General features: G+C 31.6%; 4 protein-coding genes across 4 annotated transcripts; 1 reads left to right on the forward strand and 3 right to left on the reverse strand.

The window, feature by feature from the left end:
• Positions 1-384: 384 nt before the first annotated feature.
• LOC134720878 (uncharacterized) lies at positions 385-10,219 on the forward strand. Its single transcript, XM_063583427.1, has 7 exons — positions 385-441; positions 4,309-4,440; positions 5,112-5,316; positions 5,934-6,123; positions 7,050-7,098; positions 8,023-8,225; positions 8,716-10,219. The coding sequence occupies exons 1-7, from the start codon at positions 391-393 to the stop codon at positions 9,023-9,025; spliced, it is 1,140 nt and encodes a 379-aa protein (XP_063439497.1). The 5' UTR covers positions 385-390; the 3' UTR covers positions 9,026-10,219.
• A 2,135-nt stretch (positions 10,220-12,354) lies between these two features.
• On the reverse strand, positions 12,355-18,142 carry LOC134722371 (glutathione S-transferase kappa 1-like). The gene is made up of 7 exons (XM_063585988.1): positions 18,051-18,142; positions 16,831-16,931; positions 16,385-16,513; positions 15,490-15,525; positions 14,564-14,680; positions 12,965-13,058; positions 12,355-12,404 (listed from the first exon to the last, which is right to left on the reverse strand). Exons 1-7 carry the CDS (start codon positions 18,100-18,102, stop codon positions 12,355-12,357), a joined length of 579 nt encoding a protein of 192 aa, XP_063442058.1. The 5' UTR covers positions 18,103-18,142.
• Positions 18,143-22,102: 3,960 nt separating this feature from the next.
• LOC134723232 (glutathione S-transferase kappa 1-like) lies at positions 22,103-30,633 on the reverse strand. The gene is made up of 8 exons (XM_063586855.1): positions 30,446-30,633; positions 28,093-28,177; positions 27,113-27,213; positions 26,490-26,618; positions 25,958-25,993; positions 25,387-25,503; positions 22,953-23,046; positions 22,103-22,247 (listed from the first exon to the last, which is right to left on the reverse strand). The coding sequence occupies exons 1-8, from the start codon at positions 30,512-30,514 to the stop codon at positions 22,198-22,200; spliced, it is 681 nt and encodes a 226-aa protein (XP_063442925.1). The 5' UTR covers positions 30,515-30,633; the 3' UTR covers positions 22,103-22,197.
• Positions 30,634-55,291: 24,658 nt separating this feature from the next.
• LOC134723233 (cysteine-rich secretory protein LCCL domain-containing 2-like) lies at positions 55,292-71,269 on the reverse strand. The gene is made up of 6 exons (XM_063586856.1): positions 70,828-71,269; positions 63,252-63,378; positions 60,762-60,868; positions 60,057-60,172; positions 57,599-57,650; positions 55,292-56,150 (listed from the first exon to the last, which is right to left on the reverse strand). Exons 1-5 carry the CDS (start codon positions 71,131-71,133, stop codon positions 57,605-57,607), a joined length of 702 nt encoding a protein of 233 aa, XP_063442926.1. The 5' UTR covers positions 71,134-71,269; the 3' UTR covers positions 55,292-56,150; positions 57,599-57,604.
• Between the last annotated feature and the right edge of the window lie 820 nt (positions 71,270-72,089).

Consider the following 72,089-nt stretch of genomic DNA (forward strand, 5'->3'; position numbering starts at 1 on the left):
TTCAATGCACATAGAGGCGCTTGCCACATGAGCTTTGACTCTGGAGGCTCACAAATCAAATAGAAGTTTGCTTTCATTATATTGCATGTTTTATATGGTAGTATTTGCATGATGCTGCATGATTTTTTCAATGATGTGATAGTCGGTTAAAGAGCTCACCAGAGCTCATGTTTTTCTATGTTATAATGTATATATATGCCGACTCTAAATAAACTTACTTACTTACTTACTTACTTACTTACTTACTTACTTACTTACTTACTTACTTACTTACTTACTTACTTACTTACTTACTTACTTACTTACTTACTTACTTACTTACTTACTTACTCACTTACTGTCTGTCAATGAAATCTTTCTTTTCTTCATGCCCAATCTATGAAAACAAATATGGCGACCTCCAGTAGCGATGGGAAAATAGAAGATTTTTTAAAACCCGAGGCAAATATAGCTTTAAATTAATAATTTTTGAAGCACCATTCAATGTGTTAGGAAGAAAATGTATTTGTCTATATACATGTGTTATTATGATTATTGAGAATTTCACTCGTTCATATTTGGCACTATTGTTGACAGTAAATGAGACAATATCTGAAAAAGTCTACTTTCCATGTCCCCCACTTCACCAGCAATTATTTTTTTATTCAACCATCTTTTTTGAAAATTTTTAGTTTCAGTATAAACTGAATTATATAATGCACCAACTCCTGCCAATCAAACACTCATTCTTGTATTTCTTCCAATAAAATATTGTAATTTAAATGTTCAACCTCCCTAAAATCATGTTGTCCCCTGTGTATTTTTGAAAACTAAATCATTCAAATAATATCTAAATTAATTCAACAGGCGTCTGATTCTCACATATATGATATATTATATAATAAACTTGCCCTTAATTTGTCTTTTTATATTATAACTAGAGCATGTAATAAAATTTTGCAAATTTAAAGACAAAAAAAATTTGTCCCCAGGGGTGATTTCCCTCCTGTTACCACTAGGTTTTTTTTTACCTGTGGAAACGTTTACAGAACCAAGAGTTATTTTCCCATTATGTATTTTAAAGAGCATCATTTTCTGAATGCATTAGTACATAGAAATAGATGGAAAGGCGGCCAGGTTTGAAAATTCAAGCCCATCCAAGGTACGAATTTATAGAAAAATACTTAATGGTGTTCTATCCTATTATAGCCTTTTCTTACACTTTCTGAGAATAATTTTATGTGTGCACAACAACATTAGGTGTGTTTTTATATCATCTTTTTAAATGTTATATGTCACAGGAAATACACTTACATTTAATGTGATAAAAAGGACAAAAACTATCGCGTAATTCCTTTCTGTTACGTTCTGTCATGTTACCTGATAAAAAGTAACAGCATAACCATCATCAGTAACAGGAAGGATGCTAAAGACAATTTCACTAAAGAAAGGAAAAGTTTATCTACTATATGCCAACCATTTCATTTAATTTATGTTATCACCACCTTATCCAATAAATTTCAAAATAATACACAGTATATTGAATAAAAAAATAGAGTTTTTCCCTTTGATAACAGCCGAGAACATTTAATTGTGCATTCTAGTATAGTAGATAGTAACAGCAAGGAATTTATTTTAGAATTTTTCATTACCTAGGCAGATTTTTCATCTTACAAATACAGTTTCAAAGGACAAATGACATTGTTTGCTGTTATCTTCCAATTGTGACCAATCTAAAATGATGTATAAACTTTGAAATAAAGCAGAAAAATCCTTTCTGTTACCAACTCTGTCCTGTTACCGTTGTCCTGTTACTCAAGATTCTTTCATGTTACCGACATATCTGACTATATTTAAGTATATTTCTAAACCTTTTGTATTGCAAATGCTAAAATCAATAATTGGCATTTGATAAACTATTGCAGGATATACTAGTAAACCACAAATAGTGTCTTAAACTTATTTCTTATTCCCATTAGAAACTTTTAAAATTGGTTCACTTTGGTAACAGGAAAGAAGTGGATTTTTTTTGTACCATTTTAAAATAGCTATTGCTTCCTTATTAAACAATTGTTTGAATTACAGACAACAGTTCCTAGATCCACAATGTGTGTTCTTCGATTCGTGCTATTATAATACCGGGTCTAAAGATATTTTTGTTTTGTTTTTTCTTATTGCCAAAAAATCGACTTTTTCAAATATTGTTTCAAATATTTATCCTTTACAAATTATAAAACGCATCCTTTCTCTGAATCTTTTGTTAAGTTATTACGCGTTTGAACCTTAAAATATATTATGAGGAAAGACAAATCTGTGCAAGTGAATACATAACTTCTATGGTATATTATTCTTTATGGACTATTTTGGGGGTTACACTAAAAACCTGAAAGTGGATAACTAAAAATATGGTTGATAACTTTTCATGTTTGATTTCATTTGGTCTCTTGTGGAGATCTGTCTCATTGGGATCACACCACATCTTCTTTCTATTTTTTTATTGACGGAAGATACTACTATGATGTGCAAAACTGATACAAGTATAAAAGAAGACAGGAGATACCAAAGAATGATCAAAACTCGTATGTCAAAACGTAGTCAAAGAGACAAAAAATAACAATGAAAACAATAATTCAAACAAATATAACAGAACAAGTTTATCAATTGTCATGTAATTATGCTTATAAAAACAAAATGATAATACAAATCTAAAAAAAGTTTAATCCTTTAATTTCATCAAGATTAATATTCCTCGTAAAAATACTTAAAAAATAGTCTTTTGTTAATTAAAAAGAAAACTTTGTGACTCAACATACTGTAAAAGTGTTAATATTCTATAATAATTGCGTATTAAAAAATGCTTAATTAAAAATACTGTAAAAGTACACAAAACTATAAAACATTAAAATGCGATATTATTCACAGTCTACTTTAATCACATATAAATTTACTTTTACTCTAATATAAAATTTGTATATTCATGAAGTTAAACACACTGTCTATGTTTATCACAAAACCAATTACTGCTACATGTAACCCCTGCACAAGTTTGATGGCTCCATTTGCTTCATGTAACTCTTCCTCTTTTAGCTTTGAACCCTATCATATTTTTAGTATAAATCGGGCTTCCCACATAAGCAAACACATTCAATCTTTCTCTGGTGTATTCCAACTTGACGAAATTCCATCCAATAATAAAAAAGTTATTGCAATTTGAATAATTTTAGTTGTATATTTTCAGGTCTTTTCATGTCCACTTTCAGGTCTTTATTGTAACCCCTATTTTAGGTCACAGATCAAAGAAACAGATGATTTTTCTAAAATTGAAAAAAATGGCAACAAGACATTTTGGCCATGGAACTAGTTTGGCCTTGGTGGTTTCGGCCTTGTTATAAAAGTAGTTTCAAGATTTAGACTTCTTAAAATTTGGGATGTCAGGATTTAGATTTCTTTAAATTTGGGACCTCAGGAATTCATGTTTTTAAGCCCGGGATTTCAGGATCAGGACCCCTCATACCCCCTCTTTATTACACTTTTAGTCTTGATGTTTATTATAAAAAAAAAATGGTGATAATAATACAAAATGTTTAACTTCAACTTTAAAGTTGCATTTATCTCATTTAAAAAACTCTCCACAAGAGACCAAATGATATAGAGTAAACATCTATCACGTCTATAGGTAACTGTACTATAATACTGTTGTCAACAAAGATCAGAAACCATGCCGCATAGTCAGCTACAATGTATAAGGAAAAACATGTTTATTGGTCCGAAACAACCAAAGGCCCAGCTAGTATATGGCCTAAGAGACAGAAGACAGAAAGTGATCATGGTCTAAACGTCTCAAAAGCGTATGAAATGACTGGTTTTGTCAATGTCCTGTTAACTTCATTTTTACATGTACATTGTATAACAGCTATGATTACCCTGACACCAAAAAATTGAAGTCACAAAAATACTGAACTACAATGTATGAGAAAAATTCAAAATGGAAAATCCTTAATCAAATGGATAAATCAAACAAACGGATATAAAAACTGTCATATTCCTCACTTGGTACAGGCATTTTCTTATAGTATTCGTATTCCTATTTGTATAATAGCAGAAAATGGGGATTGAACCTGGTTTTACAGCGCTAAACCTCTCACTTGTACGACAGTCACATCAAATTTCATTATATTGATAAAAGATGCTTGAACAAAACCAATTAGAAGGATTAAATATATGGCTCTTGATTAAATTATCATTAAAAAGAAGTAAAAAAAAAGAACTGATTTTAATCTAAATATAATACACTTAATTCTTAATACTGCATTTATATATTTTCAACAGTATGAACAGTGTATGGTATGTACTGGTTTCCTTGGCAGTAATTTTGGACAACCTGTGTGTAGCAGTTGTCATTTATTTCTCTTCTGTAATGACATTAACCTAGAGGAGGGAGAGCAGGAAGTTTACAATGAGGTACGTCAACTGAACTTTAAATTGTCAAGAGGGTATGAAGCCCTTAAATTTCAGGCTTCAGAATCATTTTTCAGCTACAGTTAGAGTCAAAATTTATAATTTTTTGGTTAAAATTTTTCTCTGATTCAACATAATATCCTTATCGTGATTTGTTAGAGGTCTCGTTGATTTTGGTCAATTTTTAAAACTGTTTGATCTCTTTTATCATTTTAAAGAAAGTGTACATTTTATCGTCATGCACCAAAAATTTCTGTTAACATCACATTGCAAGATTTTTTTTACTGTTCTTCATGAAGTTACCCTAAACATAACTCTCAGTTATGGGTATCATTGTAAGTGGTTATTTTTTAAATAACTGATTTCAGTTAATTTCAGCTGTATGAATCTATGATCCTGGCATTAGAGAATGCATGTAACTTATCATTATTTTTGTTTTATATTTGACAATTTTTTCAGAAAATAATTATCATTTACTAATTTAATGGTTGAATGGCAGGAAGACAAGCTTAGTACAGGACTGCACAATTGAAATATGAATAAAATAATGATGAAAAGAAAATAAGCAACAACACAGGAAACTGTTTTATATGACAGTCAAAAAGAATTTAGAGAAAGGAAATCATTTTTTGTTTTAAAAAACTATATTTTTAAGAAATGTCATGTTTTTACAGAAGGATGATTCTGATGCAGATTCAGGAAATGAGGAACCAGTTGAATCTTTTGATTTCTACACTAAAGAAGAGGAGTATAGGGCAAGGAAAATCAAATCACTCAATCATAAAACAGATAAATTAGCAGAGAGAATAACATCACTTACTACACCTAGGGAACCAGGCAGTGTTCCAGAAGGACTGGTTGATTCCATGCCACCAGAAGGTATATACATGTGCAAATTTTGTTAATTCACATATGAGTTTAAAGGTATTGAAGACTGGCTGATCGTAAACTCTTACCTGTTCTTAGGAGCCACTAGTAACTCATAATACAGCAGATCACAAAAAGTTACCTAATGAATAATATGACTCATGGACATGTTTTATATCAATTTATAGTAAACTTGAATTTAATATTCCATTTTGTATACCAGTAATATACCTCTACGAAATTATCAATATACATTTTTTGTTCAAAATACTTTTGTCCATATTCTAAATGAATAAGAGACTTAAAAAAATACACACAAAATTCATGTAGGCTAAATAGCTAGGAAAGCAATAAATAGTTGATACAAGTATTCAGAACTGAGTGAGTTTGACATCATATCAGTTCTAAATTTTACAAATTCCATTGTGTTTAAAATTTGTGATTTTCAAATTATGAAATGCATTTGCCATGTGTCATGTGTGTATTATGTTTAAAGCTATTCATTTGTGATATTTGTCAACACCTTTAGAAATATGTAATTGTATATTTGTTCTTCACCTTTAATTCTTTTGTCATAATACATTTGTTGTATTAGTTTATTACAAAAAACCAACTTTTTTGCATTGCAGTACTTTTAGTTGTATTCAAATACCTAGATGACATATCTTTATGGACAGCCGGACAAGTGTGTTCTCGATGGCGGCAAATCTTAGAAGGAGAGACAACTGAATTACAATGGAGAGAATTCTGTAAATTACGATGGCCATTATTTTATCCACAATATAGAGTGAAAGACTGGAAAACAATTTATACTAAACTGTAAGTGTAACTCATACATAAAAGTATCTAATTAAGCCATTGGTGACATGATGGTAAAGGTAGTTAATCTACGGCAATCACTAGCCTGTCAACTCTTGAGTTTTGAACCAGCTCAATGGCAGGTATGTTGACCTTGATCTGAATTTACCAACGATGTAAAATTTCCAGCTTGAGGTAGATGGTTCTCTCTACGACTTCTTCTATCAACAAAAACTGGTTGCCATATGCTATAGCTGAGAGAGCTGATAGTGGCATTACACACCCTAAAATCAAATTCTGTTTTGAACTAGACATGAAATTAATTTAAACTAAAAAAAATCAGTGAACTAAATTTTGAACAAATCCTTGACATGCTTGAGGAGAAAATGAATTTAATTCAACATAAAACACGAATAATCAATTTTCTGCATAAAAGAATCCATGAAATTGAAAAAAAATCAGTAAATTTTATTTGAAACTCATGCTTCAGAAGAGATTAAAAAGAATTACTCATTTTAAATCCATTTTTTTCTTCAGAAATTATACATTTAACAGGTACATGTATATTTTGAAAAACAAAATTTATTCAAAAGCTTCATAGAATTCGAATTAGCTAAATTTGAATAGTTAGGCAGGATGAAAATGACAGCATCAGAGTTTCTAGTTTGAATGAAATATATTTGTATTTTAAATTTTAAGTTTTTGTGTATAATTAAATGCATCAGGATTTTCAGGAACGAAACAGATGTATAACATATCTTAAAATTTTTAACTCAGACATTTTGTGTATAATTAGATTAAAAAAAAAATTGCTGTAGAAGTTGTACTTCTCTAAGTTTGTAAAAATATGATAAAAATTTGAAATTAAGAATTTTGAATGCTGAAATAAAATTATGTTATTAAAACGTCTCGGTGCATATAAATTTTACGTATTTTCTAATTTACAGATTAGAAAGTTCACCATGTAGATATTGTTTAGAAAGCATGATGTTACAGGTTTGTACTAAATATCTGGCTATTGTAAATGTGATTGGGATCATACACATCTTGATTATATTAAAGATTTGACATGCATGATGTGCTTGTCAATAAGACTGCTCTGCACAAAAATTCTCATTAAAAGAGACTGAACCTCTAAAAACATTATATCATGATGAAAATGTGATATGAGATAAATGCTTACTTTAAATGAAATGCAAACAAATTTGGAAGTGCAGAAAAAGGATTCACTAATACATTTTCTGAGAGTCACTACAAAGTCAACAAAGATATAAAAAAGAAAACCACATATTACACAGCAATAATTTATCATTATTTTCATGAATTATACCATTAGAAAGGATTGAATCTCCCAGCATAACCTCATAGAATATTGTGTCAATTATGTATGAATTAGAGCATTCACTATTGTTGACATTCTAGCATTAAAACATGATAAATTTATATTTTGACATCACCATTTTTTTAATAGTATTAAACAGGCAGGAGTGGTACTTAAACAAGTGATTTAAAAATCACTTCAGATTTTGACACTATGCTGGTGTTAGATTAAACACTAGATTGAACACCACTTTATTTTGGAGCACCTGAGATCACCCCCAGTTTTTGGTGGGGTTTGTGTTCCGTATCTTAAGTTTTTTATGTTGTGTCTTCTGTACTGTAATTTTTCTGTTTGTCATTTTGTGTTAGCCATGGCGTTGTTTATTTTCGATCTCTGAATTTGACTGTCCCTCTGGTATCTTTCACCCCTCTTTTAGACATCTGCAACATGGGTTAATGAACCATTGTTTACTACATGTTATTTTAAACAAGACAAACAGAGTGTTGTTCATAATAATAATTTGTAATTATATGCCTTTATTCCCATGTTGGAAATGAATCAGACTATTTATTGTATGTTTTATATGTTTGTGTTTGCAGAGTACACCACCAATAGAGGAGAATTCTTGGAGACACAGAAGATTAAGAAGTGAACTAAAAACATTAAAATCTGACCCACCTGAAGGTATAAAAGCCACACCATTGGATAGACATTGCTGTCACTGGCAAGCCTCAATAACTGGTCCACAGGGTAGTCCATATGAAGGAGGACTTTTTCTTTTGTATTTGCAGATACCACAGAGGTAGGATTTATTTTATTGCAATATTACATGTAACATTACCCATATTTTTGATTGAATGACATTGGATATCAATTTCATATTTGATGGTTAGAGTCATTTGTAACAGTGTTAAGCATGCAACATCTCTGACATATTTCAAAGCATTTTATTATTTAACATTTTACAAGTACAAAAATTGAACAGAACTAATCGTAATGTATTGCAAGCTGTGTCATTATCTATGGCAGATTTTAATTAATGCTATGAGAAAAAATAGGGTATTGAACAAAACTTGTTTTTGTTGTACTATTATTCATTTTCATATAATTTATATGAAATTCAAAATCAATAAAAGATTAATCAATGTTTTTTTTTAATGTTCAAAACTTTCAAAGTTAAAGAATTGCAACAACATGAAACATGTATAAACTAAAAACCAACTAATTTTGGTGGATACTTTCATAATTATCTTAGCTTAAATTTTACCAAAACTATTTGTATTGTTTTTCAGTTACCCAATGAGGCCACCAAAAGTGAGATTCATTACACGTATATTTCATCCTAACATTAGTCGTCATGGAGATGTAGGTCTGGACTCTATCCATCATAATTGGAGTTTAGCATTAACAATATCCAAAGTGTTGATAAGTATACAATCATTGCTAACGGACCCATATTGTTATGTGTGTATGGAACCTACTATTGGTAAATTGTTTATGAAAGATAGAAAAGAATTTAATAGAATAGCCAGATTATGGACATGGAAATTCGCTATGCATGACTTTTTAATGCCAATGAATATTGATCTGAATGGGGTATAGTAATGGGAAGTAGATGTGCTCCAAAAAAGAGGATTTCTTTTCTGTGATATTTTTTTACATTATAGCATAATACAGTTCATTACAACTAAAAATTGTGTGAAAAATGTTCATTACTATGTTACCTTGCTTACATGTTATATTAAATGCTTACACATAAAAATAGTGCATGAACAAGTTATTTAGACATCTTTAGTTATATTTGTCATGATAAATTGACTATTGAATACTGCTAATAATGAATATCAAGAAAAGTTTTCAATGAGGCAAAAAATGTCACAAATTATAGTTGATTTATCATGACCTCATCTTAATTATTACTTATTCATATCACATTAACATATTCTGCATGTTCTGGTCCAGAAATGCATTTAATTTGTCACTTAAGCAGTACCGTTATCACGACCTCACTTTAGTACTTTTTAATTGGCTTGTTTTATGCTTGTAAAAGTATAAAGCAGTGATGCCATTTTGTTATAATTAAAAGAGAAGTTAAACTATGTGTGGGTATATACTTAGTATTAGTAGCATCCATGTTAAAATGTGTGTATTGAGAATCCCTATATACATCAACATCATGCATGTTTTGGCTTTTATAATAAATACTGTATTGTGTGATAGATTTTGTATGCAATGTATGTGAAGAACAATAGACCGCTTTCGAGTTCATCCGTCACCGGCAAAAACTCGTCAATTATGCACGCCTTTATGACGTCATTTACCAGATAGAGGGGCTTGCCTGTATCCCTGCACTATTTACGTTCATCAAGCGTCTTGGTGATTGTCTTTGTGCAGGATAAACTAGAAATAATGGTTGCTCTGTAGGTACTTACTGACAATTCCCTAATGACAGCAGTGTTGATTGTCAATTTTGAGAATTCAATTTGCCGAATAATTCGTTCAATATAGAATTATAGTTTTCCAACCACTCGCTTAACATTGGAAGGAAGTGACGACGCCCCTAAACCCACAAATGACGGTGATAAAGGCGCGTATAATTGACGAGTTTTTTTCGGTGACGGATGAACTCGAAAGTGGTCTATTGAAACAAGTAAGATATGGCTTTAACTTTATTTAGGTAATGTAATCATTGTATATTGCTATAAATTAAACGTTATGAAATATGTGCAATAGTTTTACACTGTATATTTTATTCCCTAAGTTACCATGAATATTTGAATAAAGAATAAAACATTCTGACCTTATTTTTATCATAGCCAAAAGAGAAAAAAATAATGTTATGAGTTGTGATTGTAGATTTTGCATGGATCCCATGACAATAGAATCCATATCACTCTTTATGAATGAACTAACACAGATAAAATTTCTCAAGACCATGTGCAAATGATTTATTACTCCTTTGACATATCTCTGCTACAAATAATCTCAATGAATGTGTTTATGATAAAATATTGTATTGATATTGTGAATGGCAAAGCACGAAACAAAATTGAATATATCTTATGATCACTTTTATTGTTTTATGTTAAAAGTGATATATCAAAAGTATCGAATTGTGAGGAAAATTCAAAACATAAAGTTCCTGATCAAATGGCAAAATAAAAAGCTCAAACGCATAACATAAATGGATAATAACTGTCATTCATGATTAGATAACAATTTTCTTTAATTCAATATCAATACAGAATTAAGGCTCTTAATTGAACATAACATGTTTAAACTCAGATAAAAGTACTCTTTGAAGTGTGTCATATATAACTTTTTGGTCATCATTAATCAGACCATTGACCTGTTTTCTTTTTGAATTGTTTAACAAGAGGGGCGAAAGATGCCTGAGGGACAGTCAAACTCATAGATCAAAAATAAACTGACAACGTCATGGCTTAAATAGAAAAAAACAAACAGACCAAATAATAGTACACAAGACAGAACATAGAAAACTGAAGACAAAGCAACCAAAATCTCACCAAAAACTCATGATGATCTCATGTGCTACTGAAGGGTAAGCAATTCTGTTCCACATCTGTTTCTCATGTGTTTCTCATGTTATTACAAACCTGGTAAATATTCTTTTTTTGTGAAAATGGAAGGGAATTGTAGTTGTGACATAAGGAACATATATCCGATATCATCTGTGAAATTATTATTCCATAACGATCAACCAACATGTAATGGCACCCTTTATAATTTACGAATGGATGATTTCAACCATTTTGAATCCTTAGCAAAGTGATTTAATATGTGGTCTTCAGAATTCATCTACATCTGTTGAACACATTTTGAATTTATAAGAATAAGGTAACAGTAATAAACTGAAAGAAAGATGGTGAATGCAGTCCTGAGCTACCTCGTTGTTTGTCTGGAACATTTCTCAAAATTTCAATAAAGAAGCAAAATAAAAGAAAGTACTATAACCCATGGAGAATACAGTGAGAAGTGAACTGACATTTGGAGGTCAATTGTCAGTCGTTTTTGATAGGTTTTTAAAAATGCTCTTAGTTGGAGGATTCCAAAATCATCTTTTTGACATCTAACATGGCACCAAAAACGGGCCTATATATATATCCGTGAAGTTAAGGTATTTTCGAAATTTAAATAGATTCTAAAACAACTGATATGTCTTCTTATAACTTTTTTCCTGCTTCCGGAGTATGATATAGTGCTGTAGATGTAAAGGGCGTGGTTCGAGGTGAGGAATTGACAATCATTTCCTGGAATAGAGCTAATAAGGCTGATGAAAGGATTCTGAGGTGGTAAAATCAGAAAAATTATCCAGACTTGGAATACACAAAAGGACTGGATTTCATTTAAGCGGTTTCAGTGCCCAAAGATTTCCTTATTTTGCTCAACAAAGGTATATTGTTTTGGTTTCACAGAGCTAAATGCATGACGCACTAGTGAAATCAGAAAGTCATATCATGAGGTCTAAAATGTATTTTCTTTGAATCCGATGTTTACACAAACTAAACCAAAGGAGTGTGATGTTCATACGAAACATGAAGATCATATTTTCAGACTTTTTAGTATGAACAGACTGTCCAAGGTAGATTTGTCAGTATTTGCAACCAAGTGAATCATGAGTCAAAACTGTTTCGAAAGCCAGTTATGCTTAACCTGGACGGAAGATCGAAAGGAAAATCGACCCAGTTGTAAAACATTTCATCGAAGATACAAATTTTGAAATTGTGTACGCAAGATGCGCGTTTCGCCTACAAAAAACCTCATCAGTGATACAAGGATAAAAAAGTTTAAAAGCCGAACTTATGTGGAAGACCATTGCTGACAGATAATATATAAAGTACATATGTCATATATAAGATAAAGAGTCTTGACTATGATATCTCCATTCTTCTCATTCTCGTTAATCATATTCACTGTTTAATCTTAGAAAGCTCATTTAGTGGACCTTCATATTTTTCACCTATTAAACAGAAAGAAAATTTCTACATATAATATACCAATGATTGCTAATAATGTAAATGGTTAGGTCACAAATGTTATAATAATCCTTTGATGGGGTTAGTTTTAACGAAATTAATGCGCTATACTGTGTTTTTACCATATTATATTTTGCGTGCGTGTCCTATAAAGATTTCTTGATAGAGTGTTGCTGCTCACAATGATACTATTAAACTAAGCGTTCTAAGTGGTCAAGTTGAAATCATCCTTTCAAGAATTTTATGGAATTTTCAATGCTATAGCTTGACATACCAGTATGTTATAGACACTTGTCTATTCTATAAATTGTCGAGAAAGTGCTAACCTCTACAGGTTTATTTGCACCTTTAAGCTCCTGACGTATTTTTACACCCCTAAATTTCGAATGTTTAAATTGAGCGTCTTTATGAAGGTATTTCAAGAAAATCATTCGGACATTTGAGATGCATTTCGTTTATACTTATAATATTTTTGTTTTATCTTCAATGAACATTTCAGTTTTGTACTTCATTCCTATCCATTCCAATTAAATATATGACTTACCGATAAAATTTGCAATTAAATCCAATCTATCCGATCCAAATAGCATTTCTTTTTTACCGTTATTATGAATGACAATAGTTGGAGTTCCAAAAGCCTAAATAAACATTGTATTACATTTTAAACCCTATTAACATGATATGTAAGTATGGGTATACAGAGGTTTCTTTGTCATCCCAATGCAATAAAAGATTAAAAATTGTTTTATTCGTGTAATATGGGTGGAGCCATACGAAATTCTTTCCATTTAAAAAAGCGTGATTTTCACACATTGTCTAGTACTGGGTCGATAATGTTAGTGAACTGCTACCCCCATGTTTTACTAGTACCTAGCTCTGAGTTTTTGTCAACAGAAAATGTTGCGCGTTCAATTACATATACACCTTGAAAGAAATCAAAAACAAACGCTTCGGATTTATAAAGTGTTATATATATATATATTCATTGTCGAGCCTGCTACTTCTGTAGTAAAAGCGATCCTACATTCGGCGTCGTCGGCGTCGTCCACAAACATTCATTATGTAGTTAAAAGTTTTTGTAATTTTAATAATTTTTTTAAAAGTATCCTGGATTTTACCAAACTTGGACAGAAGCTTGTTTATGATCATAAGATAGTATTCAGAAGAACCATTTGTAAAAAAATATCCTTTTTATCCCTATTTTACTATTTGTCCGCCAGTTAACATTATATTCACTCTTTGGTTTAACATGTTTAAGTTTTCTAAATTTTGATTACTTTCTTAACTATCCTGGATTTGTACCAAACTTGGACAGAAGCTTGTTTATGATTTGAAGCTAATATTGAGAAGGATATAGAAACAAAAATTTCTTGTTTATTTTTGTATAATTTATAAATTAACTTATTTTCTTCATACAGTTAACATAACATACAGTTTGCAGTTTAAGTTTTAAAATTATTAATTAGATTTAAAAAGAAGGCGAGACACTGGTTTTCGCGGAACATTTACACATTTTTAATTATTAAAGGCATTTCGTCTTAAATTGCATATCTTTAAGTAGGGGATAGACTTTCTTTTTTTCGCTGAAAATGCATTGCATCCAATGATGGTGCGGAAACAGTCGCCAAGATTTATCTTGAATCAAACAACATGATCTATATGAGACGCACTGTTTTGCAGAACGTAGCATATTGCATAGGTTAACATGAATAAATTTGATATCACATAAGCAACACGACGGGTGCCACATGTGGAGCAGGATCTGCTTACCCTTCCGGAGCACCCATAGTTTTTGGTGGGGTTCGTGTTGTTTATTCTTTGGTTTTCTATGTTGTGTCATGTGTACTATTGTTTGTCTGTTTGTCTTTTTTCATTTTTAGCCATGGTGTCGTCAGTTTGTTTTAGATTTATGAGTTTGACTGTCCCTTTGGTATCTTTCGTCCCTTTTCTTTAATAAGTAATGTATCCAGCGTCACTAATGCGTATTTTGTAGACGAAACGCGCGTCTGGTGCAAATATAAATGTTTAATCTTGGTATCTCTGAGAGTTTATTTAGTAAGAAAATAGCGTTTCATCTGTCACAAACGAGGCATTACTGAGTTGTTTGGGCGTTGAAATCCATTTATAGACATCGATTTCTTACCCCGAGTGATAGTGCTTCGTCTGTGTCAGCTTTTAAACGATCAGAAACGTCAGGTTCCTTAGCTCTGTTCAAGCATTTTACAATCATTTCTTTTTTTATTCCAGCCTTTGATGCAGCCTTTAAAATATGAAATCAACATACAATGAGACATCAAAGGTTCGGAAAGAATAAAGAACATTTTAACATACCGATCATGCTTATAAAATATAAACATACTTGCGATTTTCAAAAAGCGGTATGTCGTTTATACAACTAATGGTGATGACAAAAACTAGTTTTAATATCTTGGACTTAATCCGCAACATTTTATGTGCCCGTTCTCATGCAGGAACCGTTTCACCGTGTCAAATCCGTATTTTTTTGTTATTTGGAGATTTGGAGCCATAATGGCAGATCTCTGGTTATTCCGAACATTTATGGACTTGGGACCATAAAGAGCTTGAATTAATTTATAGTTAGTTGTCTCAAATTAAAACGCTGAAATCTTAACGTTGGTCGTGTGGTTATTTTGGTTGTTTGTATCATAAGGTTGCTATCTAAGTAATATAAATACCATATCCCCTTAACAACAAATGAACAATCTTAAAATTCAAATGTGCTATTCGTCAGAATTGCTTATTCTTATTTAAAAAAGATAAATGCGCATGATGCATGTACCAAGACTACACTTTTTGTTTTCTATCTAAAATTGTTTTATTCTGACAAAAAAAACCAAATAAAACCCCCAAAAAACCCAGAGATTGTATTCCTGATGTAAAATGCCGTTCAAATATGGATGATGTTTAATGCATTCATATCACTAAACACACTCTGTAAATATAACAGAAGTTGAGATTGAACGCTATTTGACATTAAATTACAATATATATATATATGAAGGCCTTTTCTTTTATTATGTTTTATAGTTTGATATAAAAAAATCATACCTCTGATATATCGTCATCCGTAGTAATACCTTCATCCTAAAAACAAAACGTTCTTTACTTTCATATTTTTGAAATACATTTGGCGTAAGAAACAATGAATTATTTCAGTATTAGTTACTAGTATTTCTTTTTTTGGGGGGAATTGTTCAGTGTTTACTTTCGAATAAATATAGCTGAAGAAATGCAAAGTAATGTTATGTTCGGATAACTTCATACTGTTAAAGCTGTCAAAACAAAACACAGTTCACGTTTTCATTATGTTTTCTATACAACATATACTTAGAGACCAGTTAAATGAAATTTTAAAGAATTCGGACACATTATCACTGTCTATAAAACGTTGAAGAATTACGAAAATATGCAAAAGAAATTAAAATTTACACACCAAGAGATAATTATTATATCTATACTTAGTTGGTAATGTTAATGCAAAAAATGTTGACAGTGCGATTGCTCGATTGTTATTAGGCGCGCATGTTATACGTCACTCATGAGTTTTATCTAGACGAAACGCGCGTCTGGCATACTTAATTGTAATCCATGTGCCTTTGATAACTTTTGTAAATTTTTGTATAAAAAAAAATCATATCTGAATCATACCCTTAAATAAGTTATGACCACAAACGAGTTGACTTAATCTGTATTATGAATATTATGGGTGTCGTATGCGGCCCATGATACGGCTTCTCTTCAAAAATTTCTCCTTGCTATCGAACTTGTCTTGATAAAGCCTATTTTGGATGTGGACATATATGTCTTTCATTGTTTGTCCGTAAATATCCTCAATCATATCTTTTAAGTGCACTGTCCTCTCGAAATTAATTCCTCTTTGACAACAACTGTTTCTAAATCCTTTACTAGTATTTCAATTCATCTTAACACCCCCAAAACTTACTCTGCCCCACACTCGCAACCACAGCTGTCTAGAAAGTTCTTCTGTATATTCGGAGTTTTCCATATCAACTGCTGTTATAAATAACATAGCGGGTCTTGATCCTTTCACATACATAACTTCTTTCAAATCCTGATCAAAACAAAGTAGTAAAACGTCATGCCATATACTGATTTGAATGCATTACAATTTTTTTTTATATTAAAAAATATATATGATTTAAGTAAAGCAAAAGAAATCTACTATACTGGAATCATCCAATATGCACTAATTGTTATATTTATAACTAGTTTTTCACTTGTAAAAGCAACTCTGCAGTTGCGTTAGTATAGCCAAATTTTTAGTTTACTGTGGAATGTTTTGTTTGTTTCTCAGTCGTTTATGCCTTATGTAATGTCTTTTTCGTATTGATGATGTTTGATTTCTCCCTTGGTATCATAGAAACTTACAGCAGGGATTTTGAAGGGTACTTGATGGTACTGTCCTAGTCTTGCTAGATCATGTAGTATATACTGCATTTTTATTGGAACATTGCCTGGAAGCTGATTTCCTGCAAATGTCAAATTAAGATCAATTAGTTTTATTCCAGATTCTTTAACTAAATCGTTACAAAAAAGTGTGGATAATTGGAAGGGAGTTCTTCATCTTTCTATTCATTTCTCTGTTTTCTATTTTGGGCCCATTTTTCTTTTTTTCCATTTTTTTTTTTCACTTTATCCTTCACTATTTGGCCGATTTTGTTTGTCCTGACCAGACCTTCTCTGGATATAAAAACAGATACTTAAAACTTTAAAATTCCATCAAAACGAAGGCATGAACAGAAATGTGATATGTGGTATAAAAGGAGAACAAACAATCATCTGTTACGGACTTTTCATTGTCCAAACGACATAAGCTCGTTGGCATGAATATAAAATGAAGGAAACAGCAAAAAACCTTTTTCGTTCAAAGTTAATTAAGTAATATGGAATAATTTGTTTGTTTTGATTTTCCAATCAAAGCATATTTTTTGTTTATGTACACTTATTTTTTATGATTTATGATTATTCTTAAATATTTTAATACAAGATACAATTTAATCAAGTTTCATAATTCTTCAGCTGTGGTTGTAAGTTGTATTGGTAAGCCATCCCTCTACCAAATATCTCTTACAAAAGGGATTTTTGAAAATATTTGGTATTGTGTGTTTTACTTGCTTGGTTTTAAAACTATTTTGATCTGAGCGTCACTGATGAGTCTTATGTTGACGAAACGCGCGTCTGGCGTATTAAATTATAATCCTGGTACCTTTGATAACTATTTACACCACTGGGTCGATGCCACTGCTGGTTGATGTTTAGTCCCCGAGGGATTACCAGCCCAGTAGTCAGCACTTCGGTGTTGACATGAATTTCAATTATATGGTAATTTAAATAAATTTCCTGTTGACAAAACCTTTTTCGAAAAACTTAGGATTTTCTTATCCAAGGAATAGATTACCGTAGCCGTATGTGGCACAACATTTTGGAATTTCAGGTCCTCAATGCTCTTAAACTTTGTTCTCGTTTGGCTTTAAAACTATATTGTTTCGAGCGTCACTGGTGAGTCTTATGTCGTCTAGCGTATTAAATTATAACCCTGGTACATTTGAAAACTATTTTTGTTACAATATATGACTTATGTAACCCACCTGCTCCTTTTAGAACGTCTTCCTGTGAAAGCGGGTTTAATCTTAGATCCATATTCCTCCATTTGGACTTGTAACGTGTCAGAATCTACAAAAGAGAAAACAATGTTTTCTAAAAATAACTGTTTGTGTTTGTTCAGTTAGTATGTTACAAAAAGTGTAGTTTTCTTCTTTAGACTAGGGCTTTATATCATAAAAGGACTTATAACAGAAGACAAAAACGACCGAAAACCCTTAACACAGAACTTTCAAATCACTTACCTCAAAACACAACCACGAATACGGTGATAATATGTCATAATACAAATCTACTCTTTTTACATCAGGAATGACTAAATTTTGAAATTTCTTTCTATAATCCCGGTACATAACGAAGTGTTGGATGTTCTTATGTATTTTAATAAGATAGTATGATAAATATAATAGTTTTAAAACAATGAGTCGGTAATTTATGGAATATATTTTATTAAATATGTCCGTATACATGATAAACAAAATATAATTTAATTGTATTCTTTCCGCTGATCATGTTGATCTTGTTCTTTAAACATTGAACCTCACGTAGTACAATTAGTTGAACAATATATAGGCTAGATGGAAAAGAACAGATTAAAATTTAGGGCGCTGGGACTTCGATATTTTAATTTTGAAATTATAAATAATTCTTTACAGTAGGTAGAGTTTTGAACAGAAATGGGATATAGAAAAGCATTCACCGAAACGAGTAATGGAAAATAAAATTAAGGATATTTGCATAATACGAACATATTTAGGTATATGATCAAAATAGGATAAGCACTTGACATGTCGATGACCTTTTTGGTAGCTTTCGTCTATCTTTTACATCTTGATGTATAGATAAACAAAAATATTTTTACTGATAAAATTAAGATTTTTTATCTTTCTTTTTTGACAGAAAATCGTCAAATTTATCTGACAAAACATCGAAAAGTTTGCGAATTGCGATTTCTAGAAAACATTATATGTCTATGCTAAAAGTAATTTGTTATTTGATTTTGCCATGTGATTATGGACTTTCCGAATTGATTTTCCTCTTAGTTCAGTATTTTTGTGATTTTACTTTTTATGATTTTGACTAGATGAAACGATAATTGTAAAAACAAAGGTTTTGTTTATCATTTTTTTTTGTCTATTTTCAAATACAATTTTATTATATGATCTTGACACCAGTCTTTTCGATCACGAAGAATTAATATCTGACAGTAAGTCGAGTTCAGTAGTAATCATAAACGATAGAAACAGGAAAATATTGATGTATCCCAATTAGGAACATATATATGTGGATAATATTTTGTATGTAGCAATATTTTAGAAGCGACTGCATATTAAGTATATGTCTCCTAATTGATACGATATTCCTGGGCTTGTATTTCCTTATCATGACTCCAATTGCTACCCACAAGGGAGCCATTAAACCAAGAATTAGAAGTAAAAGTTAAATGATAATTTCAAAGATAATAGCGGATATTTTCTAAATGTCGTAAATACAATTCAATCCACTTGTCCGCGAATGTGACCTACCGGATAAGACTTATTACTGGATTTGTACTATTAGTAACATTTCGAAACAACAAATGCCCCACGTGGAGCAAGATCTGTCTTCTCTTCCGGAGCACCTGAGGTCATTGTAAGCTTTTGCGGGGCTCGTGTTGCTCAGTCTTTAGTTTTCTATGTTACATTTTAAGATTTAATCTTTGTTAATCTATTTGGTTTTTTTTTGCCATGACATTGTCATTTGATTTTCAAATTATGAGTTTGAATGTCCCGTTGGCATTTGTCGCCTCTCTTATTCTTAAAAGTGATGGCGATGTGCGTGAACATGTATAGTCAACTTTAACGTAAGAAGCACCAATCTCGATAACTTTGTTATCATCAACCTTTAATCAATCAAATACTGACATGAAAGTCGAACGCATACTCTGATATGTATAATCTTCATATACAGGTGCTGATGGCAGTGAATGACAAACAAGTTAACATATATAACAAATATATTTTTCATGGAAAAAAAACCAATCATTTGAATTATGTAAATTTAAGAAAAACTTTTTTTAATTGATTTTGTTCATAATTCGACGAATTGATTGACCTTTTAAGCTTAGTGTTTAATTTAGAAATGCTTACATTATCAGGATTGTTTAAAGAGGATTTTGATTAAATGTTACTAAGCACATCTTAAGATGTTTGGTATCTACTCATGACTTACGGATCCCCAAGAGCAAGTAGTTTCACAGCAACTATAAGGCTCGGTCTTAATGCTGATAAAATAGATGTTAGAAATTTAGAATAAGGTTTATCGGAGCATTTGGCCGACACAACAGAAGAAGGATGTAAATAATAAAAAAAAACCACCAGAGAAAATGCCAACAGAACATACGAACAGAATGAATACGAATCTAACCAAAAACCTGGGTTATCCGGAAAGTTAAGCAGATTATGATCTACATGTAATATCCTCTGTGTCGCATTCATTTCGTTGTTCTTGGTAAGTGTACATTCGGTGATAAGGTTAACGCAATTGTGGCAACGGCGACTGAAACATATCTGTTGATACATAGATATTCCATGTCTTTTAACTAACTCATGAGGGTGGCGTCTGATTAACATTTAAAAGATGTCGTTTAATTGCAACGACTCAAACTGATTATTATCTATATTTGTATCTTCTTAATTTTCATCACCTTATTTCTGATAAGTTTTAAATATTCAAATAATTTTTTATCAATAATCACTGAAGAAACAATTATTGCTGAAAAGAAAATTCACAAAAATACTGAACTCCGAGGAAAATTCAAAACGGAAAGTCCCTAAGTAAACGTCAAAATCAAATGATAAAACACATCAAACGCATGGACAACAACTGTCATATTCCTGACTGAAATGCACATCTAATGCAGAACGATTGGTACCGTTAATGTTATCAATCGATATACTAAATTTGAAAATGAGTACCCTATTGTCGCATTAAATTTGGTTCAATAGCTTCCTTGTAAGCATGACAGCTTTTTAAAGGAAACAGATATGTTACGTAAGCTCTTGAATATCTGGTATACATGCACTTAAGGATATATACCCCATATGCATTTTGCTAGAGAGAAATTGACATGAAAAAAGATGAAATCATCCTCTTAATTTGATGTTAATTTTTTCTATCGACATACCCTCATTGCCAATTTCTAAATAAAAGATATCATTGAGATATCAGGTAGATTAAATTGTATCTATGGTATCCTTTATTTCAAGTTCGATTAGAAAGATGCCTTCAATAACGTCACCAATCATTGAATTATTTAGTGACATTATATAATCTATTTATAGTTGTACAGGAATTAAAGTATACATATAGCTTCCTTTCGTCTTCCCAAGAATATGCTGTATGATCAATGTCTCTTGTGAAAACAAGAGCAACTCGATGGAGACCATGTGTATAGGGAAGCCGACTGTCTGTTGAAATCCACACACCCAAACGTAATCAAGCATCGGTATGTTGTTAGCTTCTGGTAGTGTTTTGTTTGAATCATAATGTTTTTTCTTTCATACACAGTATGATGTATACCTTTTTAAAACAAGTAGTTTGTATTTTCATTTTCAATTTGGTCTTTCAACAGTTTTGTTTTAAACACAACTGAATTCGAAGAGTCTTACGAAGACAGAACAAGTGCCTGGTGTACTACATTATCAGCATGTGTCTTTATTTATGTCCGCATCACGTATTAATCAAAGAATTCAAATATGTGAAATAAATCTTATGTATTTGTTTCATTTATGGTTCGTTTAATGTAAATAACAACCATTAATAATGATAATAAAGGATAATAATAAAGATATTCTGAAGGTGAAACGTTTAACCTTACAGGACCTTAGTACTTTTTGATTTTCTAATATATGAATTTCTTCGGAACCAATCATCCACCTAAATTAGCCTAACTCGAATTTTTATTTAAGTCTTCGTATTTCATAATACCCAATTATGTTTATTCATAATTGAAAAAAAGTTAAATCCATGTGAAAATCATTTTAATGACAGTATATACAACAATGAAATAAGTTACCAGTACAATGAATAAATACTATCAAGTAAATATTTGTCAAGATAGAGATGAGATAGATCTACTACGACACGGCCGTCTTATGCTTTATTCTTTGATAATTGATTCTGGGGTCCATCATATTTCTCACCTGCAAAAAAGAGAAATTAATTAAGTAACCTACTACTTATAGTCTGTTTAACCAAAAATGGGTAAATGAAATTTCCTGTATTTTTTTTAGTTTTTGGGACATAAATACTAACATTGGATAGGATTAAAGAAGTGTTTTGATATATCGTTACCGTTCGAATATCTAACAGTTGAAGACTGTATGCTGTTTTCTAGAGGTCTTTTTGCTATTTATGTCGTTTAGTCGCTATGTCATTGACATATTCTTTATACTTCTTTATATTCTTGGGTAGTATTCCACAGTTTGCATTGGTGTAGAGTTAGACAACTCACTTGCCAGCATGCAAACGACATTGGTTTTAATAAAAAATATTCAATCGGACGTTAACTTTACTAACAATGCCTTCTTCTGTATTTAGTAGTATGATGAAGAATCTCACTGGGAAAAAATAGTTTATGATTTGTCGATAATCAATTCGATAAAAAATTTCTGAACTACGTTTGTAAATACTACTTATTCTATATCATCTTTAGTAGAATCATACAAATTAAAGCTGTTTGAAAGACCAAATTTGTTTTTCATTTTTGAAATGATATTGAATTTAACGACATATTGATAAAAGATTCACCCCTTCCTAAAAATACAAGTAGTTCTGGAATTAATCTGTTGTTTACAATTTCTTTAACAATAAGATGATAGAGATCACACCATTAAACAATTACTTACCCAACATTTCAGCTAGAATATTAAATCGATCTGACCCAAATAACATTTCCTTTTCACCATTCACATGGACAATCATTGTTGGTGCCCCAAATGCCTGCATTATAAATATGAATAACGTCAATATGTCTTATTAATAGTCAAATAATCATCGGAGAAAAAAGTTTTCAATTGAAATAGTTTTTGAAGTTGTTATAAAAGAGGCGACTAAGTTTAAAAGCGATGTTACATGTAATTGTAGGCAATGTTTTCGAAGACAAACAATATCTGACAGATACTAAATGCTAATTTCTCTCGAAAATTTATTTGAAAATATAAAAAAAAAATTTAATTTTAACAAAATGAAAATTAGATAGATATAAAACTTGTAAAAATGGTAATCTGGCATTTTGACCCAATCTAATACTTCTGTCAACAATCAGTGCGCCAGGATCCAAGGATAGAACAATGGAATGAGATGGTCATGTGGTTTTTCTATCATCGCATAGAGATATTCAATGTAAACTGATTATTTGTACTGATTATTTATACTTATCTTATATAAAGAAATTTGATACGCTCTATCTTAATTTGTTGTAAACTTTCATTAATCCTAAATCTGTGCAAATTGTTTTGAATACACAAATGTCATATCTTACTGAATTCAATGATTGATATTTAAAAAAAGCATTTAAACCAATATTGTTTTTTTTTGTCTGGTAGAAGATCTCTAATGAACACATGTAAGTATAATATAACCCATGAGACTATACCTCATCAACCATTGACGCATTCCCTATGCCACAAGCAAATACCTCATCAACCCTTGACGTATAACCTATACCACTAGCAAATACCTCATCAGCCATTGACGCATAACATATACCGCTAGAAAATACCTCATCAACCATTGACGCATAACCTATACCACTAGCAAATACATATTCAACCATTAACGCGTCCACTATACCAATAGCAAATACCTTATCAATCATTGACGCATAACCTATACCGCTAGCAAATACCTCATCAACCATTGACGCATAACCTATACCACTAGCAAAATCTCATCAATCATTGACGCATAACATATATCACAAGCAAATACCTCATCAACCATTGACGTATAACCTATACCACTAGCAAATACCTCATCAACCATTGACGCATAACCTATATCACTAGCAAAAACCTCATCAATCATTGACGCATAACCTATACCGCTAGCAAACATCTCATCAACCATTGACGCATAACCTATACCGCTAGCAAATACCTCATCAACCATTGATGCATAACCATATCGCTAGCAAATACCTCACCAACCATTGACGTATAACCTATCCAAATAATGTATAACATATCCCATAAGTAAATGCTTCATCAACCATTGACGTATAACCTATCTTGTTAGCCAACGCATCATCAGCAAATTACGTATTCTAGAAATTTACTCCATAATTTCGACATCTAACAAAACTCCAAAAGCCAATGTATCGCCAGTCTTTTACCTTTCCTACCTCCTTTATTAGCCCGGCAAAGCCTCGTCATCGTTTATACCTTCCCCATAAGCAAATGTTACATCGGGCGTTTGCCTTGCCCATAAGCCTATGTCTTACCGAACGTATTTCTTTGACAGAGGCCAATGTCTAACCAATCATTTACTTATTACCTATAAGCTTAACCGATGCCTCTTCATTTGTATAAGTTTAACCTACCCCCTTAGCCCGTGCTTCATTTGTATAAGTATAACCTACCCTATTAGCCCGTGCTACATTTTTATAAGTATAACCTACCCCATTAGCCCGTGCTTCATTTGTATAAGTTTAACCTACCCCCTTAGCCCGTGCTTCATTTGTATAAGTATAACATACCCCATTAGCCCGTGCTTCTTTGTATAAGTATAACCTACCCCATTAGCCCGTGCTTCATTTGTATAAGTATAACCTACCCTATTAGCCCGTACTTTATTTTTATAAGTATAACCTACCCCGTTAGCCCGTGCTTCATTTGTATAAGTATAACCTACCCCATTAGCCCGTGCTTCATTTGTATAAGTATAACCTACCCCATTAGCCTGTGCTTCATTTGTATAAGTATAATCTACCCTATTAGCCCGTGCTTCATTTTTATAAGTATAACCTACCCCATTAGCCCGTGCTTCATTTGTATAAGTATAACCTACCCCATTAGCCCGTTCTTCATTTGTATAAGTATAACCTACCCCATTAGCCCGTGCTTCATTTGTATAAGTATAACCTACCCCATTAGCCCGTGCTTCATTTGTATAAGTATAACCTACCCCATTAGCCCGTGCTTCATTTTTATAAGTATAACCTACCCCATTAGCCCGTGCTACATTTGTATAAGTATAACCTACCCAATTAGCCCGTGCTACATTTGTATAAGTATAACCTACCCAATTAGCCCGTGCTTCATTTGTATAAGTATAACCTACCCCATTAGCCCGTGCTTCATCAGCAAAAGCTTGCAGTCTGTCAGCAACATCTTTGTCTTTTGATCTTTTTAATGCTTTTTTGATGATGTCATCTTTCATTCCTGCCTTCTTTGCTGCCTGCAAAAACATTATAACTGTAGTCAAATAAATATACAACATTATTACCTTTCCGTTTTTAAAATAATCCTGAAACACCATTTTCTTGCTTAGTGCATGGTACGTGTAGAATCCTGTTTAGACTTGGTTCGTTTTTAATCTTTTAATAGACATTTGAGAAAACCTGACATCTTGTTCCCTTTGCATTGTGTTAAATCTCAGAGCACTAAATTGAAATATATAAATTGCTATTATGAAAGTTACAATTATGAGTACCTTATAAAACTTTAGTCGTACAGTTTGAAAGTTTCCAGTATGTTAGGCAAAAACGGACAAATCATTGAAAAAACGATAAAAACCAAAAGCAGAGATATGAACAACTCAGATCATCAAAACAACATGGAGTTACTTCATTGATAATACTAGTTAGCAATTCCGATTATTACATTTTATTGTGTAAAATTTAAGAAAATACCTGTGTGAAATGTGCATCTTCTGTTATTCCTTCATCCTGAAAGTAAAACAAACATAAAATATTATCAAGTTTTAAAGGCCTTGATTGCAACAAATGGCAATATATCACGCATTATATATTTCTTTAATGTTGGTTAACTTGAAACGTACATGTATATCAGCTTTAAAGCTTTTTGTATTGGAGAAAAAGGAGTTAAAGCCATTAATTCTACTATAGTTAAAACTTAATTAAAAAATCCGATAAAAGCGTTAAAAGATATATCCGTACTCAGTTGCAATACATTGTTAGGGTTACCCGGTAGTCCTTTGAGAATACTTCTTTTTACAGTATTTCAACCTATCGTGTGATATTATATATAGTTGGATCTTTTTTCGGTCATACATATTTAGAAAAGGCCTTAAATTTATTTATTTCTGTCTTAACATTCAATATGACTTAACCAAATGCGAAGAAATAACCAAAATGAACATTAAATGAATATTGGAAGGTTTTGTAGATTCACACGTTACATTTAATGAATATTTTCTCTTACTCTGCTCCAAACTCTCATCCAAAACTGGCGGGAAAGTTCCTCGGTGTATTCTGGGTAATCTATGTCTACTGCTGTTACAAACAACATGGCTGACTTTGAACCTTTTTTAAATATCACCTCTTCTGGGTTCTGAAATAAATCTTGATCTTTAATTGACTTGTTTTCTAAATAATCAAAAGAATAAACCCTTATAACTTTTGGAAACTAAAACTACTAGTAAATTATAACACAAACAAATAAAATGTTGTATTGTTACATATATTGTATGGAAACTTGAACATAATTGAAAATTGACCTTATGCTTTTTTTGTGTCGTTGCACATCATTCACGCAAATTCAAGTTTTTTAATAATAAAAAAAAAATTAAAAAAATATGCCTAACAAGAATTTGTTTATACTTCTTCGCCCAGTGCTCTCTATTCTTACTTTTTTGGCCTATATTTTCTCTATTCATTAGATGTTTTGTTCTTCCCCTTGGTTATCATCATTCTCTTTTCTGTAAAGCCCTTCTACTTGTTAGTTATCTATTTGAACCATTATTATTTTAACGTTCAATTTTTTTATAATAAGTTATAAATCAAATATGTATTCCCATTAAATGATTTTGTTTTACTTTTACTCACAGAAGGAATTTTCATTGGTATTTGAGTGTGTTTAGCGAGTCTCATTAGATCTTTTCCTATGTATTGCATTTTGATTGGATTAACACCTGGAGGCTGGTTATCTGCAAAAGTGAAAAAACAATTAGTGATTGTCGAACAAAATTGAAATGTAGACATAAAGAGGTCCTGTCACCATTTGTATTTCTTGGGACCAATGACTTATCATTCATTGATTGTAATTTATTAAAGTCCAGTGGCAAATATTTCATACATTTTCAGGACAATCTACGGATAATGAAAACAATTAAAAAAGTAGGTCTATGTATTGTTTTGGGACATGAAATTCAAGTTACGAATATAAATCACTACAAAACAGAAAAAAGTAGCACATTTTGCATTTATGTAAAAAAATCAAGTGGAAACATAGCGCAAAATGTTAAGCAGGACGGAAAGTGCAAGACCACCACATAGAATTCGAACTGAAAATTATTTTGTATAACCTACATGGCATGAATTTATTGAATAGTTTTATAATGCAATTATGTCAATAACTGCTGCGCTATGAGTAGCTTCGGTAGTAACATACAGTTTTTTTGAAAGAATGGCCTACTTTTCAATAAATATTGCATATATTGAAACATTTTTGAAACTGACAAGATTTAGGTATTTAATTTTCTGCCTCAAATCACTTTTGTATTTGTTTTGTTTTGTTCATCATTTTCGACTTTCAGTGAAGCAGTATCGAAATCCAAAACGTCTGTAACCTGCAATTAGATATCATGGATTACACTAAGACTAAAATAAAAGTTAAGCCCAAATTGTATATCGAATACTTAATTGCTTTTATTTTCGTCGTTTGATCTAAAGGGCAATTCTACAACATCTCCTTTTTTTTTTCTTTTTTTTTTTTATCATAGTCAGTAGTCAGCAAATAATGCAATAAAGTTATGTGTTTTGAGAGGAATTTTACATTTTACTTCTTCCCAAACCTCTGTTATTACCTGACGCCTTCATTATATCACCCAATGAGACCGGTTTCAATTTTAGGTCCATCTTCTTCCATTTAGATACATAACGTTCCAGAATCTATAAGATTAAAAAGAGATCAATACTAATAACATTAGATTCAGGCTGATAAATATGCCTCATATATGTTCGATCTTGTGCGAAGTTTATATCAAGCCAGGGGACTGTACTATTCAGTCTACATTAGATTACACTATAAGCCGCCCAAACTGTAGACAAGGCGTTCATTATAATACAAAATGAACGAAGCATACTTTTGACCATGTTAGAATTTTTTTATTTACAGCTTTGATAGACTGACCGATTAGTTACTTTAAAGGTTTTTAAAGGAAGTGTTTATTGTTGAAGATCGTGGGCACGAATTGATGTTTTTTGTTGATTTTTGTGTATTGTTTGGTTAATATCCCACTGACGTATGCCCCATATCAGGGATTGATTCAGGATGGTTGAAATCTGGGGCGGGATTCCAAAAATGAAATATATATGAACAACCGTCTAAACGAGTCTAAATTGAAAACTACGTTCAAACCTATTATTGCGTTGGATAAAAACCGCAATTTTTATACGTGTGCATGTCAAACAAATTTCGTTGTAGAAGGGTCTAAAAACAGCACAAACAACATTTTCCAAAAGACCAAAAAAGTGAAAAAGTATATTTAAACAAAACGCATTTGACTAACAGGTCGAACAACTGATGTTCTTTAACCCTGCTGACTGCAATTGACGATTGCCAAATAAAATTGATCACAAGATGTAACAAAATGGATCTGAATATAAATTTAATACGTCACAGAAATTTTTTTTTGTTAACTTGTGGCTACGATGTTGTGCCACAAACATTCGGTGTCAATATTTCTTTAGTACACCAGATCTAGATTTCGACAATATATGTCACTTCAGTGATGTTAGGGATCGAAACGGTATTTGGAAGGCCATATAATTTACTCTAAATTTAAGATTGACTCTTGAATTTTGAACAACCGTCTATATATATTTCCAATGTTATGCCTTCTACGACTCCACATCCGCAATCTGAGAACTATAGTTTCAACAGAACTGGCATATATTGTTGTGCATGCAGTTTCACTTCAAAATAAAGTAAACATTAAAACATTTGTACATTTTTTTAATGTTTTTTTAAATATGTTTTTTTTTATATAACTGATTCTTTTGTCTAAAATGAAACTTAAACAATTAATTTGAATTTCCCTTGGGTATTTTGTTATCACTCGTGAAGAAAAAAAACATCATTCCAGAGATGCAAATAAACATTATAATCCTTACCGCTCAAATAAACATATAAATGTTTTCTTTTAGACACGTGACTTTATGAGACACTAACTATGACTTCGAATTATTGGACACTAACTTGACTTCGAATATGAAGTTAGATGTAGGAATAAAAAAATAGCACAGATGTATATATTCATCTATAATACTTTAAAAATGCTATATTATAACGAGTAAGACCGTAAATTTCATAAGATGTTTTACAGTTACACTTTCGGAAAATTAATTGATACAAAAGAGAGGCAAACGATCGATATCAAAGGGACTTTCAACCAGATAAGTAGGAAAATGAGAAAGAAAAATATTTAAATTATATTCTAAGTCTTGTATAAAGATGTGTGTTATAAACCAAGTATCTCAGGAAATAACCTTGTATCCAGAAACAACATATAGTTTGTTTACCATCTACATAGGATCGCTTGTTCATTTCTTTTTTTTGTAAAGTATTAGTCCGCTTTAAGGTCAATAATAAGAACATACAGGTTAACTTCAATAATACCTAGTCATGGTTTAAAAAACATTTAAATCCCAAGGTGGTATTATGTTCTAAATTAAAAACTGAAATATGATTTTTTTTTTTAATTATACATTACTTAAAATTTATATATATACTGTGTTAAACGTTGTTGCAAGAGACACACTTGATACAAGATCTGATTCATTCCGATTCATTTTGTTTGCTCGATTTTGTTTGAACCCAATGACATTGCATTTTAGCAATTTCTAGACATCTATGAATAAGTCAAATGTTCAGAAAATCGCCATAATGGTATTAGGAACTCAAATGGTTGGTGCTCCCCTTTTAATGCCTGACGTTAATATTCTCTTATATGCATAAACCCAAATGTCCAAGGGAGATACATTTTGAAATCCCAACAGAGCTTATAGTAAGGATAACTTTCGACTTATAGCTTAGCTTATATTAAGTCGACATGCAGTTATCCTCTGTATTCTCGCAAAATAAAAAAAAATACCATGCAGTCTGACTTTTTCACTTTTATGTCACTAAAGCATAAAAAAACCAAAATACTAACTCACCTCAAATCCAAACCAAGAATATGGGGATAGCACATCGTAAAACAATTCTACTGTTTTCTTGTCCGACATTATTGAAAATTTAAATATATTTTGTTAATTGATACGTTTTCTGCTCACTGATAGTGCAACTAAAGAATCGTAGTGGATATCTACATTCTTTATTTTTATAGTATAAGGTTGGGTAACGATCAATAATCCTGAAGTAAAAGGTCAACATATAGTGTTTAAACCAGTATTATATAGTTACAACAATGATAATGTTCTAATTTGTTACTTCAACTGAACATAAAACATTAAACAATATAATTCATAGCTATCACATGGGAGTGACCTCTTGCAAAGGTCAAGTGCATTTTTTTTTTATTCCATAATAAGTTAACATAATCAAACGAAAATTGCCTGTCTTTTTAGAATAGCTCATTTTTAATATTTGCGATCCATCTTGGACTATCAACTTGTAAATATAATTATTTATTTGGAAGAAAGTCGCTAGTGCACTAGACTGCAATGACTGGAATGACATAAACTACTGTTACGAAAAGCCATAGATCGGGCCTTAGTGTAATGCTATAAGAAAATATGCATTGGTAACTGCAGTCATACATATAGTTAAAAAAAAGTTTACATCCAATAACTCTTTCTTAAGTAGCAAGGTACTCTGATATCCTTTATACAATATCCTGGTAAGGTTGTCGTCCCCTCTGGTAATTTAGAACATACTCACCCCTTCTCGTTCAATGAAAAGATTCGCCTTTGGCTTAAATCTTCATAAAACATGACCAAGTATTGTCTTACCTATAAGTAACTTCTCGGATATAAAAGGTTAGATTGGAGTATAGGTTTTTGTTCCGTGAAAGCGTGGTTTTAATTCTCTGTATAGACGTTTGTAGTCCTGAATAAAATGATCGATAAAAAATAATTAACTTATATTAACTTTGAATATGCATTTTTTTTCTTTATTATTTATAAAACATATATATTTTGAATAGCTTAACAGTATTTAATTGTAATAAATAAATAGATAAAATGAATAGCGGAAAAGTATACTAGTACTCGGAAAGATAACTAATTGTAATTTAGTATATGTATTTAAAATGTTATAATGAACACGTGTATTTGTTTTGACATTTGTCACATGTCTAGATGTAAGGTCTTCTCTGAATAGGAAACTTCACGAGCTTGGAAGAATATAAACTGGTCCGCCGTTCTATCTATAGCTTCGCACCGAAGTGTAGCGATAAGTGAACACAACAGGGGTCCAGTTTAGGAAGAATAGTGACGGTAAATCTATGTTTTTTTTCTGTGTTCGAGTTGTTGTCTCTTTGACACATCCCCCATTTCCATTCTCAATTTTATTACTTATGTGTCATTCGACGCTTGCATTCGGACAGTTCAGCCTGGTCATTTCTTCTTCAACATGACCGAACATAAAGAATAAAGACTACTTCTGCAGAACGCCTTGCTGCCTGATAAAACAAGGAATGGTGCAACCAGATCATTTTCTGATAAATACTTACACGACACGTTTTCCGTCTATTTAACTGTACAATGTACATGGACTGGACAATGGATAATCTTGAAACTAAGCTGGTACGCGAACAACACGCAATGTCTAAGAAGATAAAGAAAGAATGTTCTATCAAGTTCAAATATGAAGGAAACATAAGTCAGTTCGAGTTTAATGAAGAAACTGTAATAATCAATTTGATTCCGTCAACAGAGGTACATTGTCAAAAGTAAAATCACAAAAATACTGAACTCAGAGGAAACGTATTGTTCTGGATTTTTGGATAAAGTTAAAGGCAGTAATAGGCTTATACGGATTGCAGATTCTTCACCGACTGGACAGTCAACAATTCGGGAGTACGAGTCTAACGATGTTGCTTTCAACAGCAAGAATGAATATAAAATTGGCCAGGGGGAAAACCGAGCAATGCGTATGATGAAAGAAAAGACTAAAGGGCGTCCAGCTTCGCATTAAAATAAACACGAATGCCACTAGCCGAAACCTATGCTAATCCTGCTTACAATTTACAGTTACAGAGGCAGCCCTTTATTAACAGCATCAAACGGTGTGATATGCTGTAAGCATTTCGGCCATCACAGAAGAAATTACAAACTCAAATCTGGATCCGTTGGTGTCAGATCGTCAGGAAGTGTTAATCAGAAGTTAATCTCCAGATACAGCCAGGAATGTAAAAGATATCTTAAAATTAATTGAATCTTAAAATGACTTGCAATTTTAAAAAAATAGGGACGAAAGATACCAAAGGGACAGTCAAACTCATCAATCTTAAACAAACTGACAACGCCATGGCTAAAATGAAAAAGACAAACAGACAAACAATAGTACATATGACATAACATAGAAAACTAAAGAATAAACAACACGAATCCCACCAAAAACTAGGGGTGATCTCAGGTGCTCCAGAAGGTTGCAGATCCTGCTCCACATGTGGCACCCATCGTGTTGCTTATGTGATAACAAATCAGGTAAATAGTCCAATTTGGTAGGTCACATTCATGAAAGGGAAGGGGATTGTAGTTACGACGTAAGGAACATATACGATATCATTTGTAAGACGGTTATTCCGTAACGGTCAACCAACTCGTGATGGCGTCCATAAAATTTATGAAGGGATGATTTCAACTTTACCATTAGGAACTCTTGGTTTAATAGCATCCTTATGAGCAGCAACATTCTATCAAGAAAATCATGATAGGAAATGCAAACACGAGAATATCGAATCAATTGGGATATATATACCCCGTATGCAAGTGCTGCTGGAATGTTGCTACTTAGAAATGGAAAGTTCACAATGAAACACGTTTTCTCGAATCACGTGATCATTAACAGTCGGAAACCAGGTTGAAATAGAACAAAAGAATCGAAGCTCTTTATTAGAGAAGGCGATAAATGTTTACTGTATTGTTAACTATAGTGATTTTTTTAAAAAAAATAATAGAAACAAACAAAATTGCAATTTTCTTCTCAATTACGAGGTGTTTTATTTTAAAAACACCATTTGCATAAGTTTTCAATTTATCTAGTTCATAGTTAAGCAGAATTATTAGATATCATGTCGACGACATGGGTATCTTTCAAGTTAGAGGACAAAAATGCATAACCTCCGATTTTTTTTTTTTTTTTACCACGGGCGGAAAACATATCAATCTTTTAGTACAGTAATTTTCGTGTCTGCCCTTCCATTATGTGACTGAAGAAACAAATCCAAAAAATGGGTAACAATTGTATCGAAAAGAGAAAATCGAGTGTACCTTTTTATGTTAGGGTGTGTTTGAGTTGAGTAGTTTGTCTTGATATCGTACAAAGTAAGAATATTTCATACATCGTCTCGCTTCAGATTCTATCATTTTTATATATTAAAGCCACAGGTTGACGTTACAACACAAAAAAATCACAGTACAAAAAAATGAAATATATGGGTCAAGTGAAATACCTATTTAATGAGTCACAAAAACAGAGAAGGTGTGTTCGAATGGTTATTTTTTAACTGAAAGTACTTGACTACAGTCTTTCAAGTTGGATGATGAAAATGCATATCTTAGAAAAAATGTAATTTTTTGTGTGTGATAACTAGAGTTTATAGTCTTCATACTCTAAAAAAAAATCTAGTCTGCCCTTCCACGAAATATTTAATTGGAATTTTTTTAAATGTTTATGAATTTTCGAAAATTCCACCTGACAACCGATCAGACAATAGTTTTAAGTTGAATCAATGCAGACAAGAGTATTAACTGATGCTCATTAGCTAGTTGATACATTTGTCTTTAAAAATACAACTGACATCTAAGGATCGTAATGGTGCAATGTGGATAAATTTATCGGTTTCCAAGAGCAAAATTGGTAGCGCGTCATCCCTACAATGGCTTCCGTTTCTACGATTGTGAAAATGAACCGGCGTAATGGGGAGATAATTTTGACGAAGTAGGATCCTGACTGTTAAGGGATAAAATAAGTATGAAATTTGTGTTACAATTTAAATAGCTTTCAATGGCCGGATTTATTTAATATTATAAACGTTATAATCAATACTTGCTTTCTTAGATAGTTATTTGCAATATGTCACATTGACATGTTTTAATTTTTATATCTTTAGTCATACCTAACTTTAAATTTATATTTGTACGAAATGCTCTTTCTCTGGGAAAATATTATAAAATATCTGTCATGTTCAACCACTGAAACTTCTGTAGACATGTGTTACATCCTAGGACCACGCAACCACTAGCATGATATAAAACACATACCATCCCTTCCAATGTGTTATTTCATTTACGAAATCGTTCTTCAATTGTACAGTTGTGTGCTCAGATATCGCCAGTTGTGAACGTCTTGTAAAATATTCTACATGTAAGTCAAATTTTACATTTACATTTTATATCATTATGATTTATCTTTAACAGTACCTATGATCATTCCCTGCTACATTGTACAGTTGACGACGATTTAACAGTTTTGTTATCTTAACTCATTCTGGGATTTTACTACTATTCAAATTTTCATAAATTAAAAATCAAATAATCTTTACATAACTTTTATTCTACATAGTACTACGTGCTTCTTACATTTTGACGTCTAAGTATTTTATTTTTGAATTGTAATATTAAGGGTACCCTCTTTCTCCGATTGATAAACAACATAGTATTCCTGAGTATGTTTGTGTGTCTGTTTTAGTTTTCTGATGATATAGTTAAGCCTTTCCTTTGTCAGGTTTTATTGAACCTCTTTTTGGGAATCTACATTGGAGCCCGGTAATACTGTTAATATTTTTTATAAAGTTTTATTTTGGTTCACAAGTTTATTGTATACTAAGTAACAAACAAAATTTACAGAGTTTGAATTTGTTGTGTTTTGATGTTGTGTTTGTTGTTGTCATCTGATTTTTTCAAATGTTTTAACGTTTGTAGTTGTAAATCGTATTTTTTCTGTTGTATTGGGGGATAACTACTCATCCAGTTTATTTGGTAGATTTAATTTTGGATCAACGTAATTTACACTTTATATTTGGTTTGCAGTTTGATCAGAAGTAACAACCACAAAGCTAGATAATACGATTAGTTATCCAAGTACTAATTAATATTATAATTTTCACTGTTATTAATATAAGTAAGATGAGTCATTCAAATCTAATCTTGAATTTCATTTAAATTCTCTTAATTTTCGGAACACGTTTTAGAAATTATATGCGACGTCACTTTAGGCGTTGCATTAACTATGGCTAACAGGGATGTGATTTTTTTTCTATAGCTAGTCACCACTTCAGTTTAATCATGTATATATATTATATAGTCATTTTCTAAAATTTACTGTTTGCAAAACTATGTATTATTCTTGATAATAATGATGTTTTGTACCAGGCGAATAACCCTGGCCTCACAACTTTTTGAAACTTTTGGTCCTCGGCGATCTTCAACTTGGTAGTTGTTATGGCTTTCAAACTTTTCTAATCTGAACATAGTTTTGTGCGGAAGTAGCGTCTGGTGTGTATACAAATATTTTTTAACCTGTTACCTTTGGATGGCTATTATTCGTTTGTTTCTCTGTCCTACATTTTCTCCCATTTATCTGTTTATTTATTGTAACCCTTTCGTGTAATGTTGTTATTTAATGTTATAATTATTACTGCCATCAAAGCGGGAGGTTTGTCATGCCACAAAACCAGGTTCAACCCACCATTTTTTTCATAAAATGCCCTGTACCAAGTCAGGAAAATGGCCATTGTTACATTATAGTTCGTGTCTGTGTGTGTTGAGTTTCGATGTTGTGTCTCTGTTGTATCGTAGTTCTCCTACGTTTCCCTCAGTTTAAGTTTATAACCCGAATTTGTTTTTTTCTCCATCGATTTATGAATTTTGAACAGCGGTATTCTACTGTTGCCTTTATTTTTCTCACTGAATTTATATATATATACTTTGTTCAACGTTAAAGTCTGAATATTTTAAAGTCAGGGACGTAGACACTTAGGAACTAAGGCTAAAAAATAACATATAACTAATCATTTAACCTAATCATGTTATTTGATTCAGTTTTTCTTGTTTCTATAGAATTAAACTCACTAATTCGTATATAATTTGTATTGTTTTTTGTCGTTTTCAATTTCGACTTGTTTATGTTTTTTTTGTTTGAGCTTGTATTATATTTTCTTTGGGTTTATATGATTCGTTCATCCGATTCGACTCTTTAAAGTTGAAATGAAAATTCAAGAGTCAATCATGAATTGAGATAATTTATATGGCCTTCCAAATAGCGTTTCGATCCCTTACATCACTGAAGAGACATTCATTGTCGAAATCTGGATATGGTGTACAAAGATTTGCACCTCATGATTGTGGTATGTCATCTCTTCCTCAAGTTTATTGTTTTCTGTTTGGTTATTTCAATAAATCGTTGTCAAAGCCTATCCCAGCACCCCAACTCCATAGATCATAAGGTGTTTCGAACATCTATTTAGACCAATTAGAATTAACTAATTGATCATGGCCATGTCCATCGTCAGGAGCCCAAGCCATTGCATAGTGACACTTATTATAAAAATACTGTAATTTTTATTAGGGGCTCGACACCTCATGATCTGTCTGACTCATATTTTTCTATACTCTTTATCTACTTAACCTTGTTTATCAATTTAACGAACAAAGTATAGAATCTTTTTTCATAGTCTGCAACATATTAATTATTCAGAGTTGCTTAAAATCCTATTCACATCAAACAACTGGTATCAAATGTCCCATTCCTGACTAGGTACATGCAATTTTTAACGTAGAAAATGGCAGCTTAAACCTGGTTGAATAGCTTGCTAAACATCTCGGTTGAATGACTGTCGCATAAATTAACGTTATAAAACAAACAGACATACAAGGTAAACGTGTCAATGTGTCAAAAGTATGGTAAAGCAGTCAGCATAGTGTTATAATAGTTATAATAATAGTGATAAAGCTGCTAATAATATTATTATTGTTTGACGTAAATTTTACATCGAGGTTCTGAAAAAGGAAATCACCAATTCACCAACATTCCAACTGACTCCATTTTCAGAAAACGAAATCTGTAACAAACATAAACTTTTAGCCACCGCTTTACAAGCAGAGCCAAATACAATGAAAGTTCCAACTATGTATTGGCTTCCGAAGCTACACAAAACCCCTTACAAATATAGATTTATTTCGTCTTCAAGCCATTGTTCAACTACTAAATTGTCTATTATTCTTACCAGCACACTTGGTACAATTAAAAACCTTATAATAAATTGTTCAAATAAGGCCTTCGAAAATAGTGGAATAAATTACTTTTGGAGTGTCAAGAACTCGTTGGAAGTACTTGATAAATTGCATGCTTATATTGGTGATTTTGAATCTGTTCAAAGTTTTGATTTTTCTACCCTGTATACCACATTGCCTCACATTCTCATTAAGAAAAAATTCACACATCTAATTAAATGGGCATTCAAAAAATCAGAATGTGAATATATATGTTCAAACTCTTTTAGGTCATTTTTTAGTTGCAATAAACAAAAAAACTATGTTAATTGGACATGCTTTGATACTATATATGCCCTTGAATTTTTACTAGATAACATTTTTGTTCGCTTTGGGGATTCCGTATATCGTCAGATTATCGGAATTCCAATGGGGACTAACTGTGCACCACTTATTGCGGACCTCTTTTTGTATTGTTACGAGTTACAATTTATGACAAAAATAAGCAAAGACCCATCAAAACAACATCTGATAAACAAATTTAATAATACTTTTAGATATTTGGATGATATTTTGGCTCTCAATAATGACGACTTCAGTATGTATATTAATGAAATTTATCCTGGTGAACTCACTTTAAATAAAGCTAATACTAACAACGACCACTGCCCTTTCCTCGATCTTGATATCTATATCACTAACGGAAAGCTGAATACTAAAATTTATGATAAAAGGGATGATTTTTCATTTCCTATCGTTAATTATCCGTTTTTAGATGGTGACGTTCCCTTGTCACCATCTTACGGTGTTTATATATCTCAACTTGTACGATTCGCTCGTGTATGTAACAATGTCTTAGATTTTAACGAGAGAAATTTATGTATTACTGAAAAATTATTACACCAGGGTTTTCGATATCACAAACTAGTCAAAACATTTACTAAATTTTATCATCGGTATAAAGACATCATTCGTAAATATAGCTCAACATGCAGACTTTTTATACGTTCAGGTATTTCACATCCAATTTTTTATGGAAATATTCTTTATAAAGCACAAAGGTGTCAGTATTCACCTCATAAACTTACAAAACCTTTGAATAGACTTATTAAGAAGGGATATAATTACGATACTGTTGTCAAGTCATTAAAGATTGCATATTTTGGCGTTAATATTGAGTCACTGATAAGGTCTTTGCGTCGGAACTAAACACATTTATTCTAAAAACAGTTGTTGGCATGACACGGGTTATGTTCTTCTCATATATGTTATGATGGTATGATACTAAACCCCTTACGGGAAGGATTGTGCCTGATGTTCATATGATGAAATCATAATCTTTCAGTCAGTTTAATTGAAGTCTGGAGCTGGCATGTCAGTTAACTGCTAGTAGTCTGTTGTTATTTATGTATTATTGTCATTTTGTTTATTTTCTTTAGTTACATCTTCTGACATCAGACTCGGACTTCTCTTGAACTGAATTTTAATGTGCGTATTGTTATGCTTTTACTTTTCTACACTGGTTAGAGGTATAGGGGGAGGGTTGAGATCTCACAAACATGTTTAACCCCGCCGCATTTTTGCGCCTGTCCCAAGTCAGGAGCCTCTGGCCTTTGTTAGTCTTGTATTATTTAAATTTTAGTTTCTTGTGTACAATTTGGAAATTAGTATGGCGTTCATTATCATTGAACTAGTATATATTTGTTTAGGGGCCAGCTGAAGGACGCCTCCGGGTGCGGGAATTTCTCGCTACATTGAAGACCTGTTGGTGACCTTCTGCTGTTGTGTTTTTTTATTTTGGTCGGGTTGTTGTCTCTTTGACACATTCCCCATTTCCATTCTCAATTTTATTACTTTTAAAACCAACCATGTGAAGATATATTTTCGTTTAAAAAATCAAGATTTCTCTTAATGAACTGCTGAGAAAATAACTTTCTTTAGATAAATATAATGTTAAAAGCAATGATTGTGCTTTCCTCGATTAAGATATTTCAATATATCACAAGAAACGCTAAAATTTACGACAAAAGGGATAATTTTCTTTTCCTATTATTAATTTCTGGAAGGTGATGTTATATTGTAATCCTTTTTTCAATACTTAACATGCTAACTTTTATTCAGTTAGTTTCTTTTTAGAGACTTAACTTCCAACAAGATATCGACAATAGCAGCAAATGCATTTGATGATCTTGTGTCATTAGAAGATCTGTAAGTTTTATTGTTATGATAAAGAATGATGATAATATAACTTATCGAATTACTGGGTCAACATCCGAAATTGCACTATTTCCGGGTTTTCATCATTCTCATTTCTAGCATGTTGAATGCATTTTTTGATCGAAGTTTAAAGATTTTATATAATTAACCTGGTTGATAATTTCAAGAGTGTCAACGACTGTATCTTCTTTTGTGCCATATAGCCGGTCATGACAACATTGAATAATACGGTTTTTGTCAATGTTTATTTAACATGTTTAATTGACTCATTTATATCATCATGTTCATTGCTTTCAAAGTACTTGAAAATTAAAGGAACAATTAACCGAACTCCAAGGAAAATTCAAAGTGAAAAGTCCCTTCATAAATGGCAACATCAAAAGTTCATGCACATCAAACAACTGGTAACAAATGTCATATTCCTGACTAGGTACATGTTTTTTCCTACGTAGAAAATGGCGGATTAAACCTTGTTAGATAGCTTGCTAAACATCTCACTTGAATGACTGTTGCATAAATAAACGTTATAAAACGAACTGCCATAATAGGTTAATATGTCAAAAGCATGGTGCAGCAGTCAACATAGTGTTATAATACTAATCACTATAAAAACAAACCACGTCAACAAGAATAAAAACAAAATGACTGGTATACAACTCTATAGACAAAGCATATAAACAAAACTGAAAGTCAAGAATACAACATTTAAGAATAAGAGAAAAGACTGGTTGGCTTGAAATCACGATAATGTTTCCTGGTAGGAATATATGTCTGTCTTAGGACTATTATTTAACAAACTAAGGAAAGGAGACTTGTTACTTAAGTTGATGGGCAAACTCAGCAAAGAACCGTTAAAATTTTATGACATTAACATTCAACAACACTTACCGTAATTTTGAGGATACGTTTTTGTTAAATATTCAAGATCTCTCTTAATAAACAGCTGAGAAAATAACTTACTTAAAATAAAATAATATTAACAGCAATGATTGTGCTTTCCTTTATTAAGATATTTCAATATTACACCAATAACGCTAAAATTTACGAGAAAAGGGATAATTTTCTTTCCCTATTGTTAATGTCTAGAGGGTAATGTTATATTGTAATCCTTTTTTTCAATACTTAACATGCTATTTTTTATTCAGTTAGTTTCTTTTTAGAGACTTAACTTCCAACAAGATATCGACAATAGCAGCAAATGCATTTGATGATCTTGTGTCATTAGAAGATCTGTAAGTTTTATTGTTGTAATAAAGAATGATTGATAATATAACTTGTCGAACTACTGGGTCAAAAAAAAGGGAAATAAGATACTATCTTTTGATTGTAAGAAGCTTCTGTCCAAGTTTAGTAAACATCCATGATGGTTTATGAGTCTAATAAATGTATAGACTGTATGTTATGTTAACTCGCAGAAAAACTAGGTCCATTTATAAGGAATATACGGAAAAACAGTATATAACTTTTACAAAATTTCTTTCTAGATACTATCTTTTCCAAATAAATAATCTTCTGTCCAAGTTTAATAGAAATCTAGGATATTTAAAGATTGTTAAAAATTCCAAAAACACTTTCACGACAGAGTGAATGTTATATTAACTGGCAGAAAAACCTCAGCCTATTTATAAATTAAATACAGATAAACAGGAGTTTTTTTTCGAAAATTTACTTCTGAAAACTATAATATGATCATATGATCTGTCAACTTTTGGTAGAAATGCAGGATATTATTATAAATTGATTTAATTTCAAAAACTTAAACCACAGATGACGAAATGTACGATCGCTATGTCTCGATTTTGCGACAAAAGTCACAAGCTCGACGAAGAAAAACCACGAAACGAGAGAAAAAATAAAATTCACGAAGCAAATATGAATATGAGCTAGGCAGATGAAAAAACGTATGAGTTAGTTATATTCTATCACAAAATGTAATCAGTCTCAAAGTAACTTTGAAAATATGTGATTGAGATAGAAACATATATATTCAAAGCAAATACCTGTATCAACCACTATGATACATATCAAATTATATTCTAGAATTGGACCAAATGCACATTATCCCAACTGCATTGCGACCACACCTATGACTGTTTGTTGTTTGTGTTAAAATTAGAATAGTCTATATATCAACGAAAATCATTTTTAATAATCTCGTTCGGAAAATGAAACAAAAAGCACCCTACACATCGAAAATGAACTATTAAATGAAACTACTTAACGTCTTATTTGTATATACCATGTTTTCAAGGAAAACAATAGTTAGAAGCACAACAATTTATTCAAATACGGATGGACTGTTTTTTCTGAACTTAAAATTACCTTTCAAGATGAATTAAATAATATATAAACAAAAATTTATTTATTTGTTGCTATTCGATAACATGTAAATCTTTAACAGATGTCATGTTGTATTGATCCGTTAGATTGTTAACTCTTTTATTTCATTAAAACAATTAAAATTGAGAATGGAAAGGGGGAGTGTGTCAAAAGGACAACAACCCGACCATAGAAAAAACAACAGCAGAAGGTCACCAACAGGTCTTCAATGTAGAGTGAAATTCCCGCACCCGGGAACTTCAGCTGGCCCCTAAACAAATATATACTAGTTCAGTGATAATGATCATTGACGCCATACTAATTTCCGAATTGTACACAAGAAACTAAACTTAAAATAATACAAGACTAAAAAAGGCCAGAGGCTCATTACTTGGGACAGACGCAAAAAATGCGGCGGGGTTAAACATGTTTGTGAGATCTCAAGACGAGGATGACGAATTTGAAAACTTGATCCTTTACATTTCAAGAAAAATTTACCTGAACAATCCTCTAAGTTACAATCTAACGATTCGTTCTTAACACCTTGATAAAATTTTCCGCCGTCAGAAGGTGACGGGTTGTTGCAAGGTCGACTTCGATATTTAATTCCATTACGGACTTTTAATTTCCAACTTTCCTCGGAGTTGGGTACTTTTGTTATTTTTATATGTATCATACTATATAATTTGACACACATGCTACCTATTTTTCATGTCGAAGCCTTTGAAAGCCGACTATACTGTATACGATTATTTTATTGTTGTAATTATCTTATTGTTGAAGGCCGTATGGTTGCCCATATTTGCCTTCACCCACGTGAGCCCTACCTGACCTCATACCCGGTTTAACGTGGGGTTCGTATTGGCTTGTCTTTACTTTTCTATGTTGTCTAATATGTAAATAACCATAACTTATTCATTTGACCGTGACGTTATCAAAGTTTTTCATGATTTGTTTTGGTGTTGTATGGAATTAATAATTATGTTATAAGAAATGACTATAATGTGTTTCTGCCTGTTTGAAATAACACAAAAAAAATGTGGTGCACACTTTGAAATAATACGCTGTTTTATTATTTCTTCATACGATCATTCCTAAAATATTACAAATGTACTTTCTTGTTCAATGAACTCAAGTTTGTAGGAAGACAAATCAACCCATTTAAACTTTTTTCTGTGAGCAAGCCGGCCGTTTTTTAATTTTACATTTAAATGATGCGTGTTAAGTGAAGTAGGTAAAACATAAGTTCTTTTAGCATATTTAGGGCTATTGATTTTTTTGGAAAAAAAGTTTGCTTCCAGTTTTGGAGAAAAAAATAATTTGTTTTTTGACCCTGAGAAAAAAAAAATGATTGTTTCACCCTCAGATGCCACTATATGTAATGTTAAAATTGAAACAAAAAAAAATTGTATTCGACTTGTCGCCAAAACAATATTGTTTTTCACCGAAGGTGACCAATTAGTTGAGCATGGATAAATGTTGATTTCAGGTCAAAACCTTGCAGAACCAATATTTTGTGTGTGAGAGATACAAAAACATTATGGTATTGAAAATCGTACTTTGACCTACAATGATTTACTTTTATAAATTGATGGAGAGTTGCTTTATTGGCACTCATACCACATCTTCCTATATCTATTAATAGTTTATTTTGTGTAACAATTTTTCTTACACTAAATATCCGTTTTTTTGTCAGCTATTAGGCTTAATTTTGATTATAAACAAATCTCATTTTTTTTCTATAAACATATATAAATAAATATAATATAAATATAAAGATTTTGAATAGCAATGTTTCACTATTAAAATAATGGAAAATATTGAAAATTTAAAAACAAATCAAAATGAAGTTAGTCTTTATATTTCTCTTAAATGCTCTTCTTTTTCTTCATTTCGTCTGTCTTCTTAGTGATCTCCTAAATGCTCTTCTTTTTCTTCATTTCGTCTGTCTTCATATTGATCTCCTAAATGCTCTTGTTTTCTTCATTACGTCTGTCCTTACGTTGATCTTCTAAGCCCTCTTCTTTTTCTTCGTTCCAGTCACTTTCTGTATCTGTAATTCTTGACAGAAGATCGTATAGCGTCCTTTTTGTTGGAATTTTTCCTAGAAAGAGTATTAAAGAGTAACTTTAATATTTGAAATACACAATTATTTGCAATATTCGAGTTATATAATTATATTATTTCTGATCCTGCGGGATAATTCTACAAGTAAGGGATCGTCCGGCATATAGTTTATTTATGAATTTCGATTTTATACAGATTTATTTATAGGTTCTTTTACAACACACAGTACCTAGCTGTAAAACATTTTCCCGTGCACATGATAACATAAAATGAATGCACTCTTCATATGATAGATATATTTCGATATATGATAGATACACTGACGCAAAAGCAATTCAAGTTTATCTTTTATAAAGCCTTCTTAAAATGATAGAAAGGCGACAGTAAGACCATATTTAAAAACATTAGCCTCTTCTAAACCGATAAGAAGAAGGCTGTGATTCTCTAACTACTTGTGTTACTGTAACCACATACGCAAAAGGTTAAAACAATATTAATATTCTGTTTGTTAAACTATTGTGTTTTCATTCTAATTTATAGATGTTTGTCGGTTTCTTAGATTTCAAAATGAAGACTTATTATCTTTTTTTCCTTTTAACATATACGAATGAATTCAGCATAAACAAAACTTAGACTTTACACAATACCCTCCCCATATGTTTCCCCCAATCCAGCTGTTACGGTATTTTAAATAGTATATTCTGATATAATTTTTTTTTTTTATTGATGACTTACTGCAAAGTGATTCCGAAGTGCAATAACCAGGACATTTGGAACAAGGTTTACCCTTTGTATAAGGTTTATTGAGAATCTTGTTTTTCATCATGTTTCCACTGAAAGAGAAAATATTTTTGATTATTTTTTTTTCTTGCATTTTTAAAAAAAATCTGAAATTGCATTATTTTACAGATTAGCGTCAATTCATTTGAATCTATTGTGTTTTAACTAAATATATTTTCTCTCAATTAAAATTGACTTTTTCTGAGAAAATCTTTCTTTCTCATACTCTTAAACGAAAAGTTAATTTTAGAAATGCTAGTTGAAAGCAATTATAATATAAATAGTAAAATTATCAGGGTGTTTTATTGATTAATTTGTTAATTTGACATTAACACGTTGTTTCCTTGCATATACGATAACTCCGCTTATAAATATTGAAGATTTGAATTGTGAAATAATTGTTTACAAAAATTCCTTGCTACTTTTCACCCCGCTCTCCCCCAATAGAAATAAAATCATTTCGAACAAAAATATTATGCCATGTACATTTAGTGTTGCACACTTTATTGTTACAATTTAATAGTATATTCTGCATGTAATTGATCATAGCATATCAACTCGAGTGGTTGGTGTTGTGGTTCGAACCTTGGCCGGATCAAACCTTTACGTTTTAAAAAGAGTATTTGCCGTTTTTCATCTAAGCTAACACTATTTAGAAGTAAGATAATTGGAATAATGCGTCATGGTAGTGTGACATGTATTTCTGCAATGCTTTACCTTGTAAACCGGTTCTGCAATTTTAGGTCGTCCAATATTGCAATGCAAATACACAGTTATTATACTAAATTCTAATGTTTAAGGTTTTTTTCTCTCCTTGCAATCCATGAAAATAAGTACTAGTATAAGAATTTGTAGACGACATTGCGTATTAATTTGGTATGCATGTACTTACGCTGGAGAATAGTTACATACTACAAAGTATGCGTTTGTCATTTTGGTTCCAATCACTTTATTACATTTTCTTATTCCACATCCTAATCGAGAAGTTTTGGCCCAAACAACCTGCAATGTATAAAACAAAAATATTTTTCATACTTTGCTTAACATCAAAGAAGAATCATATATTAATTTATTCGAAGTGCTTTAAATATTTTTTGTAAAATTTTCCTTCGAGCATTAAAAATATAACCAAAATTGATGGGCGCCTAGTACCTCAGATAAAGTTGATATTTAAACGATGAATTGTGTCTATATTTCTTATGCTCCTTTTGGTCATATCCCTCCTAACTTATTTATTCATCCACAGAAAAGTTTTAATTAATTTCTGAAATTATTTTATTTAATTAATATTTTGAAGTACTCCTAGTTCTGTTCTGGTGTTTATATGATATTATGTTAACTTCATTAAATAGCAAGGACCTATTCTTATAGGATTAAACGCCTTTTAAAAGGAACTTATTGGTGTATAAACTCGACCAATTCACTCACAAACAAATTAAAGTCTATGATATGTTTGGGGGTGATTGTGTCCAGTTTATACACCAATAAATTCCTTTAAAAAGGCGTTGAATCCTTACAATTCTTTCAAATTGGAGAAAGGGAATATATTTTTCCACCCTTCTTATCTTTATCACACGTAAATTGTTTATGTATGTCATTAAAAAGACATGGCGGATAAATTTATTTGTTGGCTAACGCAAAAAATGAACTCAATGAAATTTGCTATCTGATTAAAAATAAACTGCAAAAACTCTTATTTTTATTCAAAAGAATGTTTTTGTGTCTTATGTAATTTAACTATTAACGTGCAGTGAAAATATTTTTTTTTAACGGCGGTATAGTTATCGCCGCCATCTTGTTTACATTGGTTACGAAAAGAAGTTTGGTCAACGTAGTCTATCGAAAAATAACCAACGTCAAGATCAACTACCAGAAGTTCTCTTCACCAATCATATCAACGTATTCCCTAATATGAAAATCATGTATTCATTATTCATTACTAATATGCTTCACTCTATCATTGTATACTTTACCTGTGTATAGTGACCAACTTTTTGAAAGCATGAATCCGAATAGCAATTAGAATTGTAGTTGTAGAATCGCACTTCGTTGTACCAAGAATTAACAGAACTATCCATAGCCTTGTAGACGTCTTGTGCTGAAATAAAATAGATATCAAAATTTTATTTCCTGATTCTTGCTCTTGATTCTCCATGAAAAGTAATTACAGAACTATCGTTCATTTGTGTATTAAAAGCAAATTTAGGAAAATAAAAGTAAAATCAAAAATATTTAATATCAATAACATAATTAAGATGACCATGCTTTGTAGTGCTTAAGAAAAGTTGGATAAGATTTTAAAATAAAGACAATTTTTTTTAATTATTTTTCACTGTTTGCAGTGCAATCATTATGAAGATAAACTTGTCCAGCTGCAGAATAAAATTTCAAGATTAATATGAAAACTTTATGGTTTCTTATTTACGCCACTCCAGAAAGGCTTGGTCTGATTTCATTACAGTAAAGATATATATGTAATATACTTTCGTATTAACGAAAAAGGAAGAACTTTTATTTTGAAAAAAAATAAATATTGACGGTGGTACGAAAGGTATCTTTTTTTTAAAGATAGTTGGAGAAGACGTCAAATAAATACTTTAACTTAGATATTTTCACCGCTGAATAGCAATATAAAAAAGATGTTCTATGATTGCCAGTGTGACAGCTTTCCACAAAGGACCAAAATGACAAAGAAATTAACAGCTATAGGTTACTGTACGGCCATCAACAATGAGCAGATCTAATACGTATAAAAGCTATAAAAGGCCCCGAAATCAGGAATGTAAAACAAATTAAACGAGAAATCTAACGGCCTCATTAATTTACAAAAAAGTGAACGAACAACAAAAATGCGGCACAGCAACAAACAACAACTAATAGATTACAGGCTCCTGACATATATATATATGAATGGCCGGTTCAATGTATCATCAGTACCGACTTACCTGTAGTAACGAAGAGATTTTCTCCATACTTAGTCGTACTGTGTTTGAAGGTGCATTGATCTGCCCATTTTTGAGCAACTTTTGCTGCAGTGTAATCCCATGTCTGAAAATAAAAAAATCCGTGTATTTTAAAAGAAAACATGGAATTCTCAACTAATACTGAAGCATATTTACCTGACGATATCGGGATATCGGTACTTAGTCGGATCTTAACATGTACTTGTGATTTGTTACAAACCGGTGTTTTTAAAGATCAACAAACAAATGTCGAAATGTTCAGGACTTAAATAAATCTGCATTTGGGTGTTAAAAATGATGCAAGCATGCGATTTTTATTGCGTCTTGCACTTTGAGAAACAAATAATCTTTTACTACTTTATAAAAATATTGTGTAAAAACGTTAATTATGAGCTATGAAAGTCAAGTGGCTCCAGCATTTTTCTGAGGAAGTTTAAAAAAATTTCAAAGAAATATTATTTCAGTGGGTTATCTTTCATTAGTCTTCAATATCCTATAGATTAACAACTTTTGGTTATATTTATAACTTAAGATTTTTCATCGAAGGTGGAGCACGAATATACAGTTAATTAATCATATTTATGTGCCATTTGTATGCAAGCCTGACATTCCTTTGTATTATGTGCAGAGTCGAAAAAAAGTTATGCGAGTATTGTCTCCCTTTAACAGGTCCATTATTTCATAATTAAGTATAGAGTAATCTAATATTAATCAGAGAGAGAGACTAGCAAGCAATTTTTAGTTGTAGTCTATTTAACGTTCAAACAATTTCCCTCTATTAACGAATGTTACTTTATACAAATATAAGGACTTTGATAGCTAAATCTACAAATTTTATTATATATTATGAATTTTTATTACAATAGTTTAATAGGCTACAAATAGTCGGAAGAATTAATTCAAATATAGCATAAAAAATTATATAAAATTATATCTATTTCATACTAATCAAGATATCATTTTCATTTTGTGAACTAAATCCGAAAGGTTGGAAATGTAAAATTATGTGAAGAACAAGATTAGATTCTGTCAATTTAAATATAAATGAACAGCTATCCTCTACTGTTAAAGATTAAAAAAGGTTTTTGGAAGAAAAATATATTTTTTCGAGAGTTGAAATTGTAGTTAGATCTCAATTTAAAAAAAGAACAGTGATTCTTACCATTTTAATCATGTCAGCAGCCCAATTTTCTTTAGCCGTTTTACTTCTGAATTCATTGTGAAGCCTTGTCATTCTATACCTCATACATGTTACTGCGCAAACATAACTAAGGAGTATAAACGTACAGGAATGGCGAAACATCCTGTAATTTTGTTGTAATTTTGTCGGCAGATTGAAATGCTGCGGGTTTTATACCCCTACAAGATACCCTGGTGTGACTTTAATTAGATGTCCCATAGATCCGATGTTACACACTCCATGTGATTAATATTTTCTTTTTATTAAAAAATGTTTACCGTACTGGAAAATGATTAATATTTACCAAGGTTATAAATCTAACGGATGATACAAATTGCCGTAATCAGGGAAGGGTGTTTTAAAGTGTTTCTTTATAATTGTTGTCCTTTGTTATTTTTTACGACAAAAACGACCAGTTAATTGCCATATTAAATATGCTTTTCCTTTGCCTAATTAATCGTATAGACTAACTCTGTTAGAAATTTGCTATTACAATTCCTCACTACAAACTTCATATAATATATCTGACAAACATATTGCTTTCCCTATTGTTATTTTCTTTTCTAATTGATGATTTTCAGGCGATGGCTTCTTAGTAGGTATACTTTTTTCAGATGTTCCGATTAACAAGTGTTTATAGTTTATAGCAACTAGCATTATAAGGGAAGCCAATTAATGTCATGCATTTAGATTCTGTTAATGAATGTAGTAAACATATGATGCAATATTATATGTTTTCTTCTGCACTCTCTATGCCGTTGTTGTTAAATTTGCTTGGGAGTAGAGCAAAAAATGCGACCGGGTAGTTTCATATTTTTCATGAAATTAAAAACTTGCTTCTAAATGTTGATAACATTTCAGTATGCATCATTTTCTGTTATTGAAATAATTCATTCGTCACTTTTTCGTCTGTTTGAAAATCGCCAAAATAACTGCACACAAACGCCGATGTACAGGTCTGCAGTTTCTTTCACAAAACAACTTACAACTAAGATCGGTCGTAAGTATACTGAATTGTTCACGACTTACAATCAATCTTAGTAGTAATTTGTTTTGTGAAACAGGCTCTTGGACGTTTGTTTTTAATAGCTAAGAATTTTGAATATTTTGGAGCGAACATCATTACAAAGGCAGATACCTGGTACAGTATAATTGATCAAACTACTAAGAGAGATATTTATAGTAAGGCAGCAATAACCAGCCTTTTTAGAATAAACCACAAAAATTAGCAGAAACCAGCTATTTTAGAATAAATCACAAAAATATCATCAATTCATCATTGAATTGTTTTGAAAATGCTTTTATGTAGATATGCCAGATGAAGAAATGGTATCTGTTAACTAAGATATGTGGCGCTTATGTGACTATTTCCAAAAGATTTGGATGTATGAGCATTTAGATTTGAAAATGTATAAATTCAATGCAAATATGCTATGGGTCATTTTTTTTTTAATGTCGAATTTTCAGTACACCCATGTTAATTTGATTTAATTTCTAATGGAAATTTCAGTTCTAATGGTTTAAACGAAAGCTTGTCGGATTTTTGATTTAGAACATTAATAATAAACACACCTTACATCTGTTTTGATAAGATTAAACTGTATTTAAGACCGATTTTGGGGGTATTTGTGTGCGTACAGTATCCGAAAAACACATTTCAAATGATTTTTTTCAGATTTTCTGATCACCTTGATATCTACAAAAGGGACTTTTTAAGAACGTTATTGATTACTCTAACGAAAACGAGACTTCTTGATCATTGTATGTGACATATTATCTACAAACTAAATTCAATCAGCGTACGGGAGGTTCATGTCTATCCTGTTACCGCTACTTGAATCAGCCGTTAAAAAAATATTTTCCCTATGAATATTGAATCAGTCAGTGTTGATTTCAAAAGTGCAAAGTAATCTTAATATTTAAAACGCATCGTTTCTTCAACGACAGATAGAGAAAGGAAATTTCAAGACATTTAGTGAAAAAAATAGAGTGTACTATTTTTTCATGTCTATGCTGTTACCAACAATTTTGATTTGTTACATCAACAGTATGCTTGTAAAAAGTGCAATAACGTGTTGAAAATAAAATTCACAATAGAAAACCATAATCACTTCACCAATGGGATTAGTTATTTCACAACACCAATCAAAAACGAAAGAATGTGTTTATCCTGTTTCTATGGTTGCTATGGTTACAGTAACAGGATAGACAATTGTAGACAAAAACTTCGTTAACTTTTTTTATCTTAACATATAGGTGCAAAACGAGTGAAATATTTCGTTGTTTGAACTCATCTTAAGGTTATAACGTCTAAATCTTCCCAAATAAGCATTTGCTGGTGCAATACTGATATCGGTAACAGGATAGACATAATGGTAACATGATAGACTTTTATATAGTGACATATCAGAATCGAAATGTACGTTGCTGTTACCAATGAAATAAAGAGAAAAGTATACTAACTTTTGAGGGATTTACTTGATGTTTTTTTTTTTGAAAGGGTGAAAAAATGCCGAACAATATAAATTGCTATCTTGGACTTGCATTACTGGTGGTAATTTTTACAACCTTTAAAAAAACATTTTTTTGGGGGGCATTTTTCAGAACAACCTTGAAAATTGGCAAATAATCTATTATTTTACAGAATGAATATATATAGAAGTTTATTCTCTTGAAAACCATATAATTGGCTACGTTAAACAAGCTTAACATTTTATCGAAACCTATTCTTAATAACCCAAAATTTCTTTTGAAAATGGTAACAGGATATACAGAATATTGTACCACCAAACAAAAAATATTTCAATATATTCTTGTATGACATCATTAAGATTGCATCTTTTTATTATATTGTTCTTAAAGTACTGTTTGTTTTGATTTGCTTATGTAGAGGGTTGTTTGAATAAGTAACTTAAAAAAAAAATTTCAATTTCAAAATTCGACATTTTTTGGTAAATGACCCCTATCATGTCCATATGGTCTTCGTATGCATACAGCCCTTGGATGGTGTAAACTTCCCAAAAAAAACGTGTATGGTGTAATGGTGTAAGGTGTATGGTGCAATGGTGTAAGGTGTATGGTGCTATGGTGTATGGTGTAAGGGGAATGGTGTAATGGTGTATGAGGTATGGTGTGATTGTGTAACGTGTGATCGGGAATGATGTGAATTATGGTTTACGACATTTCATTAGTTGAAAACGAAGTTCTTTTTATTTTGTTTTTTTTAAATAGTAATAATAAACAATAATAATACTCTTAATCTTTGAAATTTAATTGCATTATGGGTAATTTTGGATCGTGTAGATAGAATGGGTAATGGTGTATGGTGTAATGTGTAAGGTGTATGGTGCAAAGGTGTAACGTGTATGGTGTAATGGTACAAGGTGTATGGTGTAATGGTGTATGGTGTATGGTGTTATGGTGTATGGTGTTAGTGGGAAGTTTACACCATCCAAGGACTGCATACACCTGCTAGTGTCGGCGAAGAACGTTTAGTTTAATTCAAGAGATACATTAAATCACTAAGAGTCTTGTCCGCATTAAATTCATTTGCTCAAATCTCAGTTATGTTTGTATCTGCCATCCAAACATGTGTCTAATTTATTGATAATGCTATTGATTGACCTTTGTTCTGCAAAACTATTTTAAAGATGACCAACACGAAATACATAGTTTTTGTAAAGAAACTTCCAAAGAAATACATTTAAGTGATTTTTTTTTCGATTATTAATATTAAATTAGAAATACACTTTCATTTTGGTTCTATTAAGACAGATCATTTCGGCAATAATATTTCCACAATACAGTAATCAGGTAGTCCTTGTATTGTGTAATGTAAAACGATTTGTTACACACATATTAGTAGAATATTATTTTGAGCGAGCTAGCTACAATAAAGTTCCGTTTTATTGTATGACGAAATAATTAAAATGATAATAACACCACGTATAGAAATACCGTCTAATATTCGACAGTAACAATAATTCACAATTGACATACAGAATAATCATTGCTCTGTGTCTCTTGGTAACGTTGTATAAGGGATGCAATTGGTGCACAGAATAATTATCGTTTACAATTTCTTTTCATATGCCGGTTTAAAAATTGAAATGAAGTATTTAATGAACTTTCATCTTATAATTGTTCGTGACCTTCAATTACCAGACACTTGTTTATGCAATTTCAAAAAATTAAATGCCAATGTCCTCTTAATGTTCGGGCTCTCGAGAGGAACACTAACGTGATTTAACATTAAGCAAGTATGAAATCTCAAGCAGCGAGATAAACTGTATATTGTCACTGAACTTCACCAAAGTTAATTGGTTTTTAAAATGTCTATATATTTTTTTTATATATATAATCTCATTTTTCAATAGACTGTAAAGAAAGTCTTTATCACTTTTGGTCGATTATACTTTTCTTTGTAGAAATACACCCTTCAGTGATAAAGGGGTTTATATGTTTTTTTATTATTATTATTTTTACATCAGAGTTATTATATACTTGAACGATTTATTTCTAATCTGTAATGAGAACAACGGGTTTTCTTGCTCTGCATTATACCTATAAAACAGTATCATTACAATTAATCGTGCGTTTCAATCTATTTCTTTCTTACAAGGCCATTATTTTTTTAACAACCAGGTCGAATGTACTTTACAAATATGCGAACATTTCTGCTTAAGTTTTTATTTTACTGTTCAACTGGGTTCTGTGATATTCATATTTGACATGTGTTTTTTTAATGTGACTTCTTGTAGTATACTATTACTCATTAACGTGGTTCCTTGGTTGTGTACAAACTATTTAAGAATTAAAAATACTCTACACTTCAATTCATATGAAACATGTCTCTAGTTCTGTATGCTTTTAAGACAGATGGCTTTTGACTATTTCAATATAATCATACATTTTTTATTTCGAAAAACGAAACGATAGCCAGCACTTCAGTGTATACATGAATATCAGTTATATGGTCATTGTTATACATTTTCTGTTTACAAAAGTATGAATTTTTCGAAAAACTAGGGATGTTATCCCAGGCATAGATTTCCTTAGTCGTATTTGGCACAACTTTTGTGAATTTGGGGTACTAAATGCCCTTCACCTTTGTACTTGTTTGGCTTTATTTTGATCTAAGCGCCACTGAAGAGTCTTGTGTAGACTAAACTTGCGCGTCCGGCGTATTAAATCATAAGCCTGTTACCTTTGATAAGTATTAATCAAACTTTTTTTTATCGTGTTATTTCCGTTCAATATTTGATTCGGCATACTAGTATTCCGTTTATTTATTAGAGTGCTGTCGCAAATAATACTACATTTGGACTGACAGTTGAATAGAGTATATAAATTTGGTCATCCGACAGAAAAATCCATGCCAAAGTGTGACGTCCTCTCAGCTATAGGAGATGAATATGTAACAGTAAATTTGGCCATTATTTTTCCAAATTGTAAGGTCAATAAAGGCAATAGTAGTTTACCACTGTTCAATGGTCACACATCGATTTAACTGAATCAAATCTGGTTACAAACCAACACCAAGGAAACACATCAACTATAAGAGGAAATCAACAGAGCAACAGAAACGCTGAACTGCCGCATATGAAATCAAACGCCAACATACATGAAACTTGGTGTTCATAAAAGTGTTGAAAGTCGTACTTTGACACAGAATTGCTGACTTTCACATATTGTGACTTGGATGTAGGATGGCCTCATTGGCTGCAACATAGAAATAACTTTTGTGGTCTTACGACTTATGTATATTGCAAATCAAACTCTACGAGTTGAGTACAGCAATGAGATAACGAAAAAAAGACAAAACAGTCTACGAAACTAAAAAACAGTGAACTAAACTTGAAGCAAAAAAAAAAAAACAGAAGAAGAAAAAAGAAACATACAAACATAAACCAATATACACGTGGGTACAGCATATCGTTCCATCATATACCAATTTTGTTGCTTGTTAGAAGAAAAATACGCAGAGCCAGTCTTATTCGATGATTTATGGATGAAATAAGAAAGATTAAAAACTCTAAGGTCTCGACAACAATGTCTGTCTCGACCCTTATGTAGGACAAAACTATCACAAAAAAATAATAACTTTCGATTGGTTTTATTAATGAAATAAGTACAGATAGTAATAACACATTGCTGCATCTGAATGTAACATATTTGACAGAAATATAATACTTAGTATGTAAATCTATGAACGAGAGCTATATGTCCTAAAAAGATTATATCGTTTACCTCATACATAACCATATTATTTACTCGATTTTTATATGCTTTCAATAACAAAAATCCCATAGATCATGCCGCCAGCACGAGTAATCAAATCTTTCCTCAAGGGAAAAAAAGCAAAAAAGTAACTTGGGAAAAAGGGGATGCAACAAGGAAAGAGGCGAAATATATCATAAAGGGAAAAATAGTTAACCATGTCAAATTAGGTAAATACAAAAAACAATTTATGAATAATACATTTTTACCAAATGGCGTATGTATAAAGTAGTTTTGAAGTCATAAACCAAAAACACTATGACTTACACAAATATGACTGAAATTAGGTTCTGTGATATTTTAAAATAGATAAATTGACAAATGACTTATGTCCTGAATTAAGTCCTATTAATCTTCGTATCCTTAGGTAGCTGCATAGAAAATATTAAAAAATATTGCTTCTAAGCCATGTTTCGTACATTGAGTTAAAAGTAGGTACTTTCTTGCTATAATTACTATACACAAGGCTTGACTAAATGTTGTCAATGACATTGGTTAAAGTGGATTCCATTTTCAAATAATTTACAATTGATGGCGAACTTCAAATGGTAAAATAACAAGGCCCCTTTGACTATCCGGTTAGAAAAAAAGTACATGGAGAAAAGAAATTTCCAATTAGCTATATATAAAATGTCTAAATGATCTGTGTTGTCTTCTACAGCAGTTGTCATTGGTAAAACTGAAATGAAAATAACCAGACTTGGAAATCCAATTAAGGTAAATTAAAATGCATACATATATTTTAATAAAAAATATATTTACATACAGAAATACACGCATTCATTCAGACAAACAGACATAAACCCACGCATACACATACTTACAGGCATACATAAGCAATTGGTTGTGATATACACCGAACGTGATTTTGTAATTCGAAAGTCAGCAAATGGTTTTGCATTATTTATTTATCAAAATTGCATATAATTGTCCGAAAGAGGTTTACGGCTTACAAAAGAACTGTTGTATCAAAATATTTTCAAAAAGTAAAGCTGAAGTTATCCCATAAAAATTCTTACAAGCGCCATCATAATTTTAGTTGATTGTTTTGGGATATCTATAAACTGTATGTGTGTCCTTGTCGTGACCACAATTTTGTGCTCTAACCCTCGATTGCTTCATTACAGATTGAGACTTCTCTAATATTAGTAATCCGTTTCTAGATGTATGTTGCATGGTCGTTTTGTTTTCGCACTTCAGTTTTTCTGTTGTCCCACTTAAAGTTGATGTGTCCCCCTCGTCCTTAGTTTGTAACCAATTTTGTTGTTTTCCAAATCGATTTATGAATTTTGAATAACGGTTTACTACTGTTACCCTTATTTACCAACAAATGTGTGTTTGTATTATCAATATGATGGGTGCAACATGTGGAAAATGCTCAAAATGACTTGACTCGGGTTTTTTTTGTTATTCGTGTTGCTCCAACTTTGGTTTTTGTGTCTTGTTTTGTAATTGATGTTACTGTTTCGTCGTATTTTTTCATGTTGTTGCTTGTTTTATTGAACTAATCATTTCCGACTGTCCACTCAGAACCTTGTTTCTTTTTTTTTACTTTTTTCCGATGCATACATGTACATTTTGTAAATCAAAACTTAAAATTAATTAAATTTTCATAAAGAATGAATAGTGACATTTTGCTATCGGGATATATTTCGTTTCCATAGTTGAAATGGGCTATAATTACTCAAAGTGAAATAGATTTAATCATAATATGCCCTTTTATAAATATGGAATTAACTTGTTATTTTCTTCAGATAAAGTCATTAGTTATCAAATTGCTCTTAATATAAAGTTACGACTACATGTACATTTAAATGTTTCAATTTGTTGTTGTACTGTATTACAGTCACTGACAACCAAAAATGCAAGAAAGCGCTACAATGTTCTTGTTACAAAATGTTTGAGATAAAAAAAAAAGAAAGTGGCTTACAGCAAAAAGACTTGAGTTTATAGGTAAATATGATATATTTGGCTAGCTTGCTTGCTAGCTGAACCATGAAATCATTATTAGGTTATTTATACTTCCTTCCTTTCGGAGTAATCTAGTCCTATAGACAGATAGATTGGTTACATGCGGGACTAGTCTACTCTTAAAGAAGGGTAGTAAAAATTATCAGAACTACTTACCTCACTTTATTCATAAGGCTTTTGATAAACGTTGTTGTATCTCATGTTACCACTAGATAAAAGAAACAATTCACACTTATTGGTTTTAATGTAGACTATAATTTTACAATAAATCAATCATGGTCTCATATTTATATACAAATATGTTTCAATATGGAATAATTTTGTGCTCATGTATAAAAATCATCATTCAGTCTCCTCTTTCGAGTTATAACGGACATGGTTCGTGATAGTCGATTATTGGTATGATAGGATTAATTGCATTACTTATTTTCACACACACAAATGAACATAAAGCGTTTAGTCTATAAATTGAAAACTTTGTGAATGAGATGGCTAAAGAAAAGGAATTATAACTGACATATTTCCTCACCTCATGACTGTACGATTATGTCAGGATTATGACAGGTTTTGTCAATTCGTTTGATGTGTTTGAGCTTTGTATTTTGCCATTTGATTAGGGACTACCGTTTTGAATTTTCCTCGGAGTTCAGTATTTTTGTGAATTTTCTTTTAAACTAGAACACACCCGTGATATCGCGGATCCGTGACTGAATTAAATTATATAACTATGCGTAAGCCTTATTTTAGTATTGGGATTGTCATCTGATAAAGTCATGATGAGTATAAGGTGCACAGTTTTCGAAAAGGGTCCTGGAATGGAGTATTTTTTTAATCAACAGCATTGTCCTATATTTATTAATTTAGTTATAAACAAAGTTGAATTCTTTGATTCGACGATTTACGTCATGACGGCTAACAAATTAAAACTCGGTGCCTATACGCCTTATTTTAAGTCCAGATTGTTAGTATTCGTATTGTCATCTAAGAAAGTCTTACTTGTTAAAATACTACAATAGGGAACAATTTGACAGTGATTGAATTTAGTAGTGTCAACTCTGTGATTATGACCCGTGTATGTAGCCTGAAACTTGTTAATTATTGGAAATATCAATTATGTGGAACACAAAAGGGTCTGGAGTGGTTTATTTCTTAATCAACACCATTGTCCTATATTGGCTATATATGAAATTCTAACATGACGTCCTTCAAACGCTTTGAGTACAAATTCGTGGTAAAATATGAATAAATTGCATTGACTGTTCCGATCGTACTCCCACGTCAAATGTTTATTTATGAATGAAATACTTGACGTCATAGAATGATGACGTCATATTTTAAGCACTTTACGGGAATATAAATTCTGATACCAAAATTCATCACATCAAGGAAACGTAAACAAACGATGTTAAAATGTGGTATAAGCCCATACATAGAAAACATATAAGTAATTTATCATTAAACTTCATCCAAATCTATCTAAATACGTTATTGTAAATAGTTTGAGCATGTCGCATATTCTGTTTGCTCCGTTTTTTTACGCAAATCAAAAAGTGCGTTAATTTATGGGGACGTTAATTATTTGCCTCCACCTAGAGCGCTTGTATTCAAAATTGACGTATTTGTCCTATTAGAATCGAAATAAATCATGGGTGTTCTAATATACCTCGATATCGCTCAGGGTAAAATATTTGTCATTAAGGGCCAACCCGTTGTAAAATCACGATATATGCAAGCCACAATGATTTTTTTCTTTAGTATACACATTAACATATGATATTTTACAAATGCTTTGAAACATTTCCGGTTAAATTAACTATTACCACTTTTAATATTTTTTAATTATTATTATTTGTTAACACAACTGATTTTTTTTCAATGCTCTATAACTAGGACTTGGACTGCATGGAGGAAATTAACATTTGAAAACTAGAAGATCTCCACTTTTAACGCCCTTTTAATATCGCTTTTCCTAAAACGTTCTGAGAAAATTATGTGTCCCTTGGTTAAGCGGCTCTAAATCAGACGTGATCTATTTGAAAACAAACCAACAGTTCGATCAGAATGGGTTGTTACAATATACTTATATGGTATGGAAATTTATTACGAGGGTGTTAATTTATTCTATTACATGACTCAGCGTTTGACAATGTTTTTGAAAGTCACCCTTTCGTCCAGAACATTCAAAAATCAAAAATTCAAAGGTCAAACGAATTGAATTTACGACGACATTAAAAGCAATGCTTATAAGTTCTACACTTTGGCTCAGATTTTATTATTTGACTGTCAGAATAATAAAATTGAAACATTTTGTTTCACTTCTGTTGATTTTTCTAATACCCGTAACGTTGTTATGTACGTGACTTCATAGAACATACTTTTAAATACAATTCATCTTTAAAAGACAATAATGATAGGAGATTCAGTATTATGAATCCAATAGCACAAAGCTAAGAGGGTGGTAGAGCAGATTGATACCCCTCGAAAAAGCATTGTCAACCTTGGCTTCACCGCAGTTGACAGTGTTTTCTCGGGGTAAGAATCTGCTCTATCAACCTCTCAACTCTGTGTTATCATATATTATTTATATTGGTATAATAAAAATGTGAGTACATACGGAGGGAAATAGTCACAGACGAGGTATTTCAACGGGTTATAATCATCAGGCAGGTTACTATAATCGTCACACTTTACATAGGCACATCCAATCTTTGTTGTCTTAGCCCATATGATCTGTTCAGGCATAAATTTAAACAGAAATTATCAAATAAACCAATTAATTTTTAAAGGTTTGGAATTACACAATGTCATTTTTTTTCTGACGGTCTATGACGTCTTTACACTAAATCAAATGAAAGTTGGATGTGTTCTAATTGGTACCAATATTTTAGTCTAAGATACATAATTTTTTCATTAGTTGTTTTTGGCTTCGAACCAGTTGTCAGTAAATGCGAGTATTCTCGGATCTGAGTTAAGCCCTATCAAAGCCGACTATATGGTATGGGTTTTCTCATTGTTACAGGCCGTACGCTTGCCTATATTTGCTTTCATCCACTTCAATTAAACTTCGATGGATAGTTATCTCATTGCCAATCAGACCACATCTTCTTATATATAATTGTAAAATATTTTCCATAAAGCATAGGTTATGTACGATTGTTTATCAACTGTTTTATTTTGTTGTTATCATTTTGTACTTTTTCGTTTTGTCTTTATTTCTTTATGGACATTCGGAAAAACATTACAGAACTCTTCATAAAAAAACTCAATTCATGAATTTTTTTTTATATCAAATACATATTTATTTTAAAACAAACAATACCTGTGTGTAATGTCCACATGTTTTACCCGTATCACAGCCATCTTTATAGTTGTCATATGTCCAGTCTGTTATCTCGTCTTCCCAATTGTTAAAGCCTTGTGAAATTTCTGTAATATCCGTATAAATAGAAGGATGTCATAGTGTTCATAAATAGGCGTTTTGTCTTCACTATTTTAAGTTTTTAAGTTTTTGTTATTTAAAAACGTGCGAAATTATATCAAGTATAGACATAAAGTTATATATATATCACACAACGATTTAGTAGCGTCAGTACATTGTCAGACAGGGCAGCCAAATGGAAATAACATTACTGTTAATATCAAAATATCAATTATATATATAAATATAGTTCTATATATTATAACTGATTGCCATGTACCAGCTTATAAGATTTGGATTTAAAATCATCTCTTAATCCCCTTACTTTAATAAAATATCAAAATATAGCGAGCGCAACATTAATTAACAAATATCAAAGACTTTATTACTTTTATCAAAACCGTGTGTTGAAATCAAATCATGTTTCAATTCAAAGTACATGTGTGTGAAACAGAACGTAATGACTTTAACAAATCGCATTCCAGAGAAGCAATAGGATGACCTTTGACATTTTTGGTGCAAAAAAATGAAACCGTTGAAGTTATTACTATCACTGAGGTGATGCCTTTTACTGGTGGACTGATATTGTGCCAGAGGGTATACCACGAGCCCAGTAGGCAGTACTTCGGTACTGGCATGAAAATGTACATATGTGTTATCAAAATTTCCTTTTATTGACCTATGGAATAAAATTGAGAAAGGAAATGGTGAATATGTCAAAGCGACAACTACCCGACCATAGAGCAGATAACAGCCGAAGGCAACCAATGGGTCTTCAATGTAGCGAGAATTCCCGCACCCGTAGGTGTCCTTCAGCTGGCCCCTAAAAATATGCATAATAGTACAGTGATAATGGACGTCATACTAAACTCCGAATTATACACAAGAAACTAAAATTTAAAATCATACAAGACTAACAAAGGCCAGAGGCTCCTGACTTGGGACAGGCGCAAAATTGCGGCGGGGTTAAACATGTTTATGAGATCTCAACCCTCCCCCTATACCTCTAGCCAATGCAGAAAAGTAAAAGAATAACAATACGCATCTCATTCATGCAAAGCTCCGATTCCTTACCAGGCTTAGGCTATATATTTGTTTGTCCCTTTTTGTTTATAGCTGTTCATCCTTTTAATTAGTTTTTGATTTTCAAATTTCTTGGCCTCCAACATCACCTTATTTAGAGGATTCTTAGAAACATTGAATGTCGAAATTTGGGAGGGATAAATTGTTTCTCATATAAAATTATCCCGCTTCCAACAAAATATTTGTTGAAACTAACATTATCAAGATGTCTTAATTCTTGAGTAACGACATTTTTGAAGAATGCTTTTTTAAAACTAGCAATCGACATTTCCATGTGAACTAACTGTGCTCCTCTTTTTGTCGAATAGAAACTTGTTCCGCAATATAGATGATGATAGAACAGATACAGTTAAGTGTGCCTAATATATATATTGTCTTAATTCTGGAAGAGAGGCGAAAGATGACAAAGGTATATTCAAACTCATTTGTCGAAAATTAACTGACAACACCACCACTTAAAAAGAAAATGACCATCAAACAAACAACAGTAATACAAAAACTACCTAAAAAAAGTAAGGACTGAACCATACGAAATTGTCAATGTGGTTCGGTTTATAACAAAACATAAGAACAATTTTTTTTATTAAACCCTCATCCTTTTGAATTTGCCATTTCTATGTAGCAAATGTCCAGCAGTATAAATATGAGTGTATATCTCCAAGTGTATGATATTCCAGGGCTGGTAAATTCATCATGACTTTTTTCACAGAGTGTTGCTGCTCACAAAAGAGCTTTTAAACCAAGATTTCCAAGTCGTCGAGTTAAAACAATGCATTCGAAATAATATCGGACGCCATTTATACAAGTTGGAGTATCTATTTCAAAGATGACGACGGCATTGTGCTGATTCTTTAACAAAAATCCCGTCAACTTTTTTTTCCCGAATTTGACCTACCGAATTAGACTGATTACCGAGTTCACTAGTTACACGATCATTACAGTTTGTGTTTTGTGTGAAGCCGAATCTGTTTAACCTTGTGCAGAACTTGAGATCATCCTCTGTTTTTGGTGGGACTCAAGGTTTTTCATGCTATTCTTAGTTTATTTTCGAATCATGAATGTGACTGTCTCTTCAGCAATTATTACCTCTCTTATAAAATTATAAAAAAAGTTCGGACCATATGTTTCTATCCAAACGATATTCTCTTCAATCATAACTTGATAATTATACCGGATGTGACGGAAATCAATTCATTGGTAGAAAAGTAGAATGACTGGCAGTAAGAGGACGATCGCATGCAAACAAAGGAAAGAAAGATTCATACACATTCATGTTTAATAATAAAATGTTGATAAATAGTATACTACCAGATGTTAATGCTATATTTTCTCCAGCTGACAAAGTGCCTAATGAGGTCGTTCTGTTTGGATTGTGTCCCCATAAACAACCCTTTGCCCATTCCTCTGCCATTTTGGCCAACTCATTGTTCCATATCTGAAGAAAAAAAATGATAATATCTTATTGAACAGAATAATTGATTAATTGATTGATTGATTGATTGGTTAAAAAAAAAGTAAAAACACAAAAATACTGAACTCCGAGGAAATTCAAAAAGGAAAGTCACAAATCAAATGGCAAATTCAAAAGCCCAAACATATCAAACGAATGAATAACAACTGTCAGATTCCTGTATGATTCCCACTTTCGGCACTATTGGACTACTTCTCAAAACACTCGGGAACAGAGCCCCTTTGACTTAAATATAAAGAACTTAATACTTTACTTATCTACTACCGTTTATATACAAGTATGGTCGTTACTGTAAATATACATTCTTACTAGTGTTTAAATAATATGATTCTGATTCTTTTTTTTTTAAATTTAAATACAGCAGAACCGTAAAATAAACGGATATATTTTTTCTGACTGTTAAACGACATCAAACGGGATAGAAACGGTTAAATGCAGAAAATACTTGAGTCAAAATTGCAGTAAGAAAAAAAACTGTACAACGAGGACGCCTATGGTATAAGATATGAAGCAGAGTCTGATGTTCTAATTTAGTTTGTTTTTCTCTGAATTGCGTGTTTAATTAAGAGAGGTACAAGTCCTCATTGTAATGTGTGTTTTCAGTAACATAACTTGACATCTTCAATATATTCGAAATTGAAATTGCAAATCTGTGCATGACTTTATTCAAAAATTAAAAAAATATTGATGTATAAAAAATTTAATTAATGAATTGAACAGAAAAAAAATTGCAATAATTTCTGATCTGCCTCTAATAATTCAGAACTATCCTAGTTTTGTAACGTGTGTATACAAAACCTTCCCAAAACACATAACATCTAGCAAATATATCTAATTTCATTTTCAGATATATTGATGATGTCAATACATGTAAATGAAACATCCGCGTTTTATTGGTACCAGACTTGTATTACAACTCCAGTTTCCAGTTTCCGGTGCATGTCAAAACATGGAGGGAATCAAAATAGTAATTTTTTTCTGAATTTTTTTCTGAACTCAATTTTTTTCTGTTTGACTATAGGTTATCCTGAATTGAAACACATAAATATATAGACTTTAAAAAAATCTTGCATCTTTTGGGGATATCAATCCAAGAAAGTGGAAGGATATCATGTTTACTGGAAGAAGTGCGGCCTAGTAAAAAAAGCAAACAGAAAGTAGAAAAAAAATATTTTGACTTAAGGATTGCGTAACTTTTCATTCTTTTTGGCATGACCCCCTTTTTACCGATTAAATCACAATTTCACATTAGTACATACATGATATGAACATGAATTTTTTTTTCTATATAGCATTTTTTATTTTTTTATTTTCAAAGATCAGCTGTTTTGCATGTAAGACAATTACAAGACCGCAACCCAATGTTTGATGCCAGTGAAGTAAAGTTTGGCTTACCTCCCGTATATTTCTAGGAATATAATTGCTTAAAATTAAAGCAACCGCCTGCAGACCGTGAATATTCGATATTAGGTAAGAAGGCGAGGCTTATTTCAATAAACGGTTTGTAGTTGTGGAACGTCCCTTTATAAAAACAAAACGGTACTGTAAAAATCTTAAAGGCTTCACCAGACGAATACATTGATGATGAAAGATTGAAATAAATTTATAAAACACATTTAAAGCTAACAAGTTGTGGTGTTGGCATTTGCTTAAGTATGACAAATGGAAGTACTCTTAATGCTAACGGTATTGAAGCCTTGCTCACTTTGACAAGTAATATATGGGGTCAGTTAATTCCATAGAATTGCGAGCTTCGATCTTAACCCATTTAAAAAAGTTTACTGACCCAATATATACCTTATTAGGTCATTAGGGACACTATGTAACTAATATTTCATATTATCGAAACTGAAAAGTGTGCTCCAAATTTTTTCATTGATATTGAACGAGATGGACAAATCTGAAAAGAATTGATGAAAAACGTGATGGATGAATAATGAATTCAGTTTCCCAATGGACAGCTTTTTTAACATTTTCAGAAGTAAAATACCCTAGAGAGCAGAGCTGCATTATTGTACAGTGTTAACATCACGAATATGTTTACAAAATAGTCGTCTCATCTGCAATTGTATTAATTGCATATACGTACTCTTACATTTTGTTTTATACTGAGTGCCGATGGGATTGGTGAGTGATGCAAACATAACAATGGGCGTATACTAGACATAAACGTGTCTTGTATCGGTCCGTATGGGGTTCATGCGAGTACTGTAGTATGTATGTTTGTTTAAAATTGTAATGTTATAATTCTTTAGGCTCAATTTCATAATAAGCCTGCCCAATTTCATCTAATCTACTCCGTATTTATATGAAATTGTACTTAAAGATTAATTTGTTTTGTTTGTTGATACCACTTTTTAAAACTTTATTTCTGCTTTTCAATTGTAATTATTTCTTTTTCCTTTTTATTTAGCTAATTCCCAGTACCGCTTGCATATGATATATTTCAAAAATATCCTAGTTTAAATAACATTCAAGACCTAGAGTTCCTATGATAATTTCCTCGAGAGGAAGCTTAAGTGTACTAATGCTTTGAACTAATCAATTGAGTTGTGCTGTTTGGTCAAATTATTGTTTTTTTAGAGTTTTTAAAATTAAAAAAGGGAACAATGTAGAAGTATGGCGTTTAACCGTATTGTACCATGAATCACACCACATAACTTACGTATTGGGACTATTATACCTTAGCGTACTCCATTATCTTTACTTTAATAGATATAGGAAGATGTGGTGTGAGTGCCAATGAGACAACTCTCCATCCAAATAACAATTTAAAAATTAAACCATTATAGGTTAAAGTACGGCCTTCAACACGGAGCCTTGGCTCACACCGAACAACAAGCTATAAAGGGCCCCAAAATTACTAGTGTAAAACCATTCAAACGGGAAAACCAACGGTCTAATCTATATAAACAAAACGAGAAACGAGAAACACGTATATATTACATAGACAAACGACAACTACTGTACATCAGATTCCTGACTTAGGACAGGTGCAAACATTTGCAGCGGGATTAAACGTTTTAATGGGCCCAAACCTTCTCCCTTTTTCTGAAACAATAGCATAACATCACAACATATAAAAACATACGATAAAATATCAATTAGCAGACTTAACTTTAAACATATTTTATTTCAAAAAATCATGTACATGGCATACACATATAAATACAGTGATAACATATTACAAAAGGATTCGGAAACAAGGTTTCCCTTATATTAATCCGTCTCCCTGTAGAAAAAAGATAAAGGGAAATAACTGCAAATAAAAAATTTGATTTTTTTTTCATCAGATCTTTCCTATATTATATATGTACCGGCGGCGGAGTGTGTTTACAGGACTTTGTCAAGACTGTCTCACCCAATTACGATCTTTATCATGCACGAACGACGCTATTAGTCAAAACGCTTCGAATCTACCAAAAAATGTTGCACTTGTTTAAACACGAGTACATTTTCCTCTTGATTGAGGTTATTGCAGCCAAAAAGGAGTGTTTCTATATTGTATGGGAAGGGAATTTTTTCTATCGTACGTTTTCGGACAAGGGAGTAATTATTACACTCGAGGAGAAAATGCTTACTGCTCTCGACTCTACCACAGGTACAGTTTTTACTTTCTACAAGATTTCTCTTAAATAAATGTTCGTTCAGATTGATACAATCCATCCGAAATCTGGCATGAAGTATTTGTCCTTTCCTGTCTCCATAAAAATAATAATTTGGCATTTTTCTAACATTTTGATTAAGGTAACTTTTAAGTGTAAACTTAGATGGACTTAGTCTGATATCGTCCGGAATAGCATTCCAGGATCGAATAACTGAGGGAGAAAAGATTTCTGGTAAAATGCAGTTCTACATATTATATGTTGCGTGTCATTCGTTCGTCGTGTGTCATAATTATGAATATTGAACAATTGTTGAGGGATAATGTCGCTTAAATAATCAGGGGTCTTATTGTGAAACATTTCATGAAATTTTATAATTTTGTGTTTTTTACGTCTTTCTGATAGTAACTCCCATCCTGTTTCGTCGTATAATTTATTTATGGACGATAACTTAGTACCACCAGTAACTATCCTAGCCGCTTCAAGTTGCATATTTTCTAGTTTGTCACTTAAATAGTCTGGAATGTTGTCCCAATGATATCTGTATATTCAAATAAAGGTCGGATAAAACTTAAATATATAGTTTGTAAATACTTTCTTTTCAATTTGAATTTCAAGGCACGAAATAAATTTAATCTAGGTGTTATCTTTTCAATTATTTTATTGACATGAGAATGCCATGAACCATCCTCATAAAAAATTAAACCAAAGTGTTTATGGCTTTCTACTTCTGAAATCATATCATCATTCATATAAAGAGGTGGATGATGGGGTTTAACTGATTTCTTGGAAACTGTCATAGCTTCAGTCTTTTTTGCATTAAAATTTACCAGCCATTGGACTGACCAATTGTTGATAGTCTCTATATCAGAATTAAGTTTGCTCGCTGCTGCATATTCATCTTCAACTACTATGAAAAGGGAAGTATCGTCACATATAGTTTTATGTTGCAGTCTATGTCGTTTACAATGTCATTTATATATACTAAAAAAAGTAAGGGGCCTAATATTGATCCTTGAGGGACGCCAGCATTTACACCAAAAGTATCAGAGGATTGACCTGAAATAACAACTTTTTGTTTTCGATTTGATAAATAGCTCATAAACCACTTTAAGAGGTTTCCTCTTATTCCAATATTTTTAAGTTTATAAATAAGACCTTCATGCCAGACTCGATCGAAAGCACGACTTATATCAAAAAAGACAACACGAATCTCTTTTCCTGCGTCAAGAGCTTTGCCAAATAAATCTGTTATGTGTAAGAGTTGGTTAATTGTAGAATCTCCAGGCATGAAACCTGTCTGGGCACTTGTTATTATTTTATGTTTTGTTAAAAAGTTAAAGAAGTGCTTAAAAACACAACGTTCCATACTATTACCAATGATCGACAAAAGTGATATCGGTCTATAGTTTGATACCAGTTCTCTATCACCACTTTTGAAAACTGGTATAACGCTTGCTAATTTCCAGGTTTCTGGATACACAGCCTCACGTATAGATTTATTGAAAAGCTGAGCCAGGGGCCTACTTAACTCTCGAGCAGCATACTTCAGAAGCCTACCGCTAATTTCATCAGGGCCCATTATATTTACATTACATTTTGTACATTTGAACTATTTCTAAGATAAAATATTTTAACAAACGGGGGACAATCCAAGTTAAACCATGTCTTTACAAATGCATTTATGTATATGTATGTCATGATATAATGTTATGATAGTAAATAAGTCGGACGAATATAGAAAGCCTGGGTGCCCCATAAATACTAGGTAACAGTTTATGTAATAGGTCTTTGTTTATTCCATCCATTATGCATAGCGATTAAAGTATCTATTCAGAACTTGTTTCATAACTGAAATTAGATTGCAATATACAGAAGACTACAACAAACTACCGTTCGGTTAACAGTATTATACTTTTGTTATTAGACTTCCATGAACAAATTATCTTTTCAAGTTTTGATGTTCAGAAAATATTGAAGCTCTGAAAGCTTCGCTTTTATTTATATATTTGGCATACATGCAGTAATTTTATGAATTGCTTGCGATTTTGTTACGCATTTTTAGTATTTTATATGTTTTATAGGTCAAAACAACTATGTATACAGGAAAAATTACAACATATGAATTGAAATAAGTTTTGGAGAAGAACTACAACCAGTAGTTTAACGAAATTTCATCGGGACTGATTTCACTCAGTCCAGAAGCTAATCTATAAGTGAGTAATATAGCATTGTTCTTGTTGAATAGACATAAGCTTTTTCACATGTTTATAGTCGTGACTGTGTTATTCACATGATTTTCAAATGATTATCATATGAAAAAACATATGCTAATCATATGATTTTTTTATAAACATATATTTATCAAATGTTTTTTTCTGTGATTTTCATATGATCAAATCATGTGTTTTCATATGTTTTTAAACATGAAAAACATCATCATGTAAACAAATGTTGCAATTTATTCTGTATACTTGATTTGGCCTTTTGAACTTTTCGATTTGAGCACCACTTACGAGTCGGGGGTATCAAATTTGGATCCTGGGGTGGTGTTTTCGAAAGTATCCAAAGATTCGTTCTAAATCACATGCTAAGATTTAAAGACGGACTTAAGATTCAATTTAATCCACACATTTATAGCTCGGTGACTATGCGATATGGGCTTTTCTCATTGTTGAAGGCCATACTGTGACCTATAGTTGTTAATGTCTGTGTCATTAAACTCTTGTGGAGAGTTGTCTTATTGGCAATCATACATTACCACATCTTCTTTTTTATATTAATATGTAATTGGACTTAACAATGAAAATTAAGTTCTAAACGGTTTTCGATTAATCCTCATTTACACGTAGCGCATGCCTACACCAAGGATTTGTAACTATACAAATCCTTGCCTACACATTCGAATTATTTGCAAAATTCAGTACCACTCTGGATGTTAACAATGCAAGTCAAACCAAGCGATAAACTGAAAACGAATTCATTTATTAAAGGCTCCGAAATGACAATGTAAAACAATACAAACGAGAAAATTAACGGAATAAAAATGAACGAAAACAAATATGTAACACATCAACAAATGCCAACAACTGAATTACAGGCTCCTGACTAAGGACCGGTACATGCATATAGAATGTGGCGGGGTTAAACATCTTAGCAGGACCAAACCCTCCCTCAAGCTGCGACAATGGTGTAACAGTACAACGTTTATTTGAACTATAAAGATCACACTAGAAAGGCTCAACTCATCAGAAGGATAAAAATACAAATACTAAATACAACATTCGGGTTCAGAAATGAAACAAAAATCACATTAATTCCCTAAAAAACCTACCTACAATTTTCAATCGTCCCGAACACGCGTGAAACGTTTGCCACTAGACTTTAAGCAACCAACAAACTATCAATCAATATAATTTTCAAACTGGAACATAGTTTAATGAATTGATGAAGAGGCCAACAGAACGAATAATAAAATTGCTATTCGAATACATATGACATATTTCCAAATATTGTAGAGCTATTTATAATAAATGCCAGCCTTTGTGGCCATTATATTATTAGATTTGAAGTACACTTAAAACATGTCAAAGCAATACTGTACCCTGGCGTATACTGAAAAGTATACTCAAAAGTTGAGTACACATCTAAATTTACTAGTATTACACGCACTGGTTCATGGAAGTTCGGAACTATAGACGAGGTATATTTCCTGGTATGCTAAACCGACAAATCTAACCTTCATTTCCAATTCTAAAAGATTATTAATAATGATAACAAAGCAAACAGTTATGTTAAAGTAACTTACCAAGTCTGGTATAGGTGGATTAGCAGGAGGTGAAACTTCATAACGAGCAGTATTGTGGAGAGATAATATTTCATCTATTGAAAAATCTAATGGAGTTCCGAGAGATCTCTTGCTATTGCTATTTGTACGATAATCAATCGACGATGGCTTCCCAACTAAATGTATACCGCGTTCTCCTTTCTGTGATTGCTGTCTCCTGTCACTTCTTCCCGTTAGTCTAGCCAGTAAACGATCATATATGTTATCTCTAGAAGCGAGAACACCGACCCAACACATGCAAGCAAAAACAAACTGATATTTAAACATTGTTCTCCGATCTTTTTACAATCAGAAAGGCGCTATATGTTTTATTATACGCTATAAAGCTACACAGTGGCTAATATCATTTTTAAAAATAATTCGTTTTTATAGTCCAAACAAATTCTCACGTGGAACGTTACCATAGTTGATATACCTCGTTGATTCAGTAAATAAAATAGAAAGCTTATTGGCTTGTAACAATGTTGATCATACTTGTTTTTTTTTATATAAAGTTTATAATAATACATTTAAATTTCAAAAACGGGTTAACTCTATCAAATTATTTCATCAAAAATCATATTAATTTCTTATCTGGAAAACTAATGTAAGATCAAAGTTTTTCTATTTCTTAAAACCGTATATTGGACCCGTGATATTGACCTCTAAATGTCTCCTTTTTATGTAAATAGGATATACCCAGCGTCTCCTTTCCTAGTTTCAAGCGATATAAACGTTTAGCCTTTCATGATTTTTTTCATAGATAGTCTATACATTTGATTTTGTGTATAATCTATAACAGACGAAGGATAGATTTTTACTTAAAATATATAATAGATAAAACGGAAATGTTTTCCACACATGAAATAAACAGCAGCCGAAATAAAACAACATGCAAACACACAAAGTACTGTGAAAGACAATTATAGGGCAAACTTACACCAAGGGTCAGTACAAGTTATCCTATGTTGGGAGTCCTTCTCAATCTTTGAATTTCCAACTTTTTAAGTGATCTTTAGTTGTTTTCTCATCACGCGGCCCCTAATGGTATTTCTAGGCTTTTAATGATCTTTAGTGGTTTTCTCATCACGCGGCCCCTAGTGGTATTTCTAGGCCTTTAGTGATCTTTAGTGGTTTTCTCATCACGCGGCACCTAGTGGTATTTCTAGGCCTTTAGTGATCTTTAGTGGTTTTCTAAGCATGCGGCCCCTAGTGGTATTTCTATGCCTTTAGTGATCTTTAGT

Source organism: Mytilus trossulus, chromosome 6, assembly GCF_036588685.1.
Source record: "Mytilus trossulus isolate FHL-02 chromosome 6, PNRI_Mtr1.1.1.hap1, whole genome shotgun sequence".
NCBI classification, from domain to species: domain Eukaryota; kingdom Metazoa; phylum Mollusca; class Bivalvia; order Mytilida; family Mytilidae; genus Mytilus; species Mytilus trossulus.

Excerpts from the sequence above, each read along its gene's own strand:
- LOC134720878 (XM_063583427.1), top strand. The coding sequence starts at position 391 with ATGGCGACCTCCAGTAGCGATGGGAAAATAGAAGATTTTTTAAAACCC. Across the intron at positions 6,124-7,049 it reads AAAACAATTTATACTAAACT|ATTAGAAAGTTCACCATGTA; the intron begins GTAAGTGTAACT and ends TCTAATTTACAG. Across the intron at positions 8,226-8,715 it reads TATTTGCAGATACCACAGAG|TTACCCAATGAGGCCACCAA; the intron begins GTAGGATTTATT and ends ATTGTTTTTCAG.
- LOC134723232 (XM_063586855.1), bottom strand. The coding sequence starts at position 30,514 with ATGTCGGACAAGAAAACAGTAGAATTGTTTTACGATGTGCTATCCCCA. Across the intron at positions 28,178-30,445 it reads ATTCTTGGTTTGGATTTGAG|ATTCTGGAACGTTATGTATC; the intron begins GTGAGTTAGTAT and ends TTAATCTTATAG. Across the intron at positions 25,504-25,957 it reads AAGATGCACATTTCACACAG|GCAGCAAAGAAGGCAGGAAT; the intron begins GTATTTTCTTAA and ends ATGTTTTTGCAG.
- LOC134723233 (XM_063586856.1), bottom strand. The coding sequence starts at position 71,133 with ATGTTTAAATATCAGTTTGTTTTTGCTTGCATGTGTTGGGTCGGTGTT. Across the intron at positions 60,173-60,761 it reads CATGTGGACATTACACACAG|ATCATATGGGCTAAGACAAC; the intron begins GTATTGTTTGTT and ends ATGCCTGAACAG. Across the intron at positions 57,651-60,056 it reads GTCTGTGACTATTTCCCTCC|TGGTAACATGAGATACAACA; the intron begins GTATGTACTCAC and ends TCTTTTATCTAG.
- LOC134722371 (XM_063585988.1), bottom strand. The coding sequence starts at position 18,102 with ATGGATCTAAGATTAAACCCGCTTTCACAGGAAGACGTTCTAAAAGGA. Across the intron at positions 16,932-18,050 it reads AGACGTTCTAAAAGGAGCAG|GAAATCAGCTTCCAGGCAAT; the intron begins GTGGGTTACATA and ends TGACATTTGCAG. Across the intron at positions 12,405-12,964 it reads TTTAATTGCAAATTTTATCG|GTGAAAAATATGAAGGTCCA; the intron begins GTAAGTCATATA and ends TCTGTTTAATAG.